The sequence below is a fragment of the Dipodomys spectabilis genome, unplaced genomic scaffold, assembly GCF_019054845.1.
Source record: "Dipodomys spectabilis isolate Male_0828 unplaced genomic scaffold, ASM1905484v1 ptg000228l, whole genome shotgun sequence".
In the NCBI taxonomy this organism is placed as follows: domain Eukaryota; kingdom Metazoa; phylum Chordata; class Mammalia; order Rodentia; family Heteromyidae; genus Dipodomys; species Dipodomys spectabilis.
The window spans coordinates 5,014,231-5,086,319 of record NW_024870905.1 but is presented as its reverse complement, the minus strand read 5'-3'; the positions used below and the strand labels follow the sequence as shown (position 1 = coordinate 5,086,319).

At 39.5% G+C, this 72,089-nt stretch overlaps 1 pseudogene; it reads right to left on the bottom strand.

Moving 5' to 3' along the window:
• Window positions 1-16,452: 16,452 nt before the first annotated feature.
• Window positions 16,453-26,492, bottom strand: LOC122123398 (annotated as a pseudogene).
• Window positions 26,493-72,089: the final 45,597 nt, after the last annotated feature.

Below are 72,089 nucleotides of genomic sequence, written 5' to 3'. Positions count from 1 at the left end.
TTATTGACCATTTGTACATTTCTGTGCTGATGAAAAGTGATATAGCAATTAAGGTACAATATGACACATTCTTCTAACATAACAGAGCATTACCACATTACCCACCAATTCCATTGCTCATTGCATAACCAAAAGAGCTGAAAAGAAAAAACTAATAGCTCCTATGCCAATATTAACAGCAAAGTTCACAATAGTCAGAAGTTAGAAATTCCTGGAGAGTCTATCAGATAAACAGGTTTACAGAATATGAGGTATGCATTAATGGATTATGACATCCACAAAAATGCTGCAATTAATATATGTCTGTCACGGATGGACACGAAAAGTAATCTACTATTTATGTGAAACATTGACTAAACCATTTTATAAGAGAAAATGGAAGATTAAAATTTCTGGGGCAGGTCATTGGGGTGATTATTACTCAATGACTGTGTGGATTTCATCAGTATCAAAAAGATAGTTCACAAATAGAGGTAATGGTGTGGATATAATTAATGTCACTGAATTTTATACGTGCCTGGCAAGCATGAGGCCCTGCGTTCATCACCAGCACATCCAAAAAATGCTAAATTTTCTTTCTGTTACCTACCTTGAGTGGTAGGTGCTTTTCTAATGTTTTGATTGTATTCCTTAGAAGATCTCTGGTGGATCTCTGATGTTTAGTCATGCTTTACAGAGAATCCATTATTTTAATATTAATTTTGAATTTTAAAGGAAACCTCATATATTAAAATGAGGGCAATGCCTGCAGATCTAACTCAAGAGGCTAAAACAGGAAGACCCTTACACAGTCTAGGCTGCATAGAGAGGTCATGTCTAAATTTCCATGGTAGCTGCTGAAACTGGAGGGACAATAATTTGTAAGTAATTGCAAGTGATAGATAAGTTTCTGATCACATTATATTTTGGTCATGTCAGCTTGTATTAAATATTTACATGAATTTTTAAATTTTTCCCTTTTCCCTTACTCTCATCATTTCATTTTGAAACTTTATACTATGTTCTCATTTGCTACATTTAAAAAGAAACATAGTTTTCCTTTGTATCGGATTAAACATAGTTTTTGATTTTTTTCTATATTATAAAACTACTATTATTTACTTTTGAAAATGTTAGGGAAATGAACCCGAAGATATGTATTCAAATGTTTTTTTTTTTCATGCGATTGTTTCTAACACATTTATAAGATGATTTCTTTGTTGCTTTGTATGTCCCTTCCCCACAGTATAACTCCTGCTTTCACTATATTTGATGTCTGCATAATTTGTGGAGAAGAAGGGGAAAAACAAATTGTTTAAATAGGGGTACAGGTGGACCCATTGAAACAATGAGATGTACAAGTCGTTATGTCGAAAAATGTACTTTACAACTTTGGTGCGGGAGAAGGGGGGTAGCGGGGAGGATTGGGTGAGGGAGTGGGGGAGGATTGGAAGGGATGGGAAGGGGAAACAAAAGAGGAGACTACAATGCTTGATAAGAAATGTACTCATTATCTTGCCCATGTAATTGTAACCACTCTGTACAGTATGTTCACAATAAAAAATAAAAATTTAAAAAAAGAAAATTTTTATGTTTTTTTTTCTGCATGTAAGGACTGGCCACTGTCTCAGAGATTTTTCTCAGTTCTGCCAATTGAGCCACAGATAAACTTCCAGCTTCATTCTTTTGAAAAGTCTCATGCAAAGCCCAGCACAACTAAGGAGGCTGAAATCTGATCTTGGTCTGAAGCCAGTCTGAGCAGCAAAGTCTGAAATTCTTACCTCCAATTAATCACCAAAAAGCTGTGGGTAGTAGAACTCTATCTAGCCTTGTGTAAAACAGGGCAAGTTCAAGCCCTAGTATTGTAATTACATTAACAAGTCTCATGGACTTTCTTGCTTGGGTTGGATTTGAACTACAACCCTTAGATTTCAGCCTCCTGGATAGTTAGGATTTAAAGGCATGAGCAATCAACCGCAGACATTTTAATTTTTTTTTTTTTTGGTCATTCGTGGGGCTTAAATTCTGGGTTAGGTGCTGTCTCTGTGCTATTCAGCTCAAGGCAAACAGTCTACCACTTGAGCCATAGAACCACTTCCAGTTTTCTGCTGCTTTATTAGAGATAAGGGTCTCACAGAATTTCCTGCCTGGGCTGGCTTGGAACTGTGCTCCTCAGATCTCAGCCTCCTGAGTAGCTAGGATTACAAGCATGAGCCACTGGTGCCCATCTTATTTTAATATTTTTAACTAGCTCTTTCTTGCCTTCAAACTCAGTACTTTTTTATTTTGTCCAATAGATCTGATCTTTGGGCCACATTGCTGTTTCTTAGTTATTTTGAAGGGAGGTAGGTCTTTGTGTTCTTCAACTCAAGGCAAATGCTCTACCAGTTGACCTACAGAGCCACTTCAGGTTATCTGGTGGTTAATTGGAGTACAGGAGTCTCATGAGCTTTCCTGACAGGCTGGATTTGAACCATGGTCTTTATATCTCAGCCTCCTGAGATTACAGTGTAGAGGCAGCAGTGCCCTTCTGTTTCTTAGCTTTTTGACTCAAGGACGATGTTTTACAAATTCAACCACAGCTTCACTTCTAGCTTTTTTTGTTTATTTGACATTAGTTTCTAATGTACTTTTCTGGATAGTCTGGCTTCAAACCGTGATCCTCAGATTTCAGCTTTCTGAGGTGCTCCGATTACACACATGAACCACAAACTCACTGGTCATTTAAAAATATTAATATGTTTTTTTCCACTTTATCTTGTTATAATTTTCCTTGTTTTTTTTTTTAACTTTTGTATATGTTCTAGTCCTGGGGCTATATATGAGGGCCCGGATGCAATGCCAGAGCTTTTTTCTTCAAGACTAGTGGCTTCGCACATAAGCCAAAGTATAGCTTGTGGCAATACTTGTTTTGTCTTTGTGCTTGAACTAAAGCCTTGGGTGCTCTACTAGAATGTGACTGCCCAGTTTGCATCTTGGGCCACAGCTCAATTCCAGGTTTTTTTTTTAACTCTTGTTAGTTAATAGGAGATGAGTCTTATGCAAAGCCCAGCATGAATCAGTTGGCTGAAATCTGAGGATCAGGGTTCAAAGCCAACAAAGGCAGGAAATCCCATGAGACTCTCAGCTCCAATTAATCACTGAAAAACTGGGAGTGGTAAAGCTCTATCCTTGAACAAAACAGCATAAATTCAAGCCAAACATAGCACACAGATGCACACACAGAGAAAGCCTCATGGACTTTCTTGCATGGGGTAGTTTTGAACAACGATTCTCAGATTTCAGCCTGTCTTCATCCGCTCTCCTTTGAAAATTTTATGGGTCCTGTGGCTTGACCTCTGACTCTGGGGCCTATATCTTAGCTTTTACACTCAAGATTGGTGCTTTACCACCTCAGCCATAGCTCAAGGCTTTGTGCTGTGTAGCTGGAGATAAGAATCTCAAGCATGTTCTTTCCTAGACTAACTTGACTCTGCAATTGTCAGTTGTCAGCCTCTTGTGTCAAAAGGATTACACATATAATCATCAACATTTGGGTCATTTTAAAACTTTAATATTGCTTGCTTCCACCTGTTTTTCTTTTTTTTTCTTTTTTACTTGTTCTGGGAGTGGAAATTGAAGCTCAGATGTTGTCTCAGGGCATACATGGGACCAACCATAACATTTGGCTTTTGTGGGTTGGTTAATTGGAGAGAAAAGAATCATGTCTAGCTAAGCCAGATTCAGGAGGCTAAAAATTGAGGAAAGTCCATGACACTCTTTTCTCCAATGAACCACTAAAATCTGAGAGTTGTAGATTATTGAGCAAAATAGTGCAAGTTCAAGCACCAGGACTGGTAAACACACACACACACACACACACACATACACACACACAAACACACATGTCTTATGAACACCTATACTTGAGCTGAGCTTTAAACAGTATCCTCAAATTTTAGCCTAAGTAGCTAGAATTACAAACATTAGTCCCCAATGAAACTTCTGTTACTTGGTCTTTCTTGTCTTCTTCTACCCTTCTTTTCATTTATTTCATTGTTTTTGTTTGTGTTGGTCCTGGAGCTCGAACTCATGCAAGTATTGGCCTGACTCAGGAGGCTGAAATTTGGCCATCATGGTTTGAAAGCAGCCTGGGCAGGAAAATCAATGAAATTCTTATCTCCAATCAATCAACAAAAACCTATCCCCAGTGTGGCCACCACAAACAAAACAGTCTCCTGGAATTTCTTGATTGGGTTTGCCTTTACATAAGATCTTATATTTCAGCCTCCTGCTTTTCTAGAATTACAGACATGAACCAACAGTTCTGGGTTCTCTACTTCCAACCATTTAATTTTCTTATTGTGATGCTGAGGCTGGATCTCTGAGTCAGGGCATTGTTTCAATTGGTTTTTCATTCAAGGCTGTTGCTTTACAACTACAACCACAGTTTTATTTCTGGCTGTTTTTGCTGGTTAGTTGCAGACTTATGCACTTCCCTGTACAGGCTGGCTATGAACAACAACCTTCAGATTTCAGCCTTCTGACACTAGGATTACACTTATTGACCAAAATTTCATGCATTGCTCATTTTGAAACTTCAACTGGATTTTCTCACAACATTTTTATTCTTTTTCATAATCCTGAGGCTTGAACTCAGGGCTTGAGCACTGTCCCTGAACTTCTGCTACTCAAGGTGAGAACTCTACTACTTGCGCCACAGTGCCGCTTTCAGTCTTTTTCATTTATGAGGTACTGAGGAAACAAACCTAGGGATTCAAACATGGTAGGCAAGCAGTCTCTTACTAAGCCACATTCCCCGCCATTCTTAGACCTTTTTATTTGTATTTCTATTTCCTTGTGTTTGCTGGTCCTGGGTCGAAAAATCAAGGGCAGTCCCAGAAATTTTTATTCAAGATTAGAACACTAAGACACGAACCACTGCATAACTTGTGGTTATTACTTTTTGTTTTGTTTTAAGTAGCTACTTAGATTTGAGTCCATGAATTCTCCTACCAGGGCTGGCTTTCAAATGTGATCCTCAGATTTGAATCTCCCAAGTGGCTACCATCAGAGGTGTGTGCCACTTAAGCTTAGCTCATTTTCATCTCTGAAATTGTCTGTTTCTTATCCTACCTTCTCTACATTTATTTATTTTATACTTCGTGTGTGTGTTTGTGTATATCAAGGTCTGGATGCTTTCCCAGAAATCATTTTCTCATTTCTGCCATTGGAGCCACAGTTCATTCACCAGGTTTTATTTTTCTTCCTTTTGGTGGGTAATTGGAGATAAGAATCTCATGTAAAGCCCAGAAAGACATAGGAGGCTGAAATCTGAGGATTGTAGTTGAAGCCATCCTTGGCAGGAAAATCCATGAGACTATTTTCATCAACTAACTACCAAGACTCTGGGAGTGGTAGTGCTCCTACATGAATTCAAGCGCAAGGTTGGCACACACAGATAAAAAGCTCCATAGACTTTCCTGTTTGGACTGGCTTTTAACTGGTATATTCAGACTTCAGCCTCCTGAATAGCTAAAATAATAAGCAAGAACCACCAGTCCCAGGCTTAAATTTCAAATGGTAATGTCTTCTCTTCTTTCAGTTTTGCTTTTGGTTGACTTAGGGCTGAATTGGGAATTGTTTCCCAGGTTTTTCATGGAATTTCAGTACTTTACAACTACTATCACACCTTCATTTCCAGATTTTCCTGGGTACTTAGAGATAAAAATTTCAGTCACTGCTGTGCCCAGGCTGGCTTTGAGCTATAATCCTCATATTTCAACATTCTTAGTAGCTAGGAATACACACATAAACCAAAAACACATGGCTCATTTTGAAATTATAATTTTTGCTTTCTCCCATATTTTATAATTTGTGGTCTTTTTTCTTTCTTTTTGTAAGTGAATAACAAGGAATAAACATGAACCAAAGCCCATACTCATTTTGAAACTTTATGTTTCTCTTTACCCATCATTTTAAGTTTCTGCTTTTTTGTTTGTTTTTTTAAATGTGTGTCTAGATTTTCAACTTAGGGCTTAGGTGCTGTTCCAAGCTTTCTGTTTAAGACTACCACCCAACCGCATGAACCAAAGCACAGCTTGTAACTTATTTTTGGTGCAAATTAGATATATGAGTCTCATGGACTCTCCTGCCTGGGCTGGTCATGAACCGTGATCCTTAGATTTCATCCTCCTGACTACCTCGTATAATATGTGTGAACAACAAATGTTTGATTCACTACAACTACTGTAACTGACTCTTCCTTTTGTACTTCTGTTCTCCTTTTATTTCTTCTGTGTTTGTCCTGTGGCTTGAACTCAGGGTCTGGGTGCTGTCCCGGAAACATTTTCCCAGTTTTGCCAGGAGAACCACAGCTCAATTCCAGTTTATTTTTCTGTTTTGATGGTTAATTAGAAATGATTATCATGTAGAGCCAGACCTAATTCATGAGGATTCAATCTGAGGATCAAATTTTCTACCAGCATGGGCAGGAAAGTCCATGATATCACCAATTATAACCACTAAAATGCAAAACAGTACAAGTTCAAGCAACAGGTCTCACACACAGACACACACACACACACACACACACACACAAACACATCTTATGAACTTTCCTACGTGGTCTGGCCTTTAAATATTATCCTCAGATTTTAGCTTCCTTTGTAACTAGAATTAGAGTTATGAGCTATCAATGATTGGCTGATTGGCTCATTGAAGCCTCGGTTATTGGTTCTTCTCTTCTTCTACCCTTCTTTACATTTATTAATTTCATTATTTTGGGTGTGTTGCTCCTGGAGCAGGAACTCATGCAATTCCTGGACTGTTTCAGGAGGCTGTGGTCTGACCTTCATGGTTCAAAGCCACGTTGAGCAGGAAAGTCTAAGATCCTTACCCCCAATTAACTTCCAAAAACTTGGGAGTAGTACAGTACTATCCCCAGGATGGCCCACAAAAAACTGTCTTCTGGACTTTCCTGCTTGGATTGGCCTTTATACTGGATTCCCATATTTCTGCCTCCTGAGGTTTTAGAATTACAGGCATGAGTCACCAGCACCAGGTTCTCTTCTTAGGACTATTTTTATGATCCTGAGGCTGGATCTCTGTGCCAGGGCACTGTTTCATAGATTTCTCACTCAAGACTGGTGCTTTACAACTCCAATCACAGCTTCACTTCTGTTTTCTTGTTTGCTTGTTTTGCTGGTGATTTGATGATAAGACACCATAACCCTCAGATTTCATCTATCTTTGTATCTAGGATTACACACATGAAACAAAAATTCATGCTCATTTTGAAAATTTAGTTGGATTTTCCAACACATATTTTAATTTCTATCTTTTTTATTTCCACATGAATGCTGGGCTTGGGGATATAAATCAGAGTCTACGTATTGTCCCAGTAATTTTTTTCTGGTCTATCTTTTTTATTTATTTATTTTTCTTTTTATTGTGAAAATGCCGTATAGAGGGCTTACAATTACATGAGCAAGGTAATGAGTACATTTCTTATCAAGAATTGTTGCCTCCTCCTTTGTTTCCCCTTCCCATCCCTAGCCATCTCCCCACCACAACCCCATCGCCCTGAAAACCACCTCCCTGCACCAAAGTTGTAAATTTGTTTTTCAACATAACATCTTGTACATCTCATTGTTGCAATGGGTCCACCTGTATTCCTATTTTTTTTTTTTGCCCATCATGGGGCCTGAACTCTTGTCCTGGGCACTGTCCTTCAGCTCTCCAGCTTGAGGCTAGAGCCCTACCATTTGTGCTACAGTGCCACTTCTGGCTTTTTCTGCTATGTGTTGCTGAGGAATTGAACCCAGGGCATCATGCATGCAAGGCAAGCACTCGACCAATGAGTCAGTTTCCCAGTTCAGTCCCACTATATTTTTAATGCTAGACCTCTAATATGTGAGTCATAGCACAATTTGGGGCTTTGTTTTTAAACTGTATTTGCCTAATTAGAGTTGAGTCCATGGACTCCCCTGCCTTGGCTGGCCTTGAACACTGATCCTCAAATGTGAGACCCTTGAGTAACTACAAGAACAAGTGTAACCTATTTCAGTTTTGCTCATTTTAACCTCTGAAATTGGCTCTCCTTTTTCTTCTTCCACCTTTCTTTTAATTTATTTATTTTATTCTTGTGTATACTGTTCCTGGAGATTAATCTAAAGGTGTTGGTAATGTCCCAGAAATCATTGTCTCATTTCTGCCATTGGAGCCACACGTCAAGCTCCAGCTGTTTTTTTTTTCTTCTTTTGGGGGGTTCATTGGAGATAATGTCTAATGGAAATAACAGAATGATTCAGGGAGCTGAAATCTGAGGATCAAAGTTTGAAGCCAGCCTGCATAGGAAATTCCATGATACTCTTTATCTCCAATTAGATGATAATGATTCCACTAATGAGATTGATAAAACTCCAGCCTAGAGTAAAGTAGAACAAATTCAACCCCCATGACTAGCACACACAGAAAAATGGCCAATGGAATTTCCTGCTTGGGCTTACCTTTAAATGTTATTTTCTGACTTTATCCTCCTATGTAGTTAATACAACATGTGTAGGCCACCAATGATTGATTAATTTAAAACTCTGTCACTCACTATTTCTTCTCTTTTTCTACACTTCTTTATTTCTTTTGTGCTGTTCCTGAAGCTTGAACTCGGGGCCTTCGTGTTTGTCTTTTTATATCTTTTATATAACTTGTTTCAGTTTTGTTGTCCTAAAGTTTCGTTTGTTTATGTTGCTTTGTATATCTTATTTTTATATCTCACAAAAGTAACTTTTAGCTTGGTACTGGTGGCTCATGCCTGTAATCCTACTCAGGAGGCTGACATCGAGGATCACAGTTTGAAGCCAGCACAGGCAGAAAAGTCTGGGAAATTCTTATTTCCACTACACTACCAAATATACAAGAAGTGGAGCTATGACTCAAGTAGTAAATTGTTGGCCTTGAGCAAGAGAACTCAGGGCTCTTAGTGCAAGTTCAAACCCTGGACTGGCACAAAAATAAAACTTTCATTACCTTATATTATATTTGGATTACTGGTGTGTGTCAGAATCCAGTCCTAGTTTTAAGGACCAACTTTTGTAGCAGGTGCCACTTTTGATTTTTTCCCTAGGAAATTTTATGCTTGTTTTATTCCTTGCCTTATATTTACATTCCACTAATGACATTCTTATTTTTTTGTTTGGAAGGACATTTCCATAATTCAATGACATATAAAAAAGCATGTCTTGAATTTTTCTTTATTTTAAATAGGAAAGGGAAATGCTGAGTCTGAATCCAGCAGAGAGTGAATGATGGTTTGATTGCAGAGCTGTTAAATCTATTCCTGGATGTGGGAGGCTGTGATTTGCAGTGCTTTGGTGGATGAGTTTTCATGCAGCTTCATAATAATCTTCTATGATGTCACAGTCAACTTTGCCATTACAACAGATAGGTGTCAGCCACTGATCTACCCTTACGTGGACTTTAGATACACAAAGTAGAAAAAAAATAATTAGAAGAATTAACTATTAACCACAAGATCACAGCTTGATGAGCTTTCCTGACTGAATTCTGAGATTACATGAGCAGGGCAATTTCATCTACACAAGGCTACTAAGCACTAAGGACCAGGCAATGTTGTAGGCAACTGGAGAAACAGATGTGAATACAGCTGCAAGTGGCCTGCTCCATGAACCTTTCATGTTGAAGGAGAAAACCAGAAATTACAATGATAATGTCAATATTTCAGAAGGATGGTAATGTGGGGAAACAGCTTCACATTGAGGATGGGAGGAAGGCACATATGATATAACAGCAGGGGACATCATCCATGCAATTATTGCTTTTCCATGCTGGCTCCAATCTCAATCCCAGATCTCATCCTTCTGAGTAGCAAATTATAGGTATGAGGCACCTGCAATGAGCTCTTTTATATAAATAGCTATAACCAATTTTTGCTAGTTTCTTGGAAGTTTCTTGAGAGGAAGGTTCAAAATTAAATATATTATGTGTCTTAAACATTCTTTTCATTATCTTCTAATTATTTGAATATGAGCTGTCTTCCTCACTTTTGGGAAAAATCAAGGCAATTTTTTTCATTGTTCAAATCCTGGTGAGGGAAGGAAAACCAGAGCTTCTTTGCCAAACTAGAAAAAAAATTGTCATTTCAACTTACCAGTTTTGCCAAATATATGTCATGTCCTTGATGGATTTTTATCTTCAACAATGTTAGATGAATGAAATGAATCAACCACATAGTAGCAAGTTTATCACAATGACAGATATAAGATCTCCACTTTCTACCGGATAAATCATTTGCCACAAGCATTAAAAATCTTGAATAAAAACTTGGAGATTCTTTCTCTTTATATAAAGTTGGATTTTGGTTTTGTTTTGTTTTGTTTTTGGTTCGAAATGGGGCTTGATCTCGGGGCCTGGGGGCAGTCCCTCAGCTATTCAGCTCAAGGAAAGCACTCTACCACTTGAGCCACAGCACTACTTCTATTTTTCTGGTGGTTATTTAGACATGAGCCTCACAGAGTTTGCTGCTCAGGCTGACTTTGAACTGCAATCCTCAGATCTCAGCCTCCTGAATAGCTAGAAATACAGACATGAGCCAGAACCTGGCCAAAGTTGTATTTTATCAGTTTTGCTGGCTTGAATAAATACCAGGGAAAAAATAGAAACTAAAATTGTTAGTTTATGCTAAAATTTGCAAAAATTTTACCATGAAGAATAGTGAAATATTTAGAATTACATATTTTGAGAGTATATAACTGATAAAATCTTATTGTTGTAAAATAATAAAATATATCTCTTTTTTTGTAGACACTAAAGTCTGAGTTCAGAACTTATACTTGTTGGCAGGCACTCTCCTGTGTGAGCCACACCTTCTGATCATTTTTAATTAATCATCTATTAAATAATTTGAAGCTCACAAGTCATCTTTTGCTAAGATTTAGTAAAATAAGCCTGAACTCCAGCCTTTTGAGTAACAGAAGAAATCCCAATATCTAGATGTATAGACTCAAAAAATGAAATACACTAAGAACAATCTTATCAATAAATAGGCAAGTAAATTGACTAGATCATTCCCCAAAACATATATAGGTGTCTAAGGAATACATGAAAATATTCAACATCTTTAGTAATCAAGGAAATGCAAATCAAATCTATGTTGAAGTTTCATGTCTGCCTAAGCAGAATGCCTATTAAAAAAGAAAACAAAAATACTCACAAGGAAGTAGGGAAAGATACCTTACACAATGTTGGCAATTAAATGAATCAGTGCAGCCCCAACAGAAACCAGTGTGGAAGTTCCACCCAAGAAATCCTACATATACAGCTGAAGAAATGTAAGTCAGCTTTATAGTAGAGCTATCTGCACACACATATTTTATATTAGGATTCAAATAATCACATTCCAGAATCGGCTTGCACAGGCAGAAAAGTGTGTAAAACTGTTATTTCCAAATAAGAATTTAAAAAAATCTGGGAGTAGAGCTGTGGACCAAGTGGCAGAGTACCAGCCTTAATGGAAAAAATCCAATCAAGAGATTAAGGCCCCAGGTTCAAGCCTCAGGACTGGCAAACACACACACACACACACACACACACACAATGCTGCCTATATTTTTAGCTAAGTTTCTTAATACCCTAAGATTCATGTACCTATGACAGAGCTAAATATAATGGGAAACATATTTATAATGATAAACTCCTACTGAAGAACCCAGGTTTTTTTCTTGTTTTGTTTCGTTTTTGTGCTTATTGGACTTGATCTCATGGCCTAATAGCTGTCTCTGAGCATTTTTGTTCAAGGTTGGTGCTCTACCACTTAGCTACAGTGCCACTTTCTGGTTTTGTGGTAGTTCGTTGGAGATAAAGAATCTCAAAGACTTTGTCCTCCACACACTGATTTCAAACTGCAATTTTCAGATTCCACATTCCTGCATCGGTAGAATTAGAGGCCTGATCCACCAATGCCAGGCTAGAACCTGAGTATTTTCACCACTGTTCATTAGAAGAGTTCAAATCTTTTTACTCCAGAATACTTACCAAGCACAGTTCTCTCTGAATGGCAATCAAGCAAATACAGAAGTGCCCATAGTTCACACCTGTAAATCCTAGCTACTAAAAAGGCTGAGATCCGAGGATAGTGTTCAAAGCCAGTCCAGACAGGAAAATCTGGGAGAATTTTAGTCTCAATTAACCACAAAAGTGCCATATGTTGAGCTGTGGCTGAAGCAGTAGAGCTCTACCTTAATCAAATATCTCAGAGACACCTCAGACCCTGAGTTCAAAGCCCTAGACCAGTGCACAGGCGCACACAAGTGCACAATTTTATAACAGAGTTCTCAAACCTAGCAAGGTGCCATATTAATCCCTTAATGTCATGCTTTACTATGAGAATTGGAAAAGTCTAACCTCTGGCATGGGCTGAAGTGCATGCTGGTAAACAGCATCTGGAGAGAGTACCTCAGAGCCAGTCGGACCGACCCAGACTGGAAGTACGAGTGAGATGGTGCAGGAACATGGCCCCTACTCCCCTATTCACCCAGACCAAAAGCAGGAGTATGGTGACACAGACACGCAACCCCCACTCACCCAGACCTGAAGCAGGAGTGAGGAAACATAGGCACATGGCCCCCACTCACCCAGAAATTAAGCGTGAGTGAGGCGAAAAGTGGCTTAGCCCCATCTTATCCAGCCAGGAAGCAGTAGTGAGGTGGTGCAGGCACATGGCTCCTACCCACCCAGACCGGAATCAGCAGTGAGGTGACACAGGCACCATGGCCCCTACTCCCCTACTCACACACACCAGAAGCAGGAGTGAGGTGACACAGGCACATGACCCCCCACCCACCTAGACTGGAAGTAGGAGTGAGGTGACACGGGCACACGGCCCCCACCGCAGCCAGACCAGAAGCGAGAGTGAGGTGGTACAGGCACACAGCACCTACCCACCCAGACCGGAATCAGGAGTGAAGTGACACAGGCACGCAGCCCCAACTTATCCAGCCAGGAAAGAGAAGTGAGGTGATGGTCTCATGCCACACCAGAAGAGCCTAGCATTCTATGGTGGCCCCCTTCTCTTTCGGCCTTTGTGAAGGGCGGGTGGGTTTCATGATGCACTCCAGATGTCAAGGGTCTGGAGCTAAGGATGCTGCCGCCCTCCCCCAACTGGTACTGCACCTGCTGCAGCTATGGTAGCAACTTAATTAATTCTAATTCACAGAACATATACTATGATCTATGAGTTTCTTCAGGTACTGCCAGCCACTTGCTAGTCAATTAATATTATAGTTGCCAATGTCTAAGTGCTCACTGACTTGTAAATATGCTGGAATGGAAATCCTACTATCACTGCTGTCTTTTCATTTTTAGGAATGATTATTTGAAATGGCCCTTCTGAAGAGAAGAAGAGGAGACATGGACCCAACTATTCAATAGCGCCTTTGGGTGACACTATATTGGCCCAAGAATGAGTCGACATAGCTGGTATCCAGGTGTTTTGGGTTAGTCTTTTGGGTCATGCTTTCTGTTTGGCCTTGGAGAGTCTTAGGCTTCTCACAGAAGCCATTTACTTTCTGCCCTTCTGAGATGGCATTTACTACATAGCTAAAATGGCCTTGAACTTACCAGGCTTCTGCTTAAGCCTCCAAGTGATGGAATTACAGGCTTACCATACCACACCCAACTATGTGTCATGGGCCATTTGAAATAGAAAATTCCTGACATGTGTGCTGTATCTACTAACAAACTTGTGCAAAGATCAAATAACTTACAACCCTGTTGTTAAGAATATAGACTCAGATTCAACTGAATTTCAAATTCAATTTTGGTTATTTGCCTGCTTTTGGTTAAAGAGGAAGACACTATATCACTGAGCTTTATTCACTTGTATAAAAATGTGGATGTATCCATGGACAGATGGCTCATGCCTATAATCTTACTCAGAAGGTTGAGATGGAAAGATTATGTTTCAAAACCAGCCCGGGCAGAAAACTCCCTATGAGATACTTAGGTCCAGTGAATCACTCAAAAACTCGAAGTGGGCGGCTAGGAAGTTGGCTCAGTGGTAGAGTGCTTGCCTTGCAAGCATGAGGACATGGGTTTGATTGCTCAGCACCACATAAGCAGAAAAAGCTGGAAGTGGTGCTAAGGCTCAAGTGGAGTGCTAGCCATAAGCTGAAGAGCTGAGAGACAGAGCCAAGACCCAGATATCAGGCCCCATGAACAACAACAACAACAACAAACCAACACAGAAGTGGGGCTGTAGCTCAAGTGGTAGAGTGCTAGAAAATGGATCAGGGACTGCACCCAGACCCTGAGTTCAAGTACCACAATGAACAAAAAAAAATGTGATTGATTAGCAGTATTTTCCATCTCCTAGGTTTATGATTATTCAATAATCAGAATTTACTGAGCATTTCCTATGGAAAAGAGGTATTTTTCCTCACCAGCAAGTGATTTATGATGCTACAGAGCATGCAATGGATACCCTCTACTTCAGTGGAGAATTGAATGTAAGTTTTGTGGGTCCTATTAGAATAGCAGGTCAGGAACAAAACTGATAAGGATTCAAGCTCTCTGTTAAACCATACTGTAGCCATTATGATTTTTATTAAAGGAATAATTTATTTAGACATTGGTGGCTCATGCCTTTAATCCTCACAGCTTAGGAGGCTGAGATCTGAGGAGCCTGATTTCAGGCCAGTCCAAGCAGGAAAGTCCATGAGACATGTCTCCAATTAATCAGTGATAAACCCAGAAAAAGAGGTATGGCTTAATAGAGAATTATTCCTAAGGAAAAAGCTCTACTTAAGCTTCCCTAACCCTTCACGTCCTATGTTGGGACATTGCCACCTACAATGCTGCTGGACCATGCCTTCCCTTGGTATGTTTGCCTACAGTCTATAGGCTGTTTAGCTCCTGACTTGATAATGGCATGATCCGTGTATGGAATATACTGCCCAGAAAAAAACAACTATGATATAAGTAATGTTTGACAATGTGTTGAATCCAAAGTTGCAGTGGTAAGGATGTTTTCTGTTTAAATTTTCTTCAGTTAATTGCTTTTAAAAGATTATCTGCTTATTTAATTTACTCGAGGAAATCAAAAGTTAATATTTGGGACTTTTGCTGAAATTTGAAACTAGGCAAGTAAGAGCACCCATTGTCCCTAAATTCATCATTTAAAATTATTAAAACTTCATTCATATGTTTCAGTCGTCAGAAATTTGAGCCAAGCATGGGAACTCACACTTGTAATGCTATCTGCTGGGACTTGACTAATGCAGAGAGGATTATGATTTGATGTTAGCCCAGGCAAAACATTCACAATATTGGATCTCAGTCAATATCTGAAACCAATGCATTGTGCTTTTTATTTCATCTACTCAGAAAGGGTAAAAAGAAGGATTGTGGTCCATGATGGCCTGGTCATAAACACAAAACCCTACCACAAAAATGTCTCAAGCAGAGCTGGGTGCAGGTGATTCATGCCTGTAGTCTTAGCTACTCAGGAGGCTGAGATCTGTAGATCACAGTTCAAAGCTATCCCAGGTAGGAAAGTCCGTGAGACTCATCTCCAATAAACCATTAGAAAACCAGAAGTGGTGCTGTGGCTCAAGCAGTAAAGCATTCGCCTTGAGCTGAAGAGCTCAGGGATAGCGCCCAGGCACAGAGTTTAAGCCACATGACCAACAAAAACAAAAATGACTAATGCAAAAAAAGCAGGTGTATGGCTCAACTGGTAGAGCACCTACGTAAAGTGCATGAGGCCCTGAGTTTAAGTTATAGGATAAAAACGAGGGAAGGATGTGGATATATGGAAGGAAGAAAAGAAGGAAGGAAAGAATTATTCTGTATATTGTACTTGCCTAGTTATTTCATTAAGGTGGCTTCTCATTCCTTTTTCTTTTTTTTCGGTCTGTTGTGGGGCTTGAACTCAGGTCCTGGATCCTGCCCCTGAGCTTTTGTGCTCAAATCTAGTGCTCTACCACATTGAATTACATGGTCACTTGTGGGTTTCAGTGGTTAAATGAAAATAAGAATCTCATAGATTTTCCTGACCAAGCTGGTGTTGAACCTTGATCCTTAGAACTCAGCCTTCTGACTAGCTAGACTTACAGGTATGAACCACTGGCTCTGAGCACTCACTTGTTTTCTTTCTTTCTATTTTTTATCAGTCATGGGACTTGAATTCTGGGTGCTGTCCCTGAGCTCTTCAGCTGAAGTGAAGCACCCACCAGAGTCCACTTATGGTTTTCTGATTGCTAACTGGAGATAAGAATCTCATTAGAGAGGTTCAGAGGCAGATGGCAGAGGAGAAGCTGGAGGCTAAACAAGCTCCAGCATAGAAAGCAGTTTTAGTGTTCCTAAACACTGTTTAGTGAACAGTCCTAGGCTAGAGAATCACCCCAAGTGTGCCATCACAGTACAGAGAGTTTGGCCAGAGAGGGAAAATCCAGTCAAGGAGGCAGAACTGAACACTTGCTAGTAGCCAAGGCTCCAACGGATGCGGCGGCAGTGACACTGGACATAGCGGCCATAGCTATAACAGAGAGAGATCGGGAAAACAGCACCAGACACAGCGGGTGAGCAGATTCTACTCATCACCAGCAAGAACTGACAAGGAGCAGATATCTTCATCCTGCAGATCACACACCAGAGACGACTCAGGAACCAACACTCTAGCATGTGTAGAACCCTTACATCCTCACTCCTTCTCAGGAAGAAGAGGAGGGAAAGCCATCCCTCCCCAACCACCAGAGATCTCCATCTTCCATACTGATAAAGGCCCCCCTGAGCAACTAGCTCCAAGTCAGGCCATGGAAGAAAAGAAAAGAGTCATTTAGCAGGTCACAAGAACCTGACCTAACCTTCCAGGCTCAGCTCCATCCAGGGGAAAATCACCCAGCCCAGACAGAGGAAGATCCGCCTCCCCCCTCAGGACTTTCTTCACTGTGTAAACAGAACCAGAGGCTGCCCCTCCCTACAGCAGCCTAGAAAATCAATTAAAATTCAGTAAACACAAACCCTGAGAATTGATCCAGGCTGGGCCCTGTGAGTGTCTCTGGAGCAAGCCCCTCAGGGAAAAGCTAGTTTGCTGAAAGGCGTCAACCCTACCCAGAACCTAGCCTCACCACAGCATCTCCAAACTAGAGGAAACAGCCATCTCCCTCTTTTGTGATATTCAAAGCAGTCTCCCTCCCATTGAACTAGCCTGGGAAGAGGATCACAAAATCCTGGGTAAAGCAGAGAATTTTTCTGCCTGCTCAAACAAACTGACTGAAGAATCCAATCAAGCCACAGGAAAACCAAACACCACAAGCAGACCAGAGACTCCATCAAGAGACTGGTTATGGACACAGTGGAGATAAATGATCTTCACATTCCCCTCCAAAAAAAGAACTCTGTAACTTTTTTTAATTTTATTTTTTAATTGCTTTCTATTAATCTTTTTTTCCTCTCATAATTTTTATTTTAGGTGTATACGTGTATGTGTGCTTTTTTATCTCTTCTAATTTTTTGGTACTTTTTTATTTTCTCTTTGGTACTTTTTTTTTTCTCTTTCTTTCTTTTTTGAGTGACTTAATTGTTATTCTGCTCATCCCCATATATATAACCGTCGTCAATTATTAGACCTTATACCCCAGGGTATACACACTTAATCCAGAAATTTATTACTCAATTCATAAGCTCCTAGGCTTAAATTCTTTAGTAACAATATTATATCTTTGTATCTATATAATTTCTTGTTTGTCTGTTTTTTGTTTTGTTTTTTTTTTTTTTGCTGGTCATGCGGCCTGAACCCTGGGCCTGGGCACTGTCCCTCAGCTCTTCAGCTCCAGGCTAGTGCCCTACCACTTTGAGCCACAGCTCCACTTCCAGTTTTTTCTGCTTATGTGGTGCTGAGGAATAGAACCCAGGGTCTCATGCATGCAAGGCAAGCACTCTACTACTGAGCCACTTTCCCAGCCTTAATTTTTTAATAACTAATTTTAAGCACTTTTATTTTTTAGTTTTTCATGTCTCCTATCCCTCCCCTCCTCTCATTCTATCCTTCTCTCAATATCATTTCTTTAAACTTACATAATTTTTAAGTGTTTCATTGTTTAAATTTAAATTTTTATTACCATTTTTCTTCTTTTCTTTTAAATCTCTCTCCTATCATTCTGTCCAATCCATTTCCCTCTCTGAGATAAGAACTTGGTTAAATTCACTCTTCTTTTACCTCTCCATATCCCGCTAATCAGTGGTATTGCTCTGAGGAATTACTGTCAATGTTTCCACAGTGCCTAGTCCAAGGCCTCTCACAAAGGCTACTAGCCCAAACTGTCTGAGCCTCTGTGTGACTTAATCATCATTGAGCAACTGCGTTCCATGGTTTGTGAGACATTCGCTTCTGTGATCATATGCACATGAGGGCCCAAGAAGAGAGTTCCCTGGAAGGAATGTCCTAAAATGCAAAACATCTACTAGGGCAATGGAAACCCATGGTTGGACATGCTTAATTTTTTAGCCTGTGCACTGAACTAACAGGAAAACATTAAGACACACTAAGAAACGCTGATGTAAAGCATCAGAAGGGCTGAGGGGAAGGGAGCCCCATGCTCAGGAATATAAATGGAGCTTACAAACCACTGCAGGCTCTGACTTTCTATGTTGAAGTTCAGATTAACAGGCAGCCCAAGTTTCTAAGAACTCAGTGTCTAGGCTATATGCCTCTTTCAGAACTTCTTTCCCTCCTTCTGTGCTTTGAGAACAACAGTTAGTACAGTGTTTCTGTCTACTAGGGGCAGTTTTTCTCTTCACACAATGCTTAAAGTAGACAATAGGAAGCTGCCATTAAAGTGTACAAGTATGAAATAGCACACAGTGCTTGCCCTGAATTCCTGGACCTAAAAAGTTCCCAATTCTGAGCACAAAGTGATCATGGGTGTATCCTAACAACCTCCACTGAATGGAGAAATTTGAACAATTTTCCCAAGGCAGGTATTGTCCAGTACGGTAGTTACCACCTATAATCCTTGTTATTAGGATGGCTGTGATCTACTGGAACAATGAACTTGAACCTGGGCCAAGACGAGACAACTTATAGTTGCTGGAAACGGGGGAAGACAACTAGGAGAATGTTTCTCTGGCACAGACATGGATATAATTACAACAAATTTCTAAATTGTGGCTCATCAGTAAAGACTATCATCATACCTCACTAAAGGTAATAACTAAACATAAAAATTAAAAAAAAACTACTTGGATTTCAGTACTAACATCTTTTTAAAGGTGTGTGTCTGGTGTCTGAGATTTTGTATGGGGCAGCATTGGTTCTTAAAAATCATCTTATTGGCACTATCTTTAGGTTTCCCTTTCAAGTCTGGTGGCATTCTAGCTGTATCACTTGAATCACACAATTCTTGACTTCTGTTGGTTAACGAGATAAACATGTAAGGGATTTGTCAACCTTGATTGGTTTCAAATTATGATCTTCAGATCTCACTCGCTGGAGTAGGTAAGGCTATAAGAGTGAGCCACTATGCTCAGCCCAGTATTTCCATAAGTTACTTAATCTTTCTGAATCTCAGCTTCTTCTTGTGTGGAAAGTGGACAGAATTATTTTGTGGATCTTAGAATCTGGTGGGAGTTATGACTGGGTACAGGAAGAATAAATGTTCCGGATGTGCAGGCAGAGCCTGACAATCTCATAAAACTACTGATGTTTATATTGAAATGAATTAAAGGAATTGGAAATGAGGGATTTTTCTTTTTTTGTTTATCCATTTCTGGGCAGTGAGGGAGCCACAGAAATTCAAAGAGAACAAGGAAACAAATGCAGCAGTGGTACTCTGTAGATATTATGTTGACAATCAACTATACCACTTGTGGGCAGGGAAAGGAGGGAAAAACATAGAGAAAAGAAGTGACGAGATTTTCGAACACAAAATGAACTCATTATCTGAATTACAAAATGGTGACCCATATGTCCACTGCATTAACAATAACAATTTTTAAAAATCCAGGTTGATGATTCTCTCCTCCAGTTTTAGAGGCCCTTGAGACTGAGGCCTACCTATAGAGTTTTCGAAGGTCAATTGATATGATAATTATTATACAGCCAGAATCTCTTAACAAATGTTATAAAAAGTATTTCATTCGTAGTACTTCTTTCTCTTTGAATGGAGATTCTATATGTTATTGGCAGAGCTATATTTTTACTTTTTGTTTTCAATATTGGTCAACAGTTGAAATCCTTCTTGAAGCTTTGGGACAGAGGTCTGCTATATCTTAGCACCCTGCCCCTAACTAAAATGGTAATCAACCTTTGAAACTAATTTACTTGCGTATGAGTTTGTTTTATTTCTTTATTCATTTATATATTTGTTTATTTATTTATTTATGTCGATGGTGGTGAATTCTGGGCCTGGTCGCTGCCCTCAGCTCTTCAGCTCAAGGCTAGTGCTCTACCACTCGAGCCACAGTACCACTTCTGGCTTTTTCTGCTTACGTGGTGCTGAGGAATAAAACCCAGGGCCTCATACATGCAACGTAATCTGTCTACCACTGATCTTCCTTCTCAGCCCCTATGAGGGTTATTTTAGTGCATGGGTCTATGAGGGAATCCTATTCAGCAAATGTGTTCATTTGCCACTAGACATTATTTATGAATTATCTGATAGTTAACGGATAAATTGTTATCATTTTTACTAGGAATTGTTTGTTTTCCTATGCTTAAAACATGGAGGAGGGTATTGTAAACTAAAATTGCAAAAGAAATTTAAGATCTTGGTGCTAACAAATGTGTCCAGTTATTACATTAAACAGAGAATTCAAAGTTCATGAATACAGAGCTCAAATTTCTTATACTACTTATTTCAAAATGCAAATTAAAGGGAAAATCAAACAGGAGATAAAATTTATATTGTATGTTAATTTTTAAAGAGGAAAATAAGATCCTAGATGGCAGATTAAAGGCAAAGCAATATCAAAGCCCTATCTGCTCAATAAGAAATAAGAAGCTTATTTGAAAGAAAACTGCAAAGTGCACGTCAGGCAAAGGCAAGCAGTCAGAGCCTACCACCAATAGAGCAACAACATATACCTCAGAAAAAGGAAACAAGTTCAGACCATGCTCATCCTTATCCCTGATTTCAATAATACATATACACCCCCTACACACACACACGCGCGCGCACGCACACATACACACACACACACACACACACACACACACACACACACAAAATGAATGTATGCAACAGCTCAACCTACTCACATCCACTCAACATGAATCAAAGATCTTCCTGTAATATTTGAAACTTTAAGTTTCAAGTCTTGTACATAATTGATAATAGATGCATAAGTAATATTTTCTGAATAGCACTCTGCAATGAAAGTGAGAGTTCATGATGATTATAACTACTTAAAACATCTCTGAATCTCAAAAAAATTAAACAACAAACAATCCGAATTTTGGGACTGCATTTCTACCAGCTATTCTGCAAAGACTTAATAAGAAGATACTTATGAGACACAAAAATTAAATACTAAATTCAATTGATACCTGAGTAAGTGAAGAGAAAGATGAGAGACAATGATCAGAGAGACCTATGCTGCCTCCAGTTCTCAGCCAGCTGTACACTGTGGCATCTTTGCTGCTGCTGGACCTTAGTTGTCTTCTCCAGTGCAGTGGCCACACTGGGGTTGGATTGGGCGTGATAGGGAGATGAGTGTAGGCCACATGGGAGGCCACACTGAGTTGGGGCTTGGGGTGGTGGGGAGGGGAGAGGAGGCCCTGGCAGAAGCTGGTGAAGTGAGGAAAGAGGCAGGGAATCAGAGGCTCAGGAAGCAGCATGCCCAAAGACTGCCTGGTTCTGGAGAGTGTCTGTGAGGTGGGGTTGTTGGGGCGGATTCCATGGGGCCTGGTGGCCTGGTGAGAAGAGAAAGGAATCTCAAGTACTGCAAAGGCAGACAATGAAAATTAAGATCACAGTGGCTGAACAATTTCAACAACAAAGGTGGGGACATGGAGGTAAACTCTGGGGATGGGGAGGACGGCAGCACTGGGACAGTGGCGTTCAATCCTTTCTGGACATACCTGGAAGTGTGTGAGCACTGGCTTTACCACAGGTTTGACCTCACTCGACTTGAACGGGCACCCGGAATGGTCACTTCAGCCTCAGCCTGCCCCATAGAGCCAGACTGGAATAAAAGCTGAAGACCAGGCAGTGGCTGGGAGGCTATGCCCAGCAGGGTGGAGGAAGCATGGCTAGTGGGTGCAGCTCCAGCCCAGCCAGGCCCAGGGCCACCGTGGATGTTCGGACTGTAGATTTGGAACAGGCACTGTGCCCCAGACCAGTGGGGCTTCCAGCGACTTGCGTGGTGGCCACGACGTGCATGTTGGAAACTTCATAAGCATGGCCCAGGCATCTCCACGGAAAGGTGCATTCACTCCTGTGCCTCTCCTGTCTTCTGGACTCTCGCTGTTCTCCTGCTTCCTGCTGAAGTACCAGGCAATAGACCCACCCAAAGGCCAGGAGGGAGCCGTTGCCAAGGTAAATGCAGAAGGGTCGTTTATTACAGCTCGAGCTGGACTCACAAACCTTCCCTGACACAGCAGGTCAGAAATTGTGAGTCCCAATCTCTTGTTCAGCAGGGTTTTGTATTGTGTATGAAGCAGGTGGAAGGATCATTACAACACTGATTTTGTGATAGGTCAGTGGTTCGGAGTGAATCTAGTCTTAAGTTTATTGGTTGGGGTATGATCATTTCCAGTAAGGGCAGGGACTTTCTAGCTTAGCAGTTACAGGATAGGTTGAATGATACATAGCAAGCATATTATAAGTTGGGGTAGGTGGGACCAATCACAGGAATGCTGAGGGCGCTATTCCTGGATTATTTCCTGGCCTAAATTACTTCCTGATAGAGTTCGGAGGTAATCGGTCAGGGCAGTCTGAGATTCCTGGACAGATCAGGGCTGTCTGATTTCTTAGTTATTTTTACTGTTACATTTTCTTAGAACATGAACTGACACTCTTTTTCCAGTAGCAGATAACAGATGTTTTCCTTAGAGTTTCTGAAATCACAGCCAACTTATTTGTCCTCTCACTGACACTTCCAACTACAGGAGTCAACTTCTCCACGCCAATGACAGGCCATCTCAGAGATATTCACAGGGCTATGTTTCCTCTTTCCATTTCAGGCCTTTCTACTGAAAGAACATCCTTACTAAAAACTTTTTAGTTCTTTATAGTGAGGAAGAAAAGCAAGGCCTAGTTGCAGCCATCGAACCAAGAATTGAGGGCCATGGCTGGAGCAAAACACCCTGAGAAAAGATGGATTCATTTTTGTCAAAGACACAAGGCTCTATGGGAACTCTCATTCTAACTGATTTTCTTCCTAGTAATATATTCACAGAATATGTAGACTATGTAATAATGAAAAATGACATATGCATAACATATGTGAATATGGAAGGAAGTAAGAAAAACTGCAATGGCCAGAAGTAACTGGTTCTTTGAAAGAGAGCTGGTAGGTACTCTGTTTGGCCTCTAAGCCTTTTAGCACAGTATTTTGTATTGCATTCAAACATATGAAGTTCTTAAAAAGTAAAATCAGGACAAATAGTTAAAAATAAGTTAATTTTCCTAATAAAGTATCACAAACTGCATCTTTAAATTCAGAGGTACTTAACATGAAATTTTTCTCACGTTAAATTGCCTTTTGTTCTACCGAAGAGTTGATATTCGAAAATTCCCAAAGAGAATTATTTTTTTTCTTCCTTTTTAAGGAACCATAGTGAAGTCCACTTGTTTCTGCTGTGAGCTGTTTCTTCCACTTACTGCCCAGTTGCTGTCAATACTCATCCCCATAGGAGACAAGCAGCTCACATCCTGCCTTGATGACATGACAGGTTTGGTAGAAGATCTACCTGTGGTACTGAAAGGCCCTCAGATTCTGTTTCTCAGCATACCTGCCACAGTTCATATACCTAAAGTTGAAGCAGGCACAGGAAGGAAACATAAGAGGGTAAGTTTCTGCTCCCTTTGGATCTACTCCTAATACTCATCCACTCTAGAACTCTAAGTGCACTGTTTTCAAAGCCCAGTTCCAGACTTCTCTCAATCCTGATTTGTCACAAATAGATTGATATCCAGATTCTCTAAATTGAGTTAAAGTTTATGCCATAGACTTGGGTGGGGGCATGTACTCGGTTTCTAGATTAGCACACATCATTTGACATTTAGCCCAAGTAATTTTCCTTAGATTGGACTCACTCATGCACCTGTCTCCACTATGTTCCCATAGAAATTCAGAGAACCCATTGTCTTATAAAGAGAATAAAGGGAAATTTGTTTATTCATGATGTCGGTTCATGATAAGACAATGGTTCCCCATGGCACAGGGCTGCAGCACATATCATAGACCCACTGCTTTCTGAAACTCACCACTGCTCCAACTCTGCTTCAACGTGTTTGTGTGTACCTTAATAGACTAAAATTCTTTCTTGTAGATTGTTAGGGCACTATGTACTTTGCAAAAACTAGGAAGAAAAATTATAGTTAAATACTCCTACAATGAAATTGTTATTTGTCTCCACATGTGTTTCACAATTACTCAGGGAATATGATTTATTCAACTACTGAGGGTAATTCTTTGACTCGGATACAGTACGTGCTTTATAGATGCAGGATCTATGAACGAAGTTAGGTCCTTTGGTTTTTATTCTGATGTGTTAATTTTGTCTCTCATGGAAATTTTTATTTTGATACAGTACACATATATATGCATACATACTTACATACATAGCAGAGCTATGATTGAACGCAGTAACTAAACTTACCTCTTGCAATACAAGCACTCTACCACTTGAAGCATGAGCCCTTTTTGTGTTGTTTATTGTTGAGGTATTTTTTGTCTGTCAAGGGGCTTAAACTCTGTGCCTGAATGTTGTCCTTCAGCTGTTCAACTCAAGGCAAGCGCTCTACCACTTGAGCCACAGCGCCACTTTTGATTTTCTGGTGGTTTATTGGAGATAAGAGTTTCACAGCCTTTCTTCCATGGGCTGGATTTGAACCATGATACTCATATCTGAGCTTTCTGAGTAGCTACTTACAGGTTTGAGCCACCAGTGCATAGTTTATTTTTGAGGTGTTTTTTCCCCTGCTGTCCTCGGTTGCCATTCTGCTTGTGCTTGCATGGATTGCTGGAGATACTTCACTTTATACAGCCATTGTACTTCCAAATGTGCACCAACGTGCTCAGCCATTGGTAGTAATGGGGATCTTATAAAATTTTATGCTAGGACTGGCATCAGACTGAAATCACATCATCTCTATCTCAAAAGTCCAAATTAAAGGTTGAGCTATGGTACCCAGCTATACTATTTATATTTTTATTACTTTTCCCTCAAATATTCATAATTTTGAAAGCACCAAGTACAGCAAAAGAAAAATGGAGATATGGGACTCCATTGAGAAAGGTGTGATAATCAGGGTGCAAGTCTTCTGAGGAGAATATCCTCTTAGGAACCATGAAAATGACTGCTGGACTCACTCCAGTTGGCCTGGGATTTATTTTTTGCATCTACACATAGAAGTTTCTCCTTTTTGTGATCTGAGTTTCAGAAAGACAAGCTAAAGGCTTTTGAGTAATAATCGGCAAAATCACATTACTTGATTCCAGTGATGCTCTTTGAGCCTGCATGGATTCAGCAGTTGTGAACATATAAGATGCCGTCTACACATCTGAGGGGATTTGTCATAGTCCTAACAGAGGCTCCTTAAGCGTGGATGCACTTTGCCTCTAACACACTCTGTTTATATGCACTATACTTTGATCCTAAATCACCATGTCCATGTTTATGCAGATTCCACAAACACATACAACTATTTTGTCCATGTCCTAGCAATGTTTCATTGGAGGCACAGGGGGACACATGGAGTTAGAGAAAGGGTGGAAAGGGAAGGCATTTCTTACCATCCAGGAGTACCTATTGTCTGCATCTTCATCTTCTATGATCAAGCCCCCATAGGGGCTAAAGTGCAAACCCAATGGCAGATCAGATTCCTCATTCCATACTCTAAGCCTAGCCTGAGGAATACCGTACTGACGAATTCTCAGCCCAGTGGGCAGACTGAGGACTGAATGGTCATAATGCCCCTTGTCCAAAACATTGTCTCTTACAAATATAGGTGGTCCATGAACAGTGTAGCTGGTGATGAAGAAGTGCTGACATTGCTCACAATCTGAAGCAAGAGCAGCAAAAATTAGTCAAGAAATATGTACATTCCCAGATTTAACAATCATGAGAAAGAGCACAGAATGCATATCATTGTCGCTTAGTTCTTCATGTGAAGTTACTAGAGTAAACCAGTAATTGGGGGCAAAATGACCTGATGAATTATTATAAAAGCACATTTGCCTTCTGTTTGACCAAGCACAGAGGGTTACTTACACAGGTAATCATCATCGTGGGGTTTACGGATATCTTCATAAGCATAACTCTTTCTTTCCTGTAGGCTGTACATGCTCATTTTTACCTCCTTTTTCCTACGTCCAAGTTGAAAAACAATGGTTAGTTAAGTTGAGGATCAACAATGTTTGTCCCTATTTCTTCAGAAAAGTAAAATCTCTTACTATCAAATTATCATCTATTCTTCTCACATACTCCGGTCCCCCATTAACCTTTGACTCAGAGATACAAAGACTTCATTATAACACTAACTACAAGTTTCTAATTCAATTTTAGGTTTTGGCCATTCCCATTTTCAGGTTTAATTTCTACTTCATTAAATTTCTTATAAAGTGGTCATTGATGAATTTATTCATTCAGAATATGTGTTGAGTGTATGTTAAGTATTGAGCAAAGATGTGGACATACAGGATTGAAAATGTGTGGTCACAGATATATCAGATACTTTGCGTTTATCTGTTATTTTACCTTTTACTTATCGTTTTCAGACAACATGCAGGTTGTACACATTTTTCTTGCCAGTCCTGGGGCTTGAACTCATGGCCTGGCCACTGTCCCTGTGCTTCTTTTGCTCAAGGCTAGCACTCAATAACTTGAGCCACATTGCCACCTCTGACCTTTTCTGTACATGTGGTTCTAAGGAATAGAACCAAGGGCTTCATTCATACAAGACACATACTCTACAACTAAGCCACATTCCCAGAGCAGTCTGTGCATCTTTATCCATGTTCTTCAGATTAACATTCAGAAGTTCAGGGAGATTGTAAAATGTGTCATGGCCTAAGTGCCTCCAGGTGGATAATAACCCAAGTGTGTAACTTCATTGTCAAATTCTTATGTGCTGCTCATTGGAAACCTAATTATTAGTTCCACAGCTTAGTTCAGCCAGTGTTTGAACTTTCCAAACTCCACCTCACATAATCAGATTACCCTCATAAAACTTGGCTGGAAAAAGATATGACAGAGCAGTGAGAATAGGAAGAAATTATTGGCAGAAATCTATATGGACAATTAAGTACATTCAAATTGCAACTAGTTATAACAGATGACTTTGAAATTAGTTTGACTTTTTTCTATGTAATTTTGCCTGAAAAAGTATGTACCATCTAATAGTTGTATAAATTGGTATACATGTCTGTTTTTGAGGTGATAAGGTAAAAAAAAAGTGTGATACGGTAAAAAAAGAAAATGTTCATCAGGCAGACTCTAGTGACTCGTGATTGTAATCCTAGTTATTCAGTAGGCTGAGATCTGAGCATTAAGCATGGCAGCCAGACCAAGCATAGTTAGACTTATATCCACTTAACCACCATAAAAGCCAGGAGTGGTATTGTGGTTCAAGTTGTTGAGTGCTAGCCTTGCTAGCACAAAAGGAAGGATCTGGAACAGTGATTAGGTCCTGATTGTAAGTCTCAGGCCCAGCACCAAAAAAATTTCACCAAAGAATCTTGTGAATTATTAAAATACAGCATCAATGGGACTAAGCATTTCTTTCTGCTTTTTTTTTTTTCCGGTCCAAGGCCTGGGCCTTTTCCCTGAGCATCTTTGGCTTGAGACTAGCACTTTACCACTTGAGCCACAGCACCATTTTCAGCTTGCTTTTCCTGTTTATGTGGTACTAAGGAACCAAACTGAGGCCTTCATGCATGCTAGGCAAGCACTCAACCATTAAGCTACATTCCAAGCCCCTAATTATTTGTTTTTGAGCCCTGATATAAATTTACTTTCTGTGACCTCTCTAGTTGAAATAAATTAGTTGAAATTGATTTGAAGACGTTAACTTCAGTATTTCTCGAGCCTGTTACTTTTACTTAAATTTCAAAATTGATTAATTATTACATATATTGATTATAACATATTGTTTATCCTGAAAATATTGAGGGGGGTTCAGTTGAGACTTCAGACCTCTGAAGAAAGATCAGTTATTGTCCAACCACTCAGACTCACATGTAGAGGCTACAGCTAATCAAACAACTATGGAAAGTTCCAGAATCAGCTAACTAAAGCTCAGAAGAAGGGACCAATCCTCCTCTTCCTCAAAGAATTGACATTTGAAATTAGCCTCAGAAGGATATGTATCTATGTGAAATATTATGTCACTTTTTTTAGTTGTCACTAAACTTTCCTTAAAACTTACAAATAGTGTGGATTTATTGGTGCATCTATCAATTTGTTATAACAAAATGAAGAGTGATTAGAACAAAGATTGGAACAATCATTCAGTGAATGGTGTGAAGGTGTGAATGGCTAAGATAGATAAGACTTTATAATGCTGTGTAAGTATTTATGAACTTGTAAGTGCCTTTAGAGAAAATGTATTGGTAGACTTCACCACCACTAGGTGTGATCTCAGACACAATACATTTTTAGATTTCAGTTTTCTCATCACGTAAGTGATTATAGTTTACTATTTGCCTCATTATGTTGTTGTAATATTCAAGTCTATTTGTTCATGGGACATTTAAAATAAAGTCTAAAATATTGTGAAAATAAAATAAGTGGTAGTGATTATTGTGCATATGAATTGAATCTTAGAATGAATATGATAAGAACAGAAGAGATCAGGAAAAGGAAGCAGATGTTCCTAGGGCTTCTTCTCTTACTTGGAACCATGAAGAAAGTTTACTCATCAATACAATTTGGGAGACATTTATCTTCTGACGCTTACCCTGTTCAGTTCTGAAGGTCACCCAAGAAGGTTTGAATAAAGTAATGAGAAATCTGGATTTTGGTTACAAAATATCTCCAAACTGTGGATTCTCATTTTTGACAGCAAATCTCAGCCAGAGAGAAAAGACTCTATTTTAGGAAAATGTTTTCTGAATCATCATTAAGGCTTGTCCCTATATTTTTTTCTTAAATTTCTTCAAACCTAGACAAAACCCATCTTTGCTTCACTCTGTGTTCATAAGCTATCTGTTATAATTTAATTGGCTTTTGATGACAAGAAACACTAAGCAAATTAGGAACAAGAGGGAAAGATTATTTAGTTAAATAGCATACATCATGGTCAACTTAGTTTTATTTCAGTGATGAAGGATTGTTTAACACACATAAATCTTAATGTGCAATGCAACATGTAAGCAGATCAAGGACAAAAATCACACACTCATTTCTCTGGATGCAGAAAAAGCCTTTGACAAAAGTAAACATTCTTCTTTTTTTTTTTTGGTCAGTGGTGGGGCTTGACCTCGGGGCCTGTGTGCTATCCCTCAGCTCTTCAGCTCAAGGCAAGCATTCAATCATTGAGGCACAGCACTACTTCCAGTTTTCTGGTCGTTTATTGGAGATAAGAGCTTCACGGACTTTCCTGCCCGGCCTGGCTTTGCACTGTGATCCTCAGAGCTCAGCCTACTGAGAAGTCAAGATTACAGGTGTAATGCCCAGTTAAAGTCAGCATTCTTTTATCATAAAACCCTTGAAGAAACTAGTGATACTGGGTATATATCTCGATAGAATTAGGGGTATATGTGAAAAATTAAATCATTTCTGCTAATAGCAGGAATGACACAAATGTTTATTTTTTCACTCTTTTCCCATATTGAATGCAATCAAGCCACAGAAATAAGCAAAGAGAAAGAAATAAATAGGTCAAAAGAGAAGAAACCATTTAAATTATGCTTGTTCACAGATAGCATGATCCTATATTTAAAAGATCCTAAAAATTTCCAGAGAAAAATTCTAGATCTGATAAATGCTATTGGAAATGTGCCAGAATATATGATCAACATGTAAAAATCATCAGCTTGTCTGCCAACAATGAACAGTCTGTGAAAGAAATCAGAAAAATCACAATAGTCTCAAAAAATTAGCTTAAGATTGTGTTTAACTAATGAAGTAAAAGACTTCTATAAGGAAAAGTATAAAACCTCAAATAGAACTGAAAGCCAACCTGGCCAGGTAAGTTTGTGAGACTCTTATTTCCAATTAAGCACCAGAAAATAGGAAGTGGTGCTGTGGTTCAAGTGGTAGAGTGCTCACCTTGAGTTGAAGAAGTCAGAGACAACACTCAAGGCAACTGTCAGGACTGACGATGATGATGATGATGATGATGATGATGATGATGATGATGATGATGATGATGATGATGGTGATGGTGATGATAATAATAATAAAGTTAAAAATTGGCACTATGGATTGCATTTCATTCTTCCAAAATTATAAGTTGAATTCCCAATCCTCAAAATATTATTTGGAGATGGAGCCTTTGGTAGGTAATTAGGGTAAGATGACATCATGGAGGTGAGGCCCGAGATGGATTTAACTTTCACAGAAAAAGAAAAGAAAGATCCTTTCCATCTCAACTGTTCTTCCATTCCCAGTCATGAACATATCAAGATTTCATGTAGATACACAATCAGATATAGGCCATCTACAAACCTAAAATAGATCCTTCATCAGAACCCAGTCACACTAGCGTACTGGTTTGAGTTTTCAAGCTTTCAGAACTATGAGAAATAAATTTTTATTTAATTAACTCACTGTATACTATTTGGTTATGGCAGAATTAGTTGAACACACAATGAGAAAAACACTGGAATTCACCGATTTTTACAAAGAAGATACATAAATCTTTGTATGTGGCTAACAAATGTATGAAAATATGCTCAATATTACTAAGCATTAGGGAAATGTAAGTAAAATGTCAATGACTCTTTAGGATGTTTACCATAAAAGTAAATAAAAGGATACTGGATGCTGGGCACTGGTGGCTCTCGCCTGTAATCCTAGCTGAGGAGGCTGAGGTCTGATCATGGAGCAAAGCCAGCCTGGGCAGGAAAGTCTGTAAAACCAAAACACCAGAAGTGCCGCTATGGCTAAAGTGGTAGAGCACTTCCTTTCAGCTAAAGAACTGAGGGACAGCACCCAGGCCCAGAGTTCAAGCCCCACAACCAATAAAATAATGGAACCTTTGCTCGCTGCTGGTAGAAATATAAAATAGTGCAGTTGCCTTGGGAAATAGTATGAAAAGCCCTCTAAAAATTAAAAGCATTACTAGCTTATTATCTAGCAATCTAATTCCTAATATACATAGAGACAGGAAAGAAGGAGGAATGGAAAAAAGTAAGGAAACAAGGAATGTAAATAGATCCTAAATAGATATTGGCACATTCAGTATAACTGCAGCATTATTAATTCTATTGACAGTTGTAAAGAAGTTGCATAGGAAAACATAGACATTATATATGAGTTGCAAATTACATAACTACATAAAGGAAGAACAGTTAAGTTTCACCTGTCTTTTCCCAGGTTTATCCAATGTGAATAACATAGACAGGGGTAACATTTCCACAGTCTATCATGGATCTTTGGCACAGAGTACATTGCAGATTCCATGTTCAATTCAAATCAAAGACATCAGGCTGCAACCTTGTGATTTCTGTCACCGTTCTCTCTGTCTGGTCTGTTCTTTCTATGTGAACTCTCTAAGTGAAGGCATTTGACCACATAACCCCTCTGTGATATATAAGTGCATACCACACTGGAAACCCTTCAAAAGCACAATCTTACTTGGGTCAATTTGACCAAAAGATGAAGAATACAAAAATCTTGAACAGAGAATCAAGTGGACCAATCTCTCCATGACTCTAGTAGCATTTATTCTTCTCTCAACTCCAGTAATAAATTGGTTCTATTTTTGACAGTTTCCATTTTTGTTGTGATTGTTCAATGTCTTTCTCTGCGTGGTTACTTCACTAAATGGACTACTTTCCATGGTTTTTCATGAGATTGCAAATGACTGCAAATAAGTCAACAAATATATGTTTTCCAGGTGTTAGATAGAAAATCAATGCATCAAGAAAACATGGAATATAATATTGTATCAAATTGCTGTATGTACTTAACTACGTAATAGAAAGTGATGAGGATCACTTTTTACTTGAATTTTACCCTACTAAACATCTAGCAGAGTCTTGCCTCTATCTATGTTTCTCTCATCCCTTGGATTTTTGCAACCATCTTCTAACAAGATTCTCTTTTGCCACGTTTCTAATTTTTTACATTGCTATCAGATTTTTTACCAAAACTATTTTTAATAGTGTTTTGATAAGTTATCTGAAGAGAGCGAGAGAAAGGGACAGCAGTGGTGATAGAGAGATACTCATCTTCCTAACAACTCCAATTTCATCCTCCAGAAGAGTGAGAAAAATCAGGCTCTTACCATCATCCATAATGATATTTTATTATAACTCACTCAACAAAACAGCAGAATAAGTTAAGAGTGAGTCAATTACAAGTGGCTCATCTCCAGTGATTAATTAAGCACTGAAATCATTTTGGTGTTACTCATCCATAACCAAATACAGAATTCTCTTCTTTTTATTCACCATCCAAAGAAACCCAAAGTGGATCTATGGCTCAGGTAGTAGAGCAATAGCCTTGAGCAAAAATGTTTAAGGGCAGTTCCTAGACTCTGAGTTTAAATTGTAAGATTTATGTCCGCACACAAAGAAAATGTGTTCCCAAATATCTGTCCTCCCATGTTCTTTGAATGTTATATGAATGATCTAGGGATAAAAGGTGTCCAGACAGATTTTAGGCTCGTGCACATTTTGTAATAAACAATATCTTCCATTCAAAAACTGAACTGGAAATAGTGTCATCTGTGTTATGAGGAATGGACCACACATACTGTGGAGACTTTAAGGGAGCAGTGGAGAAATCTTTGCTCTCATGTCCTGGGATTAACTCAGGACAGTCTTTTCACATCTATTGTTCCCCAAAGAAGTGGGTGATCATCTGACTCCAGTCTCAAAGGGCTGGAACTCTTATTTCTGAGAAGAGTATATAAAATTATCTTGATAAGTCATTGCTTATTATACAGACACAGTAAACAACTATATGCTTTTAATCACTCTACATGCCTGAAAGTAATAATGTTCATCACTTGTGTCCAAATCTTTGAATAATATTGAAGTATATATATCCTACTCAAAACAATGAAAGGATAAGAATTCTTGGTTCAGTGAATGCTTAAGAGTAAAAAAAGATTTCCCATTACACCTAGTTACCTCTTCAATGAAGGATTTCTCTTCATAAATTACGGAGATCTGTGACAACAATTTTCCCACATTGGGTTTCTTTTCTGTGTTAATGTTCCAATGCTTGCTGAAAGTTGACATCCAGTTGATAGACTTCCTCTAATGCTTACTTTTACGGAGATGCTGTCGTGTGTCCAAGTCTTTGGTACCTGTTGAGATATAACTTTTTGCTGAATGTGTTTCTTTATTTGTTGTATTTAGTTTCTGTCTTGTGGATTTTCTCAATTTCACTGAGGACTGACTTCAGATTAAATGTCATTGAACATTTGTTTCATTCATTAGGTTTCGTTTCTCCTATATGTCAGTTCTCTGATCAACAATGAGGTATGCCACCCAGATGAAAATCTCTACACACTGGTAATATTCATCAGGTTTCTCTCCTGTGTGTGTTCTATAAATTAATGTGAACGTGTGTTTCCGGTGCAAACAGAGGGATGAATTCTTTTTAAAAAAACACACTTGTTGCATTCATAGAATTTCTCTCATTTCAGTGTTCAGTGAAGAATGCTCAGCTGAGCCTTCTGGGTAAAAGGCTGTAAAGTTGCTGCATTCGTGAGACTTCTCTCGCTTGTTGGTGCTCTGATGCAAATTGAGTTTTCTTCCAGGTGAAAGACTTTCCACATTTATTACGCTCCTGAAATTTCTCACCTCTGTGAATTCCATTATGCTTACTGAGGTCTGGACTCTGGTTGAAGGATATTTCACACCTGTTACATTCACAAAATTTCTCTCTTGTGTGTCTTCTCTGATGATCAGTAAGTTCTGCTTCCGTGTAAAGACTTTCCACACTTAATACATTCAGAAACTTTCTTACCTGTGTGTGTGTTTTTGATGGATGCTAAGGTCTGCCTTCTCAGTAAAAGATTTTCCACACAGGACACATTCATAAGGTTTCTCTCCTGTGTGTCTTCTGTTTTTGTTAAGTAAGGTTTGCCTTATGGGTGAAAGATTTTCCACACTGGATACATTCATATGGTTTCTATCCTGTATGTGTTCTCTGATGTTTGTTAAGGTGTACCTTCCAAGTGAAAGAATTTCCACACGTTACAATCATAAGGTTTCTGTCCAGTGTGTCATCTCTGATGGACAGTAAGTGGTGCCATCTGGATGACAGACTTTACATATTTTTCATATTCATAAAGTTTTTCTCCTGTGCGTTCTCTGATGGAGTGTAATGTGTGCCTTCTGGGTGAGAAACATTCATAAGGTTTTTCTTAAGTGTGTCTTTCTGATGATCAGTAAAAGCTGCCTTACAGGTGAAAAACATTGGACTCTCGATACATATGTAAGATGTCTCTCCTGTGTTTTTTCTCTGATGATTAGTAACAGCTTCCTTCCAGGTGAAGGATGTTACATACTCGATACATTCATAAGGTGTCGCTACAGTGTGGATTCTCTGATGGATGTGAAGGTCTTCTTTTTGTATGAAAGACTTTACATACATATATAATCATAAGGTCTTTCTCCTGGGTGTCTTCTCTGATGATCAGTAAGGACTGCCTTCTTGGTAAAAGACTCTCCAAACCTGTTAAAATCATAGGATTTCTCCCCTGTATGTCTTCTCTGATGGACAGTAAGTAGTGCCTTCTGGTGAATGATTATCCACATTTGTTACATTCATAAGGTTTTTCTCTTGTATGTATTATCTGATGCAAAGTGAGGTATGACTTTAGCCAGAAAGACATGCCATATTTGTTGCATTCATAAGTTCTCTCTTCTGTATGAGTTCTCTGATACATGTTGAAAGTTGACTTCTGGGTGGAAACTGTCCAATCCTCATATTCATAAGGCTTGTCTTCTGTGGGCATTTGAGGTGGGAAAGTGAGGTCTGACTTCCGAGATATATAATTTTTTTTCATCTTATATACTCATTGGAGTTCTCCTCTGCATATTTGCTCTGGAATTTTACAAGGTGAATTTCCCTACTGATAGGATTTTCACATTAATTACCTGAAAAGGATTCTCTCTTTTGAATATTTTCTGATGAGTAGTGACTGTACTTCTTATGTAGAATGTTTTTCCTTATCCAGGGCATTCTGATGTTTTCCTCTGTCCCTGAAGTATTTCTTGGGCAAAGAGAGGACACTTACCATAGTCTTTCCTATATTCATCATGGTTATAGGAAAGCTGTCCCACATAAGCCCAACTATGTCTAAAGAATATTGTCTGTGACTGAAAAAAAATCTCCTTTTTTACACCACATTCAAAATATTGCTACTCATCATTTTGATCAAAATGCTCCAAATATCTCAGGGATTGTTCAACTACGGGAGACAGAGCAGGCCAATATGCACCATGCATCTCATCAGGTTCAATATAGAGAAGCATGTTCTGGCACTCAATGAACTCCATAATTTTCATCCCTAATGAGTTTCTATTATTCCCAATCAGCTCTGGGTTAGGATTTGAACTCATATGAAAAGTTCTTACTAATTTGTGACAGGTACTTCACATAGATAGTCATGTGGACTTTCCTGGCAGGTCTTAATCATGTACTCCATTTCTTGGACATCTAAAATGAGACATAGAGCCAGGTGCTTAAGATTATGCTTATAATCTTAGCTACTCAGGGGGCTGAAATATGAGGATCATAGTTCAAAACCAGCCAGGCAGGAAAGTCCTTGAGACTTTGGCAATGTTGGGATTTGAACTGAAAGCCTAGCAGGCCCAATTGGTGAAAGAGTCAAGGTGAGGACACCAGCATGTGAACTGAGGAGCTAGGCCATTCCCAGGACCTGACAATGAGCCCTAGGGAGGGCCAGGATTAGCATAAATTCATACTTGATACATAGAATCTGTATTGACATATATGTGTGCGCAATATCTTACGTTCGGTGCATTTCTTCTCCTTAATTTATGTCTAATTTATGATGGTATTGTGAACTTTACTGAGTATGGTGACATATGTAACTATACTGACAGGGATGACGACCTGTTCCCATGGTTATAAGGTTGCCTATGCATTCATTCTCCATCCTAGCTGAGACCCAGAACTTCCACATTAGAGGAAATCAGACACAATGACTGGCTTCTGACATCAGGCTGAATCTTTTGTCAGGCCTGGGATTTGAACTCAGGTCTGGGTAACCCCGTTGCACTGTGGGAGAAGGGGAAGCTCATCATCCCTGAAGACTAGAATGTCAGGCCTGGTCCAGGACCCGATTTGAAGTCCTAGCAGTGGACAAAATAACAAGCTTACATTGTTAAACATAGGATCTCTATTTACATACAGGTGTGGTATGCATCTTGCTTTCAATTTAGTTATTTTTTAAATTTTGAGTCTTATTCATGGATGTGTTGTGTATTTTATTGAGTATAGTGACAGGTATAGCTGTGCTGCCGTGGATGACAACCTATTCCCATGGCTATACAGTTGCCTATATAGCCTTCTCCATCCTCGATGAGGCCCAGGACCTTCACAGGACAGGAAATCATGTGGATCCATTGGTTTCTCACATCAGGATGAATTTTTTGGCTGTGCTGGGGTTTAAACTCAGAGCTTAGCAGGCAGAATTGGGGAATGAGTCAAGGTGAGCACACCAGCCTGTTAGCCACTAAGGTGTTAGGCCGTTCACAGGACCTGAGCTTGTGCCCCATGAGGGTCAATATACTCATGAAATCATAATTTAAAGACAGGAGCTATATTTCCATACATGGGTGGGCGGCATCTTGCGTTCACTCTACTTATTCTCTTGATTTCGTGTCTTATTCATGGATGCAATATGTATTTTACTGAGTGTGATAATAGTTATAACTATGCTGACGTTGCTGCCAACCAATTCCCATAAGTATAGAGTTGCCTATATAGCATACTCCATTCTAGCTGAGACCCAGGACTTTCACAGCATAGGAAAACTGGTGCAACCATTGGCTTCTCATATCAGGATGAATCTTTTGGTAGTGGGATTTGAAATCAAGGCCTAGTGGGCTCAAGTGGTGGATGAGTCATGGTGAGCACACCAGCACGTGAGCCACTAAGCATCTAGGTCTTTCTTGGAACCTGAGATCAAACCCCGGTGGGCGCTATAGTAGTCATAAATTCAGAATTTAAACAGAGGATCTCTATTTCCATACATGGATGGGCGGCATCTTGGGTTCAGTGTAGTTATTGTCTTTATCTGGTGTCTTACTCATTGATGTATTGTGTATTTTCTTGAGTATAGGATGGCAGATATAACTGTGGTGACCTGGATGACAAGCTATTCCCATAAGTATAAAGTTGCCTATGAATTTTCCATCCTAGCTGCGACCCAGAACTTTCACAGCACAGAAGAACAGGTGCAACGAATGATTTCTCACATCAGGGTGAATTTTTGGAAGTGCTGTGATTCGAACTCGGGGCCTAGGAGGCTCAACTGCCCAATGGGTCCACATGAGTAAACCAGCCTGTGAGCCACTAAGGAGCAGGGCTGTTCCCAGGAGCTGAGATCAAGCCCGAGGGAGGCCACAAGAGTCCTCAATGCATCATTGAAACATGGGATGTATATTCACATCCGTGTGTGGACTGCCTCATGCATTGAGCGTAGTTATCCTCTCTATTTTGTATGCTATTCATGGATGTATTATGTATGTTCTTGAGTATATATGACAGGTGTAACTGGGCTAACATGGATGACAACCTTTTCCCATGGCCACAGGGTGGCCCATGCATTCTCCATCCTAGCTGAAACCCAGGACTCACACAGGAAAACAGGTGAAACGTCTGGCTTCTGACAGGATGAATATTTTGGCACTGCTAGGCCAATGGGTCCACATAAGCACATCAGCCTGTGAGGCACTAAGGAGCTGGGCCATTCCCATGACCTGAGATCAAGTCCCAGGGGTAAGGCAGGGGGAGCACAATAGTCATCTATTCATAAGCTGAAGGTATTAAGCAAATAAGTACATATCTGTATAGTGTAGGAGAGATGGAGACCTGTGATTGAATCCAATCTACCCTGTGACTATTGATTCTTGGATCTTCCCCAATGCCTCCATTTAATGACTGTGATGATTATGGTCACGCTTCATCAACTCTTCACTAAAAATAATCGATACCCCATGAGTCTTGAATATCATTTCCTACTCGAATCCTCAGGAACTACTCATTCAAGGAAGAGATTGATCATATTTCATGGCTCTTCTTAGGTCCGGAATTGAGTATCTCAGGAACTCCTGCCATTCCCTCAATGTAGGATGGCTGACCAGGATTCGACCTCGGGGCCTCCGTTGCCCGGTCATCCCGTGGCTCCCCCGACAGCCAGCAGGCCTTCAGCCACACCAGGTCACCTTCAATCTGCATTCCACCAGGTTCGGTCTTACCATGGACAACATTCAAATGAAAATAAACCTAAAAGCACCAGTGGGAACTTCCCGCACTTTTTTCTCCTCCGGCTTTTTACTTTTTCCTACAATCCCTGGAGTCCTAGGATCTGAGAATGGGCTGTGGGTCCGGAGGCTGCAGCCTAGGATGATCGGTCCTGAGGCAGAGTTGCCACAACTTGAGTTCAAGCCCCAGGTCTGGCAAAAAATATTAAAAAATTGAAAAATTATGAATGAAGCACTGTAGCTCAGAATTTGCGCCATTTTACTGCCAGAGCTGGGATGTGAAATCAGGTCTAGGTAACTCTTTTGCACTGTGGGGGAAGGGGGAGCTCACTATCGTTGAAGACTACAAGGTCAGGCCTGGTCCCAGGGCCTGAATTGAAGCCCCAGCTCAGGGAAAAATCATATGCCCAACTATGTTACACATAGGATCTCTATTTACATACATGTGTGGAATGCATCATATTTTCAGTGTAGTTGTTCTTTTTATTGTGTGTCTTAGTCAGGCATGCATTTTGTATTTTCTTGCATATGATGACAGATATAACTGTGCTGACTTGGATGGCAACCTATGCCCATTTCTATAGAGTTTCCTACTCCTTCTCCATCCTAGCTGAGACTCATGACATTCTCAGGACAGGAAAACAGGTGGATCAATGGGCTTCTCACATCAGGATTCATGTTTTGGCAGTGTTGGGATTTGAACTGAGAGCCTAGCACGCCCAAAATAGTCAAGGTGAGGACACCGGCCTGTGAGCAACTAAGGAGCTAAGTCATTCTCAGGACCTGAGGTTGTGCCCCAGTGAGGGCCAGGATAGGCATAAATTCATAATTGAAACGTAGGATATGTATTGACATATATGTGTGGATAGCATCTTGCATTCAATGCACTCCTCCTTATTTTGTGACTAATACATGGAGGTTTTGTCTATTTTACTGAGTATGGTGACAGGCATAACTCTGCTGACATGGATGATGACTTGTTCCCATTGTTATAAGGTTGTCTTTGCATTCATTCTCCATCCTAGCTGAGACCCAGGACTTCCATAGGAGAAGAAAACAGGTGAAAAGACTGGGTTCTAACATCAGGATAAATCTTTTGTCAGGCCTGGGATTTGAACTCAGATCTGGGTAACCCTGTTGCACTGTGGGGGAAGGGAAAGCTCATCATCCCTGAAGTGTAGAATGTCAGGCCTGCTCCAGGGCCTGATTTGAAGTCCTAGCAGTGGACAAAATAACAAGCTTACCTTTTTTAAACATAGGATTTCTATTATACAGGTGTAGTATGCGTCTTGCTTTCAATGTAGTTATTTTTTTATTTTGATTCTTATTCATGGATGTATTGTGTATTTTATTTTGTATGGTGGCAGGTATATCTGTGCTGCCATGGATGACAACCTATTCCCATGGCTATAGAGTTGCCTATCTAGTATTCTCCATCCTTGATGAGGCCCAGGACTTTCACAAGACAGGAAAACAGCTGTAAGGATTGGTTTCTCACATCAGGATGAAACTTTTGGCATTGCTGGGAGTTGAACTCTGGGCCTAACAGGCCCAACTTTCTAATGGGTCCATATAAGCACAACAGCTTTTGAGCTACTAAGGATCTAGGCCCTAATCAGGACCTGAGATTGAGCTCCGGGGTGGGGTTTGTGCACCATATTCATCGATTCATAAGCTGAAACTAGTATGCTAATAAATACTTATTTGTATAGAGAAGATGTGTCAAGCTGTGTTGGAATCCTATCTACCATGTAACTACCAATTCTTGGATCTTTCCCAATGCCTCAATTTCCTGAATGTAATTATTATTGTCACATTTCGTGAAGTCTTAATTAAAAATAATTGTTGTACCAAAGGTCTTGCCTATCATTTCCTATGTGAATCATGCATGAACTTCTCATCTATTCCCTAGGCCTGAATGCAAGCACCAGCCCGAAAAATGTAACATTATAGACATTTTAAATATGTGATTTATACTTACATGTATATATTCAGTCTGTATCGTGTTTGTTGGAGTGATTCATTATATATTCTTATTGATTGATTGAATTAACATTTATTTTATGGACTGTGAGTGCACCTATATCATTTATTACATTTACTCCAATCTATTCTGTAGCATGTAGCTTTGCACACATATTATGTACATCATTCCTGACACCCAGCACTAGCACAGAAATGGAAAACACGTGTCTCACTTGGAATCTTACTCCAAGAAGAAATTTTTGGCAATGCTGGTACCTGAACTGAGGGCCTAGAAGTCCCAATTCATGAATGGGTGAGTGTCAGCATGGCAGCCTCTAGCCCATTCAGCTGCCAAGTGGATCCCAGGACCTAGGATGGAGCCACAGGTTTGGCCAAAATAGCAGTACCTTTCTATCTGATATATATACCCCCCTATATATATATGTATTTATCTGGTATACAGATAAATATATATTTAGATATTTTGATACTGCCAGTGATGTCTATGTGGAATTAAATAATATATACTACGTTCGTACAGATTCTCAGGTCTTTAGTGAGGACTCTATTTAATGAACAGTATTCTTTTAATGCATAATAAACTATGAATTAAAATCAATCTGTGTTATGTGATTATTTGGTCTAAATCTATAGTAGACTGATTGATGAACTACTCATCCAACCATTACATTGATCATATTCCTCTCGCGATCCTATGGACAAAAAATAGTTTCTTAGGCTCTCCAGCTCTTTGAATGTAACATGACTGGGATTCAAACTCAGGATCTAGGTGTCCAGGTTGGCCTATGGCTTCGCTGACAGCTTGTCAGCCTTCAGCAATGCCAGGTGACCTACAGGTTGCAGCAATGTTATTTGGACCCGGGATGGTCACCATGCAAGGAAAGAAAACCAAGAAACTGCCATCCTTAGGTGGTTCCTGGATTTTTTTTTTTTTGGTGCTGTTTTCATTTTGTTTTCCTGTCAGCCCCCGAAGCCTAGTATCCCAGTATGTGCTGTGGGTCCAGAGGCTGCACCTTCCCAGCCTATGTTGATGTTAGCTGAGGCAGAGTTGCCATGATAAGAGTTCAAGCCCAGTGCTGGGCAAAAAAATAAATAAATAAAAATAAAAATAAAAAAATAAATAATTTAAAAATATTAAAAATTGCCTGGTGCTGGCTATGGTTCACGCCTGTAATCTTAGCTACTCAGGATGCTGAGATGTGAACATCACAGTTCAAAGCCAGCCAGGGCAGGAAAGTCTGTGAGACACTTATCTCCAATAAACCACTAGAAAACCAGAAGTGGTGCTGTGGCTCAAGCATTATAGCACTCACCTTGAGCTGAAGAGCACAAGGACAGCGCCCAAGGCCAGAGTTCAATTCCCATGATATATATATATATATATATATATATATATATATATATATATATATATATACATACATACACACATACATACATACATACAATACTAATGAAGCTCCCTTGCTTGGAATTCATGCCCTTTTTTTCTGGCAGGCCTGGCAATGGAACTCAGAGCTGGGTAACTCTAATTCACTGGGGGATGGGGAAACTCACCCTCTTGGAAGACAAGCAATTCAGGCCTGTTCCCTAGGCCTGAATTCAATCCCCAGCCCTCTTAATGTAATATTCATCCACATTTGAAATAATGATTAATATCTACATACTTGTGTTTATTGCAATTTGCTCTGAGTGTATTTATTTTATTTTTTGTATTATTTATTCATTATTTTTATTGACTATTATTACACTTATAACATGTATTAAATTCATTACATCTTATGAGAAATATACAGATTTGCATATGTATTATATATCTTACTTCAGACCCAGGACATTCATTGAAATACTATAGTAGATCATCCCATGCTTAGAAAAACAGAAAGAATACATAAACTAAATTAATTTATCCCTAGGCACCCCAGTGGCTCACATCTGTAATCCCAGCTACTCAGGAGGTGAGAACTGGAAGATGAAGTTTCAAAGCCAATCCAGGCAGCAAAGCCTGAGAGATATCATAGCCAATTAACTGGCAAAAAGCCAGTCTACAGGTATGGCTGAAGTGGTAGAAAATCAGCTACGAACAACCAAGCCAAGAAAAAGCAAGCTGAGTTCAAGTGCGGGGAGAGGGGGTAGGGGGATAAAGAGGAGGGAAATCCTTCAAAAACAGAGAACAAAACAACAGTACACAAATCCCACCTATGGTTCCAACAAACTGAAAAAAATCAAGCTTGTGCATTTGTATAATTTTACATGAGCCCATATGTTCTTAGGTACACTTCAAAGCTATGTTTTTAATAATATGTGTATATATAAATTAATAATGTATATATATATATAAATAAACTAAGAAACAAGCCAATGAAAAAATACTTCTGAATTAGTGCCTTAACCATGGCATTATAAATTATTTGTACAAACATATGTTCGAAGTTTCTTTCTTTAGAATCAATCTTAAAATGTTTGTTCATGTATCAGGCATCAGTGGCTCACACCTATAATCCTAGTTACTCAGGAGGCTGAGAGCTGAGGATGGCAATTCAAGGCAAGCCCCGGGAGACTCTTACCTCCAATAAATCAGTAGAAAACCGGAATTGGCGATGTGGCTCAAGCTGTAGAGTGCTCGCAAAGAGCTGAAAAGTACAGGGATAATGCCCAATCCCAGAGTTCAAGCCCCACCACCGACAAAAAAAAAGGAAAGAAGTTTGTTCATACAATATTCTAACATTATGAGCCTTAGGAAACTTTTCTTCCAGGGTCTTATGCTCTTTAGGCAACTATTCCACTACTGAGCTACATCTTAGTACTAACGTTTTTGTTTTTCATTTTAGAATCCAGTTTATTACCAAAATGCTTACAAGTACCTAATGTCCTCAGAAGTTAGTGTTTATTCAGAAACTCAACCTTTGGTGGTATGAATACTCCCCTAGTCTATTTCGTGGTAGGCACTGAGGAAAACTCACAGGACACAATTGCAGACATTTTATAATTATAAAAATAACTCTAAATAGAAATGGCATCAACTCCCGGGCACGGGTGGCTTATGCCTATAATCCTAGCTACTCAGGAGGCTGAGATTTGAGGAAGGCGACTCAAGGCCAGCCAGGGAGGAAAGTCTGTGAGACCCTTATCTCCAATAAACCTCTAGAAAACTGGAAGTGGTACTGTGGCTCAAGTGCTTGAGCATTTGCCTTGAGCACAGGGATAGCACTCAAGCCTAGTGTTCAAGCCTCACAACAGACAAATTAAAAAAAAAAATAGAAAAAATAAGAAATAACATCAACTATCCCAAACTTCTAGGGAGAAATGATATCCTCATTTTCATTCTCACTCTTGATGGCAGATAGTCAAAAACACCAATGTGCTATGCTGAAATGTAAAAGTTTAAACTCCTTTTTTGAAAAACTCTCATGTTATAAAATCAAAATGTTTCAAATAAAGTCAAAGTGAACTTTAAAAAACATATTAAAAATGCTAATGAAACTCCTTGGCTTGGAATGTGTGATTTTTTTATCTGCAAGGCCGGGGATTTGAACTTAGGGACTGGGTAACTATGTTCCACTGTGGGGGAAGGGGAAGCTCACTATGCTTGAAGACCAGAAATTCAGGACTTTTCCATAGGCCTGAATTCATGCCCCAGTCATACTCCTTATATATATATTTTAAAGATAGGATTGAACTTCCATATACATGTTCAGTCTATATCATGTTTGGTGTGGTTATTCATTGTATTTGTTGTTTTATTCATTTATTTTACCGACTGTGAGGACACCTAAACATATATGATATTGTTTACATGTTATCAAAGTACATCTAGATTTGTAGACTTGTTCTCCATCATGCCTGACACCCAGCACTCTCCCAGAAAAGGAAAACAGGTGTCACACTTGGCTTCTTACTCGAGGATGAAATTCTTGGCAGGCACTGAGATCAAGCCCTAGAGGTGGCCAAAATAGTCATACATGGATAGGCAGGTGGTAGTATGCCAATAAATGCGTATTAGTAGAGTGCCAGAGCCGTGTATCTAGTATTCAATGATATCTACTATGTTCTTACGAAGTCTTAGGCATTTAGACAGCCTACATATTATGGAGAAAGAACATACAACCATCCAAGAAAAGTCCAAGAAATATGATAGATCTATTCAACATTTGGAAGACACCATCAGAAGGCCGAATCTGAGGAAAATGGGTGTAGAGGAGCACCTAGAAACAGAACTTAATGGTCTAGGAAATTTGTTTAACAGAATCCTAGCAGAGAACATGCAATCACATAGGCCTATTCAGATACAAGAAGCTTTTAGAACTCCAAATAGACCTGACCAGAGCAGGACAACCCAACATCACATTATAATCTTCACAGGATCAATTCAGACCAAGGAAAAGAACCATAAAGCTGTCAAGGAAAAATGATCAATCAACTATAAAGGGAAACCCGTTAGAATGACCTCAGATTTCTCAGCAGTGACAACCAAAGCAAGAAGAGCCTGGAATGATGTATGCCATGCCGTAAAGACAAACAACAATCAACCAAGAAAACTGTACTCAGCTAAACTCTCCTTCATAAACGAAGGTCAAATAAAAATCTTCCATAATAAAGAAAAAATGAAACAATATATCTCTACCAAACCAGCCCTACAAAAGATTCTTAAAGATGTCCTACACATAGAAAACTAACAAGACCACAAAAAGGCCAAGAAACTGCAGCCAAACTGAGAATCCAAGAACCATAGAAAGAACCCAGTTGCCACAGCCCCCAAGAAGGTGGATAAATGGCAGAAACTCCCAAATACTTCTCAGTTCTATCTCTCAACATTAATGGACTTAACTCTCTAATTAAGAGACATTGACTGTCTAGTTGGATTAAAAAGCAAGAACCTTCTATCTGCTGCCTTCTGGAGTCACATTTTACCCATAAAAACAAACACATTTTCAATGTTAAAGGCTGGAAAAAAATCTACCAAGCAAACGGCCCCCATAAACAGGCACGAGTTGCAATCCTAATATCAGATAAAATAGAATTCAATTTAAAATAAGTGAGAAGAGTTAAAGAAGGTTGCTACATACTAATTAATGTATCTCTCCTTCAGGAGGATATTACAATTCTAAATATCTATTCACCAAACAGAGCACCCAAATTTATCCAAGAAACCCAACATTCCTTCAAATCCCACATAGATCCAAAGATATTGATTGTTTGGGACTTTAACACACCACTATCCCCATCAGATAGATAAACTTGGCAAAAAGTCAACAAAGAACCTGAATATCTAAACAACTGCATAGATCAACTAGACTTAACAGACATCTACTGAACATTTCACCCAGCAGCATCAGAATACACGTTTTTCTCAGCAGCACATGGAACGTTTTCTAAAATAGACCACATTTTAGTCCACAAAGCAAACTTGTCTAAATTCAGAAACATTGAAGTTATACCTTGCATTCTCTCAGACCACAAGGGATTAAAAGTAGGACTCCACACCAAAAGCCACTAAAGAAAGTCCTGTAACATATGGAGGCTGAACAACACACTGCTGAATCACGAGTGCATCATGGAAGATATTAGAAATGAAATTCAAATATTCTTGATATTCAACAAAAATGATCACACAAATTACCAACTCCTATGGGAAACAGCAAAGGTAGTACTCAGAGGCAAGTTTATAGTTTTGATTTCCTACATCAACATATTGGAGAGATCTGAAACCAACAATTTAATGAGCCTCCTTGAAAAAGAGCAGCAGGATAAACCCCAACCCAATAGACAGAAAGAAATAATTAAAATTAAATCAGAATTAAATGAATTAGAATTCAAAAAAGCCATATAAAGAATCAACAAAACAAAGAGTTGGTTCTTCGAAAAAATTAACAAAATTGACAGACCCTTAGCAAATCTTATGAGAAAAAGAAAAGAACATACCCAAATAAATGAACTCAGAGATGAGAATGGAAACATCACCAGAGAAACAACCAACATTCAGAACATTATAAGGAAATACTTCTCAAAACTTTTTGCTAATAAGATTGAGAACTTGGCAGAAATGGACCTTTTCCTAGAAAATACTGACATGCCAAATCTAAACCAAGATGAGTTAAATCAACTTAACAGGCCCATATCAAGCACTGAAATATAAACAGCAATAAGAGGTCTCTCATCTAAGAAAAGCCCAGGTCCAGATGGATTCACAGCGGAATTCTACAAGGTCTTCAAAGCAGAGCTCGCATTAATACCCCTCCAACACTTCAATGAAATTGAAAGAAAAAGTTCACTACGGAACTCATTCTATGAAGCCATCATAACCCTCATCACAAAAACAGGCAGGGTGTTATCAAAGAAAGAGAACCATAAACCCATTTCTTGGATGAACATTCATGAAAAACTTCTCAACAAAATTTTGGCCAATCGGCTTCAACAATTCATCCAAAAAATCCTACACCAAGATCAAACAGAAATCATTTCAGGGATGCAAAGCTGGTTCAGTATACGCAAATCAATTAGTATAATTCATCACATCAACAGGAGCAGAGATAAGAACCACATGGTTATATCAATAGTTGCAGAAAAAGCGTTTGAAAAGATCCAACACCCCTTTATGATGAAGGTTCTGGAAAAATTAGGAATCCATGGAGCATTCCTCAATACAATAAAGGCTGTATATGACAAACCTACAGCCAGCATTACAGTTAGTGGTGAAAAACTAAAGCTATTTCCTCTTAACTCAGGAATGAGACAAGGACGTACACTCTCTCCACTTCGCTTCAATCTGGTATTAGAATGCCTAGTTACAAATAAGACTAGATGCAAACGTAAAGGGGATCCAAATAGGGAAAGAAGTAAAACTCTCCCTTTTTGCAGATGACATGATCTTGTGTTTAAAGAATCCCACAGATCCCACTCCCAAATTACTCAAGCTGATTCAAAACTTTGGAAAAGTAGCAGGGTATAAAATTAACCTTCTAAAATCAGTGCCTTTTCTGTATGCCAACAATGAAAAAAGTGAGGCTGAAATTAGGAAAGTAACTCCATTTGTAATAGTCCCACAAAAATAAAATACCTAGGAATTAACTTAACGGAAGGAGTGAAGGACATCTATGAAGAAAACTTTGAAAACATGAAAAAGGAAATCAAAACAGAACTTAGAAAGTGGCAAAAACTCGCATGCTCCTGGATTTGAAAGATCAAGATCGGGAAAATGGCCATACTTCTGAAGGCTATATCCAAATTCAATGCAATACCTATCAATATTCCAACCTCATTCTTCAAGGAATTAGAAGAGGCAATCCAAAAATACATATGATACAGTAAAAAGACCCCGAATATCAAAAACAATCCTCAACAGAAAGAATCGGGCTGGAGGAATATCAATACCAAATTTCAAACCCTACTACAAAGCCATAGTAATCAAAACGGCATTGTACCTGCATAAGAACAGACCTCAGGACCAATGGAACAGAATTCAAAACCCAGAAACACAGACCTATAGCCAAATAATTTTCGATAATAGAGCTCAAAAAAGAATGGAAGAAAGACAGCCTCTTCAGTAAATGGTGATGGCAAAATTGGTTAACTACTTGTAGATAATGAAAGCTAGATTCTTAAATATCATTCTACACCAGAATCAACTCCAAATGGATCAAAGACCTCAGAGTCAAAGGAGACAATCTGAAAACATTACAGGATGGAATAGGAGAAACCCTAAGTCTCCTTGGCACTGGGCGAAATTTTCTTAATAGAGACCCAGAAACACAACAAATCAAAGAAAGGTTGAACAAATGGGATTGCACAAAATTGCAGAGCTTCTGCATGGCCAAGCACATAGCTAGCAAGATCAATTGAAAGCCCACAGCTTGGGAGATGTTCTTCACTACCCATACAACCGACAAGGGTCTCATATCTAAAATATACCTGGAACTCAAAAAATTAAATCCCCCAATAACAAATCTCCAAAGAAACAACTGCCCAATAAATAAGTGGGCTAAAGACTTACAGAGAAACTTCTCTGAAGAGGAAAGAAGGATTGCCTATAGACACATGAAGAAATGCTCAACCTCTCTAGCCATAAAAGAAATGCAAACCAAACCATAGAGATACAACCTCACCCCAGTTAGAATGGCAATAATCAAGAACTCTAATAACAACAGATGCTTGAGGGGATGCAGAGATAAGTGAATATTACTACATTGTTGGTGGGAGTGTAAACTTGTTCAACCACTTTGGAAAGCAATATGGAGGTTCCTCAAAATACACCACATAGAGCTCTCCTATTTCCCAGCAATCCCTCTTTTGGGCATTTATCCAAATGATCACAAACAAGACCACACTAAAGCTGCCAGCACGACTATGTTTATTATTGCAGCATTATTTACCATAAGTAAGATATGGAACCAACCCTGATACCTCTCAGTAGAGGAATGGATCAAGAAAATGTGGCATATATACCCAATGGAATTCTATGCCTCTATCAAAAATAATCACATTGCTCCATTTGTTAAGAAATGAAAAGGCTTGGAAAAATTATATTAAGTGTACTTGTTAGATTGGTAGTTAAACAAATGATATTATTGTTAATATTAATTTTAATGCAATTTCAGGGAACTCTCCTGTCTCTGACCTCCTAACACTTGTATTTTGGGATTTGTCCCTGGAAATCTAGGATTTAGCAGGACTCAAAATAAACCAAGATCTTGCCCATGTAGTTGTAACTCCTTTGTGTGGTATTCTCACAATTAAAAATAAAGCCAAGAGTATTTGAATTCTACTATTAAGGTTTAATGATAGATCTCTACTGATCTTTCTCTTAAGTTTGTTGGAGAAACCAAAGCTGAAATTAACTTGGACTTTTGTGGATGTAAATGTCTTAACTACCATCTCTGGTAGTTGGTACCATTAAATTTCAATTAGCCATCACAGGCTCAAGCCTGTAATCCAAGCTCCCCAGGAGGCTGAGATCTGAGGATCGTTATTAAAAGCCAGCTCAGATAGGAAAATCCACGGGACTCTTACTCCAATTGACTGCCAAAAAGACTAGAGGTGGAGATGAGTCTCAAGTGGAAGAATGCTAGCCTTGAGGGACAAAGCCCAGGTTCTGAGTTCAAGCCTAGATACTGACCATCAATTAACAAATTCAGAGGTTCCACTGTGAGTGCTATATTCTTTTAGAGACTGAAGTATTTTTTTCGCATAGTCTTTCAAACATCAGCATCTCTAATGGAGAATCATTGTAGATCCTTTTCCACTTGAATAATTGTTATTCTCCAGGAGTAGAGTGGCTAAGAGGCTTGCAGATCAAGAGCTCGGACATTAAATTGGCTAAAAAAAGATCAAATTAAAATTTATTCTTTGTTTACAAATACCACATTTTTGGTATGTGTTTGCTAGCCCTGGCACTTGAACTGAAGGACTGGGTGCTGTTCCTGAGCTTTTGTGTCCAAGACTATTGCTCTACCACTTGAACCACAACTCTACTTCGGGCTTATTGGTGGATAATTGGAGATAAAAGTCTCACAGACATTCTGGACCTGGGTGCCTTCAAACTAGAATGCTGAGTAGCCAGGATTACAGGTTTATGCCACCTGCATCTGCCTCAAATACCACCTATAAGGTTAAAAGTCAAGGATATCTGTTAACATCTATCTCTATCAGATGTACAATGTTTTACTCCTCACTGAATGAATGTTCCTTTGAAAAGTATTGCATCAAATGGAGTAGACTCAAGTTAGGTATTGAACACCAACAATCTGGTTTGGTGGAAGTGGCCTTGTTTTTCTACACCTATTTGGCCATTGGTGTGGATTGTAGAAAAAAAGACAATTCAGTAAAAACAAATTCAAAGACTCTGAGACACTTACACAAGTTCTGGACATCACTTCCTCATGGGCTGCTGTTGTGCAGGCCCAATATTTGATCTGAAGAGAAACTTGGAATTACAAAAGTTAAAACCCAAAGTCTAGTAACCTCTAAAAGGCCTGTGTAACTCCTTGATCCTCATACCTGATACTGTGACTTAGTGGGAAAGGCAAAGGGCTGATTTCTAGCTATTGCAGACTTCTCCCTTAGTGAACAATGTTACCACCTTCAGTCCTGGTTCCAGCACAGACTTGGATCAGGTCTGTGAACCTGAGTGTAGACGTTTGAATCTCCATAGTGTGAATGGAAATTTGGCCTCCTACTAAGATAGCAGTTTGAGGGACTTGGATAGCTGTGGGCAAGTCTCTTTTTAATAGGCTGTTCTTTGTGCACATTTGGTTTAGATGCAGGGATACATAATTAATTAGTTGCAGTGGTCACCCCAGGGTAGAGCAAGAGAGACAGAGTAGAGGGACAGTGATCAAGCTTACGCCATCTGCCATTTTATGCTTCTTTAATTGACATGTTTTTCATGTATGTTAGTAATTCAAGAATAAAAATTAACATTACATATAGATTTTTAATTGCCTCTTTCTTTCTGACAAAAATTAAAAGTAAAAATAAATTTAAATAGAAAGGCAGTATGGTAAGAGCAGGGAAAAGGAATGGAACAATGATCATGGGCAGCTCCTGAAGTCCAACCTGGAGGTTTTATTTACCAATATAGGGGAATAAAATGAAACTATGTAACAAGACAGGCCTGCCTGCTTTTTCTCAGCAACAAGGCAGCCTTGTCTGCTTTCCTTAGCAACACAACAGCCCTGCCTGTGTTCCCTCATTTATGCCAGAATCAAAGGGGTCAATAGACCATGACTAAGGGAGGAAATTAGAGCTGTCATTGAAAGATAAAAAAGAACAATCCATGGATATGTCTAGAAACCTTTAAAGCATCTGAAGCTTTAAACAGGCCTTTCAGAAAGAAAGCCAAGATGTGCTCTGAGGTCTGTCGATTCCCTTCCTCAGAGAACACACAGACCTCCCAATGACAGAATCATCCCTGCCAACAATAGAACTTCCTAGTGAGGCTCAGGGAATAAGAGACACATTAAACTTTTCTCACTGCCAGAAACCAGCACACACTCAGAGGGCACCAGGATAATTCGGGAGGGAGGGCTCAGCCATATTGCAAACAATGGATGAAGCTCAGAGGCCCACACCACCTAATCTCATGATGTACTCAGACCTCCTAACAGCTTCCAGATGGTGTCGGCAGCCCTTCAAAAAAAATCAATCTGTGATGCCCAGCTCTAAAGCCCACCCTGTATTTAGGGGCCCCCTGAGCTCAGCTTCTGCTCCTGAACCTGCCCATGTATTCTGTAAAGAGCCCAGAGAAACCCTTGGCATTTGTTGTGCCTCAGAAGTCAGGCCACAGTGAGGCTTCTGCAGCCCCCACCCTTGCTCCATGCATAGCCACCAACAAGGGAACACCCCCAGGTTCCACCGCAGACCTCTGATGTGTAATAAAAAAGGGGCTGTGCTTGTGCTGGCACAGTCACCTGTCAGCAGTCCAGGCAAAGGGGCATATGCTAAGGCCACCCCAAGTAGCTGTGGAGCTATGACATCAACACAGAGGCAGGCAGGTGCACCCATGCAGGCTGCCTTTGAGAAGCTCCTCTTCCAAGTGCAGGCCTTCCTGGTGGCCGTTGAAGCAGAATATGACACTGCAAAATTTCACAGCACACTAGAAGAACCCGACAAGCAATGGCCCTGTGCTCAGAGACCTAACCAAGGTAGGAAATAAGAGAGAGAGAGAGAGAGAGAGAGAGAGAGAGAGAGAGAGAGAGAGAGAGGCTATCTGTCCTTAATACCTATTTCAATATCCTTGGCGAGTAATGCATATTTTTATCAAGAAATAAAGAGGAAAACTTCAAACTCTAACTCTGATGGAGTAGCTAGGACCAATCTAAACTTCCTACCATAAACAATCACAAAAGTGGAAGCTATGTGAAACTATATATGTATATAAATGTATATATAATATAAATATGTAGGCATATATATGTATATTCACATATACAATGTGAATATATAATGTATAATATATATATGTCTACAGAGGGAAAAATAGAAATACATAGTATTTGAAGGAATAAAAACCAATACCTTCCCAATTGTGATTGAAAGCATGAACCCTTCCATGCAGGAATCTATCAGCTCAAAAAAGTCAATTAACTTAATTACACAGGTCCACATTAAGACACATTCTAATTAAACAAAAACAGAAAACCACCCAAAGCACAAAGACACAACTCATCACACACAAGTAATCTTCAATGATATTAAGACAAAGTTCTCATCAGAAACTAGATTCACTATCAGACAGCAAAGGCAACAAATTTAAAGTGTTAAAAGGACATATCTAAAACCCGCCTTTCTAACAAATATACTTCCTCCAAATGTAGAGATGAGCTAAGAACCTACTAATGGCTCAGTCCTATAATCCTAACTACTCAGGAAGGTGAATTGTGAGGGTGGTGGCTCAAAGCCACCCTGGAACTTGTCCCCTCAGGAGGAAGTTGTAGTACACAGCTGTCCTTGAGAAGGACGGAGGCCTTTGCGCAGTGCTATTGCTGAAAAAAGACATTGGATAAGGTGGACATCAAAAATTGAGGTTATTAGCTAGTGTCTCCAGAGAAGCAATTTATAAGATTCAGTAGTCCTCTAGAAAATCAGAGGATTTTGACCACTGTCCTAGTGGTTTCAGAAATGCCACGAGAATGACCAGAGCAACCTCAAGCCACATGGATTCCTTAGCAAGTCTTTGAGGTCTAAGAGCTGTGATTGGTCCGCTATTTCTCTGACCTCACTGGCCCAGACTCTGCTTGGTCCATTTCTTCTATGACATCACTATGCCTGGTTGGATTGCTCCACTGTGTGAGGTCATGAAGGATATATAGGAAACCACTGTGCTCCAACCTATGTCAGTTAACAGAGCTTGGAGCTCTTGTTTGATGACCCCCTGGACTGAATCAAAGTTAAATGATTTTTTTGGTAGTGGGGACGGGCTGTTATTTGGATTTTGGTATTTCCTTTTACTCTTTCTGGGTTTTCTTTTATTTAATTTAATTTATTTAGGTAGACTTGCTACCTCCCATTGTAGCAGAAGGATGGAAGTACAGAAAGAATCAATCTCAAGCTCCTTGAAGGAGGAGATCATCAAACAATACCAGAAGAAAGAGCTCTTCGACACAGGTACCTATGGAAAAGTGAAGCTGGCCCATTCCCTCCTCACAGACAAGGACGTGGCATGTAAAATACTCTGGAAGTGAGAGTCCTCATCATTGGATAAAGAATGAGGTGGACATTTTTAAGAAGGTATGGCACAAACACATCATCAGGTTGTACCAGGTAATAGAAAATGAAGAGTCTGTGTATCTCATCATGGAACTGGCCACTAGGGGATACCTCTTGGGGTGGATCTGAAAATTCTGCCGCCTATATAAGGATGAAGCCAGGAGGCTTGTCACACATGTTGTAAGTGCTGTTCACTACTTACACCAAACAAAATCATACACGAAGACCTTAGGTCCAACAATATCCTTTTGGACACCAAAGACAGTATCAAGTCAGTGGATTTGGTCTGAGCATCTGGCTCACCCAGGGGCAGTTGCTAATGAATGTATGTGGTACAGTGCTATTCCATTCCCCTGAAATGTTCTTGGAAGAAATGATGGCCTGGTGCAGCTGTCTCACACCTATAATCCTAGCTATTCAGGAGACTGAGATCTGAGGATCATGGTTCAAAGCCAGCCTGTATGGCTCTACCCTCTGAGCAGACTCATACTGATACCAAAGACTAATTTGAATAGGAAACTGCAGAGGATAGAGGTGGCTAGCAAAATAGCTACCATTCTTCTCAGAACAAGCTGCTAAATATGGGCCCAGATGAATAGGTTTATAAAATGTGAGGTGTGCATAAATTATGACTCATCCAAAAAAAGCTGCAATTTATATATGTCTGTCATGGATGGACACAAAATAATCTATTTATGTGAAATACATTGACTAAACTATTTCATAAGGGAAAAAGGAAAGATTAAAATTTCTGGGGCTGGGGGACGGTGGCTCACCCCTGTAATCCTAACTACTCAGGAGGCTGAGATCTGAGGATCACAGTTGAAAGTCAGCCCGGGCAGGAATGTATGTGAGACTACTATCTCCAATAAAACACTAGAAAACCAGAAATGGCGCTGTAGTTCAAGCGGTAGAGGACTCGCCTTGAGCTGAAGAGCACAGAGACAGTGCCCAACCCAGAGGTCAAGCCCCATGACCGACCAAAAACAAAACAAAAAAGCCTTTGTTGCAGGTCATTGTGTGGATTCCATCAGTATTGAAAAGAAAGTTCACAAGCAGAGGTAATGGTAAAAAAGTAGTGTGGATATAATTAATGTCACTGAATTTTATACCTAGCAAGCATGAGGCCCTGTGTTCAAACCCCTGAACTTCCAAAAAAAATGCTAAATCTTCCTTCTGTTACCTAACTTAAGTGGTAGGTGCACTTCTACTGTTATGATTATATTGCTCAGAGCTTCTCTGGTGGATGTTTATTCATGCTTTTACACATAATCCATTATTTGAATATTGATGCTGAGTTTTAAAGTGTAATTTGTGTATTAAAATAAGGGCAAAGCCTGTATTTCTAACTCAAGAGGCTAAAGCAGGAAGATTCCTATTCAGTCAAGGCTGCATAGAGAGGTCCTTCCTAAATCCCCATGCTACTGCTGAAACTGGAGGGACAATTGTTTGTAAGCAATTACAAGTGAGAGATAAGGTTCTGATCATATTATGTTTTGGTCATGTCAGTTTGGATTTAATATTTACATAAATATTAAAATTTTTCCTTTTCCCCTTACTCTCAGTATGTCATTTTGAAACTTTGTAGTATGTTTTTGTTTGCTGCACTTAAAAAAAAAGTTTTCCTTTCTATCATATTAAACATGATTTTTTCTGTATTACAATTTATTATTTATTTTTGAAATTTTTATGTTTTTTTCTCCATCTAGGGACTGACCACTGTCTCAGAGATTTTGTTCAGTTCTGCCAATTGAACCACAGCTCAACTTCCAGGTTCTTTCTTTTTGAAGAGTCTCATGAGAACCCCAGCACTACTAAGGAGGCTGAAATCTGAGGATCTTGGTTTGAAGCCAGTCTGAGCAGCAAAGTCTGAGGGCTTTTTTAAATTATTATTATTTTGCCATTGGTTATGGGCCTGAAAACTAGGCTTTGGTGCTGTCCATCAGCATTCCAGCTTAAGGTTAGTGCTCTATCAACTGAGTTGCAGCAACATTTTTGGCTTTTCTTGCTTATGTGGTTATGAGGAATCAAACCAGGTCCTCATACATGCAAGGCTAGCACCCTACCACTGAGCCAACTTCCCAGATGAAGTCTGAGATTCTTATCTCCAATTAATCACCAAAATGCTGGGGGCTGTAGTACTCTAGACTTGAGTAAAACAGGGCAAGTTCAACCCCTAGTACTGGTAATTACATACACAAATCTCATGGACTTTCTTGCTAGTGCTGGCTTTGAACTGTGCCCAGGGTAGCTAGAATCTACAGGCATGAGCAACCAGCTTCTGACATTTAAATATTTTTACTCAGCTCTTTCTTGACTTCAACCTCAATGCCTTTTAATTGCGGTCAGTAGACCTGATCTTTGGGCCTCATTGCTGTTTCTTATCTATTTTTAAGGAGGGTGGAGTTGAACCCTCGGCCTGAGTGCTGTCTTTGAGATCTTCAGCTTAAGGCGAATGCTGTACCATTTCAGCCACAGAGCCACTTCAGGTTTTCTGGTGGTTAATTGGAGATAAGTTCTCATTAACTTTCCTTCGCAGGTTGGTTTTGAACCATGATTTTTGTATCTCAAACCCTTGAATATCTAGGATTACAGGCTAGAGTCTCAGCGCCCTTATGTTTATTAGTTTTTTGACTCAAGGATTATGTTTTAAAACTCAACCATAGCTCCGCTCCTAGCTTTTTGTTGGCTTATTGCACATAAGATTTTAATGTACTTTTTTGGATAGTCTGGCTTCAAACCATGACCCTCTGATTTCACCTTCCTGAAGTGCTCTGATTATACACATGAACCACAAACGTTTAAAAACGTTAATATGTTATTTTTTCCAATTTTTGTTTTTAAAAATTTCCTTGTTTGTTATTTTTGTTTATGTGCTAGTTTGGGGCTACAAATCAGGGCCTCGATACAATACCAGAGCTTTTTCTTCAAGACTAGTGGCTTACCACGTGAGCCAAAATATAACTTGTGGCTATACTTGTTTTGTCTTGGTGCTTGAAATAAGGCCCTGAGTGCTGTCCTAGAAAGTGATTGCCTAGTTTACCACTTGAGTCACAGCTCAACTCCAGTTTTTTTTTTAATTCTTGGTAGCTAATGGGAGATAAGAGTCTTATGCAAAGCCCAGCATGGATCCGTTTTCTGAAATCTGAGGATCATAGTTCAAAACCAACCAAGGCAGGAAAGTCCATGAGAATCTTAGCTCCCATTAATCAATGAAAAGCTGGGAGTGGTGGATCTCTACCTTTGAACTAAACAGCACAAGTTCAAGCCATAGGACAGCACACTGATGCACACACAGAGAAAGCCTCATGGACTTTCTTGCATGGGCTAGCTTTGAACCATGATCCTCAGATTTCAACCTCTCTTCATCTCCTCTTCTTTGAAAATTTTATTGGTCCTGTGGCTTGACCTCTAATTCTGGGGCCTATATCTTACCTTTTACACTCAAGGCTGATGCTTTTGCAACCTCAGCCACAGCTCAAGGTTTTGTGCTGTGTAGATAAAGATGAGTCTCAAGCACATTCCTGCCCAGGCTGATTTGACATTGCAATCCTCAGAAGTCAGCCTCTTGTACAGTAAGGATTACACACATAACCAGAAACATTTGGGTCATTTTAAAACTTTAATATATGATTGCTTCCACCTTCTTTTCTTATTTTCTTCATTTTTTCTTGTCCTGGGAGTAGAAATTGGAGCTCAGATGCTGTCTCAGTGCATATATGGGACTAACCATAACATTTGGCTTTTGGAGGGAAGTTAATTGGAGACAAGAGACTCATGTAGAGGTAGGCCAGATTCGGGAAGCTGAACATTGAGGAAAGTCCTTAACAGTCTTTTCTCCAATTAACCACTAAAAATCTGAAAGTAAGTAGGTCATTGAAGAAAACAGTGCAAGTTCAAACACAAGGATTGTCACAGAGAGAGAGAGAGAGAGAGAGAGAGAGAGAGACAGAGACAGAGACAGAGACAGAGAGAGATAGAGAGAGACAAAGAAAGAGATACAGAGAGAGAGAGAGATCTTATGAACTCATATAACTGAGCTGAGCTTTAAACAGCGCCCTCCAATTTCAGCCTGAGTAGCTAGAATCACAGATATGAGCCACCAATGATTGGTTCATTGAAACCTCTGGTATTGCCTCTTTCTTCTCTTCTTCTACTCTTCTTTTCATTTATTTCATTATTTTTGTGTTTGTTGGTCCTGGAGCTTGAACTCATGCAAGGCCTGGCCTGATACATTAGGCTGAAATCTGCCCATCATAGTTTGAAAGCAGCCTGAGCAAGAAAGTCCATGAAACTCTTATTTACATTCAATCAAAAAAAATCCTATCTCCAGTGTGGCTACCACACACAAAACAGTCTCCTGGAATTTCTTTTTATTTTTTTCCTTTTTTTTATTGTGAAAATACTGTACAGAGGGGTTACAATTACATGGGCAAGATAATGAGTGTATTTCTTATCAAGAATTGTAGCCTCCTCCTTTGTTTCCTCTTCCCATCCCTTCCCATCCTCTCCCTGCCCCCCACCCAATCGTCCCCGCTCTCCCTCCCCCACCCCCCGCACCAAAGTTGTAAAGGTCGTTTTCGACATAACTACTTGTACATCTCATGGTTGCAATGGGACCACGTGTATCCTTGTTTGAACAATTTGTTTTTCCCCTTCCCCTCCACAAATTATACCAACATCAAATACAGTGAAAGCAGGGGTTATACTGTGGGGGAGGGACATACAAAGCAACAAAGAAATAATCTTATAAATGTGTTAGAAACAATCGCATGAAAAAAATCATTTGAATACATATCTTAGGGTTCATTTCCCTAACATCACCTTATCTGACCTTTTCTGCTTGACTCAGTACACAATGGAATTCTATGCTTCCATCAGAAAGAATGACATTGCCCCATTTGTTAGGAAATGGAAAGACTTGGAAAAATTATATTCAGTTAGTAAGCCATGCCCTCAGGAACATGGGTCCCATGGTTTCCTGGAATTTCTTGACTGGGTTTGCCTTTACACTGGATCTTATATTTCAGCCTCCTGCTTTTCTAGAATTACAGACATGAGCCAACAGTCCAAGGTTCTTTACTTCAATCATTTAATTCTCTTAGTGTGATCCTGAAGCTGGATCTCTGAACCAGGGCAGTGTTTCATAGGTTTTTCCTCAGGGCTGGTGCTTTCCAACTACAAGCACATCCTCATTTCTGGCTTTTTTTGCTGATTAGTTGGAGACTTAGGCACATCCCTGCCCAGGTTGGCTATGAAGAACCACCTTTAGATTTCAGCCTTCTGAAACACTAGGATTAAACACACCAATCAAAAATTCATGGATAATTTTGAAACTTTAATTGGATTTTCTCACAACTTTTTTGGTCTAGCCTTGAGACTTGAAATCAGCGCTTGGGCACTGTTCCTGAGCTTCTTTTACTGAAGGTGAGGACTCTATTACTTGAGCCACAGTGCCACTTCCAGCCTTTTCTATTCATCAGGCACTGAGGAAACAGACCCAGGAATTCAAACATGCTAGGCAAGCACTCTATCACTAAACCATATTTCCTGCCATTCTTACACCTTTTTATTTGTATTTTTATTTCCTTGTGTATGCTGGTCCTTGGTCTACAAATCAGCCCAGGTGCTATCCCCGAAGGGTTTACTCAAGACTAGCAAATTAAGACATGAGCCACCACACAACTTGTGGCTATTTTTTGATGTGGTTTGGTTTTAAGTAGCTACATAGAGTTGAGTATATGAATTCTCCTATCTGGGCTGGCTTTCAACTGTGAGCCTCAGATTTGAGCCTCCTGAGTAGCTACCATCTCAGGTGTTTGCCACCTATGCTTGGCTCATTTTAAACTCTGAAATTGGCTCTTTCTTTTCCCACCCTCCTCCACATTTATTTTATTTTCTGTATGTGTGTTGGCCCTGAAGTTAATATCAAGGTCTGGGTGCTGTTTCAGAAATTATTTTCTCATTTCTGCCATTGGAGCCACAGCTCAATCGCCAGGTTTTATTTTTCTTCCTTTTGGAGATGAGTCTCATGTAAAGCCCAGCAAGACTCAGGAGGCTGAAATCTGAGTATCCCAGTTTGAAGCCAGCCTGAACAGGAAAGTTCATAAGATTCTTTTCATCAACTACCAAGATGCTGGGAGTGGTAGAGCTCCTACACAAATTCAAGCCCTAGTTTGGCACAAAGAAAAAAAGCCCCATGGCCTTTCCTGTTTGGACTGGCCTTTAAATACTGTCTTCAAATTCAGCCTCCTGAAAGCTAAAATTATAAGCATGAACCACTAGCGCCAGGCTTATTTTTAAATCTCAAATGGTCATTTCTTCTCTTCTTTCAGTTTTGTTTTTGGTCGACTTTGGGCTGAATTATGGACCAGGGATCCATTTCCCAGATTTTCGCCATATTTCAGTACTTTACAACTACTATTACACCTTCATTTCCAGCTTTTGCTGGGTAGTTGAAGATAAGAATTTCAATAACTTTCCTACCCAGGCTGGCTTTGAGTTGTGATCCTCATATTTCAACTTCCTCAGTAGCTAGGAATACACAAATAAACTAACAACCCATGGCTCATTTTGAAATGATAATTTTCTCTTTCTCTCATCTTTCATAACTTGTACTCTTTTTTCTTTATTTTTGTATACCACATGAACCAGAGCACAGCTAGTGTCATATTTTTGGTAACAAATGAAACATAAGGGTCTCATGGATTCTCCTACCTGGGCTGGCCTTCAATGGTGATCCTCAGATTTCATCCTCCTGAGTAGCTGATAGAACATCGGTGAGCTACCAATGCTTGATTTATTTAAACATCTCTCATTGGATCTTCCTTCTGCACTTCTAGTCTCTCTTTAATCCTTCTGTGATTGTCCTAGGGCTTGAACTCAGGGCCTGGTTGCTTTCCCAGAAACTGATTGCCCAATTCTGCCACTTGAGCCATAACTCAATTCCCAGGCTTTTTTTTTCTTTTTGACAATTAATTGGAGATAAGAGTCTGAGGAAAGCCTACCATGAATCAAGCCAGGCTGAGAAGGAAAATCCATGAGACCATGACCTCTAATTAACCACTGAAAATCTTGGAGTGGTAGAGCTTTGTCCTTAAACAAACCAGCACAAGTTCAAGTAGGCACACACAAGCTGCAAGATGGCACCCAGCTGCACACATACCTGAATGTCTCATGGATTTTCTTGCATGCATTAACTTTGAATTGTGGATCCTCAGATTTCAGTCTCTCTTCTTCCGCTCTCCTTTGTGTTGATTGTTTGTTATTTGTAATTTTTAGTGGCCCTGCAGCTTGACCTCTGGCTCTGGGGACTGTTTCTTAGCTTTTTAACTGAAGGATGTTGCTTTACCACCTCAGCTCCAGCTCAGGGCTTTGTGTTAAGTAGCTGGGATAAGCATCTCAAGCACGTTCCTACCCAAGGTGACTTGATACTACAATCCTCAGATGTCAGTCTCTTGTGTAGTTAGGATTATCCACAGGACCAACAACCTTTGTGTCATTATAAAACTTTAATATGTGCTTGCCACTTCCTTCTTTTGTTTACTTTTTATTTTTTGCATGTGTGTGCTGTTCCTGGGTCTACAAATAGGGGCTCATATTCTGTCCTAAAAGTTTTTATTCAAGGATATCCTCTATTACATGAGAAACATCATAACTTTTTGGCAATTTTTTGGGGGGTTGATTAATTAAAGACGAGAATCATGGACTCTCCTGCCTAGGCTGGCCATGAACCATCATCCTCAGATTTCAGGCTCTTGAATAGGTAGTAAAACATGTATGAGCCATTGATGCTTGATTGATTTAAGCCTTTGTCACTCGCTCTTCCTTGGTTACTTCTACTCTTCTTTCTTTCTTCTGTGCATGTCCTGGGGCTTGAACTCAGAGTCTGCGTGCAATTCCAGAAAATATTTGCCCAGTTTGCCACTTAAGCCACAGCTCAACTTCCAGCTAAATAAGGTAGCTGAAATCTGAGGACCATGTTTCAAAGCCATCCAATTCACCACCCAGAAGCTGATATTACAGAAACACACACATCACACATAGAAACACACACACACACAAACATTCACACATACACACACACACACACACACACACACACACACACACACACACACACACACACACACATAGTCTCCTGGACTTTGCTTTTAGGGTAGGCCTTGAAACTTGATCCCAAGAATTTTGTAGCCAGGGATCAACTACAGCCATGATTAACAAACACCAGGCTTATATTTAAATTTATAATTGGCCTTTCTTCACTTCTCCTACAATTTTTTAGCACTAAGAATTGAACTCTGGGTCGGCACTTTTTTTAATTAGCTTTTGCACCAAATACAGTGCTTTACATATACAGTCATATCTGCACTTCCAACTTTTGGCTGCGTAGTTGGGGTAGTTTCATGTATTTTCCTGCCCAGTCTAGCTTTGAACCTAGAATGTATAGGAATACACACATGAACAAACTTAAACCTTGGTTTTCTTTTTCCCATCATTTTTTAAATCGTGTGGGTATTTTTTTGTTTGTTTGTTTTGAAATGTATGTCTAGGACTTCAACACAGGGCCTAGGTTTTGTCCCAAAGTTTCTATTTGAGACTAGCACTCAACCGAATGAGCCAAAGTACAAATTGTAGCTTATTTTTGGTGGCAAATTAGATATATGTGTCTCATGGACTCTCCTGCCTGGGCTGACCATGAACAGTGAGCCTTAGATTTAATTCTCCTGAGGACCTTGTACAACATGTGTGAAAAACCAATGTTTGATTCATTTCAACCTCTGTCACTGACTCTTCCTTTTGTACTTCTATCCTCTTTTTATTTCTTCTGTGTTTGTCCTCCAGCTTGAACTCAGGGTCTGGGTGCTGTGCCAGAAATTTTCCCAGTTCTGACAGTTGAACCACAGCTAAACTCCAGGATTTTTTTTTCTGTTTTGGTGTTTAATTAGAAATGAATATAATGTAGAGCCAGACCGGATTTATGAGGCTGAAATCTGAGAATCAATGTTGGTGCCAGCCTGGGCAGGAAAGTACATGATATCTCCAATTATAACCACTAAAAAGCTGAGATTAGTAGAGCTTTGAGCAAAACAGTACAAACTAAAGCACAGGACTCACACATAGACATACACACACACAAGTCTTATGGACTTTCCTACTCGGTCTGGCCTTTAAATATTATCAACACATTTTAGCCTCTTGAGTAAACAGAATTACAGTTATGAACCACCAGTGATGGGCTGATTGGCTCATTGCAGCCTCATTTATTGGTTTTTCTTTCTCTTCTAGTCTTCTTTGCATGTATTCATTTTTTGTGAGTGTGCTAGTGCTGGAGCCAGAACTCATGCAAGGCCTGGCCTGTTTCAGGAGGCTCAAATCTGACCATCATGGTTCAAAGCCAGGCTGAGCAGGAAAGTCTCAGATCTTTACCTCCAATTAACTGCCAAAAATCTGGGAGTACTACAGTTCTAGCCCCAGGATGGCCCACAAGCAACTGTCTTCTGGACTTTCCTGCTAGAATTGGCCTTTACACTGGATACCCATATTTCTGCCTCCTGGAGAATTACAGGCATGAGTCACCAGCCCCAGGTTCTCTTCTTATTTACATTTTTGTGATCCTGAGGCTGGATCTCTGAGTAAGTACACTGTTTCATAGCTTTCTCACTCAAGCCTGGTGCTTTACAACTCCATCACAGATTTATTACTGTTTTCTTGCTTATTTGTTTTGCTGGTGATTTGAAGATGAGAGACCATAGCCCTCAGATTTAATCTATCTTAGTATTTAGGATTACACACAAAAGGAAGTGGCACTGTAGCTCAAGTGGTAGAGCACTAGCCTTGAACTGAAGAGCTGAGGGACAGCGCTCAGGCCCAGAGTTCAAGCCTTACAACCCTCCAAAAAAAGAGGATTACACACAAAAACCAAAAACTCATGACTCATTTTGAAAATTTAATTAGATTTTCTTATACATTTTTAAATTTCTACTTTTTATTTCCATATGTATGCTGGGCTTGGAGCTATAAATCAGACCCTAGGTATTGTCCCAGTTCCTTTTTTTTTTGTCTGTCATGAAGCCTGAACTCTGGGCCTGGGTGCTGTTCCTCAGCTCTTCAGTTTGAGGCTATAGCTGTACCACTTGTGCTACTGCGCCACTTCTGGCTTTTCTTGCTGATGTGTTGGTGAGGAATTGAGCCTAGGGCCTCATGCATTCAAGGCAAGCAATCTCCCACTGAGTCACCTTCCCAGTCCCCTCCCAGTACATTTTTAATACTAGTCCTCTAATATGTGAGCCACAGCACAATTCGGAGCTTTAAAAAAAAAAAACTGTAGTTGGCTAGAGTTCATGGACTCCCCTGCCATGACTTGCCTTGAGTACTGATCCTCAGATGTGAGACCCTTGAGTAAGTACAGTAACAAGTGTAAGCTAACTCAATGTTGCTCATTTTAACCTCTGAAATCGGCTCTCCCTTTTCTTCTTCCACCTTTCTTTTCATTTATTTATTTTATTTTTGTGTGTGCTGGTCCTGGAGCTTGATCTCAAGGTGTGGGTGCTGTCCCAGAAATCATTGTCTCATTTCTGCGTTGGAGCCACATCTCAACCCCAGGTGTTTTTTTTTTTTTTTCTTCTTTTTGGTGGTTCATTGGAGAGAAGTGTCTCATGCAAAGCACAGAATGTCTCAGGAAGCTGAAATCTGATTATCAGTTTGAAGTCAGCCTGCACAGAGAATTCCATGAGACTCTTTACCTCCAATTAGCTGGTAGTCATCCCACCGATTAGCTGAGAATAATAGAACATCAGCCTTGAATAAAGTAGAACAAATTCAACCCCCATGACTGGCACACACAGAAAAAATGCCCCCCGTACTTTCCTGCATGGGCTTGATTTTAAATGTTATTTTCTGATGAGTTCTGGGAAGATGGCTGAGGAGAAGCTGGAGACTAAACAAGCTCTCACATAGAAAGCAATTTTAGTGTTGCAACAAACAGCCCTAAGCCAGAGAATCACACCAAGTGTGCCATCACAGGACAGAGAGTTAGACCAGAGAAAGAAAATCCAGGCAAGGAGACAGATATGAGCACTTTCCAGTGGCCACAGATGTGGCGGCAGCAGCGGCAGCCATAGCCGCCATACCTGCAACACAGAGAGTCTGGGACTTAAGCGCCAGACGCGGCAATTGAGCAGTTTCTACTCAACACCAGCAAGAACTGACAAGGAACACACAACTTCATCCTGAAGTTCACAGAGCAGAGATGAGCCAGGAACCAAGACTCTGGCGTGAGTAGAAGCCTGACATCCTCACTCCTTCTCAAGGAGCATAGGAGGGAAGGCCAACCCTCTCCCCCACATTACTGGAGATCTCCATCTTGGACACTGACAAAGCTTGGCTGTGTAGCTAGCTCCAACTCAAGCCTTGGAAGAAAACAAGAGTCATTTAGTAGGTCACAGGAACCTAAGCTGACCTGCAAGGCTCAGCTCCTCCCTGGGAAAAGTCAACCAGCTGGAGCAGCCAGCCCCAGGAGTGGCTTTCTTCATTGGGTAAACAGAGCCAGAGGCAGCCCCTCCCTACAGCAGCCTTGACAATCAATTGAAATTCAGTAAACAAAAACCCTGAGAATGGCTCCAGGCTGGGCTCTGTGAGTTTCTCAGAAGCTAACTCCTCAGGGAAAAGCTGCTGTTTGGTAAAAGGCCTCAAATTTACCCAGAACCTAGCCTCATGACAGCATCTCCAAATTAGAGGAAACAACCATGTCCCCCTTTTGTGAAACTCAAAGATCTCTGTCCCATTGAATTAGCCTGGGAGGAGGATCACAAAATCCTTGGTAAAGCAGAGCATTTTTCTGCATGCTCAAACAAATTGACTAATGAAACAATCCAAACCACAGGAAAATCAAACACCACAAGCAGACCAGATAATCGAACAAGAGACTGGTTGTGAACACAAGGGAGATACAGGATCACCCCATCCCCGCAAAAAATCAAATTCTCTTTTTTTGTAGTTTCTATAAAATTTTTTTCTAAACCTTTTTTTTTAATTTTTAACTTTAAAAATTTTTGCTTTCTATTAACTTTTTTTTCTTCCTCTTATAATTCTTATTTTGGGGTTATATGTGTGTGTATTGTTTTCTTTTTTTAATTATTTTATTTTGTTCTTTTTTTTTTATTGTGAACATACTGTACAGAGGGGTTACAATTACATGGGCAAGATAATGAGTATAATTCCTATCAAGCATTGTAGCCTACTCTTTGTTTACCCTTTACATCCCTTCCCAGCCTCCCACTGCCCACCCACCCAATCCTTCCCACCCCCCACCCCCTGCAACAAAGTTGTAAAGTTCGTTTTCGTTATGACAGCTTGTACTTCTCATTGCTGCAATGGGTCCACCTGTTTCCTTATTTAAACGACTTATTTTTCCCCTGCCCCTCCACAAATTATACTGACATCAAAAACAGTGAAAGCAAGGATTATACTGTAGGGGAGGGACATACAAAGCAACAAAGAAATAATCTTATAAATACGTTACAAACAAATGCATGAAAGAAAAAAACATTTAAATATATATCTTAGGGTTCATTTTCCTAACTTCACCTTATCTGACCTTTTCTGCTTGACTCATACATGTACTAGATATTGCAAATAAGGGAAACCATGGGACCTATGTTTCTTTGGGCTTGGCTTACTTCACTGAATATAATTTTTTCCAAGTCTTTCCATTTCCTAACAAATGGGGAAATGTCATTCTTTCTGATGGAGGCATAGAATTCCATTGTGTATATATACCACATTTTCTTGATCCATTCATGTACTGAGGGGCATCTGGGTTGGTTCCATATCTTAGCTATGGTAAATAATGCTGTAATAAACATAGTTGTGCTGGTAGCTTTAGTGTGGTCTTGTTTGTAAATCTTTGGGTAAATGCCCGAAATTGGGATTGCTGGGTCATAGGGGAGCTCTATGTGGAGTCTTTTGAGGAACTTCCATACTACTTTCCAAAGTGGTTAAACAAGTTTATACTCCCACCAACAATGACGTAAGCTTCCCTTCTGTCCACATTCCCTCTAGCATCTGTTGTTGTTAGGGTTCTTGATTTTTGCCATTCTAACTGGGGTGAGGTAGTATCTCAATGTTGTTTTGATTTGCATTTTTTTTATGGCAAGGGAGGTTGAGCATTTCTTCATGGGTGTATTGGTCATCCTTCTTTCTTCTTCAGAGAAGTTTCTCTTTAAGTCTTTAGCCCAATTATTTATTGGGCAGTTGTTTCTTTGAGGATTTGTTGTTGGGGGATTTAATTTTTTGAGTTCCAAGTATGGTTTATATATGAGACACTTGTCCATTGTATGGCTAGTGAAGATCTTCCAGATCCATGGCATTTCTATTGATCTAGCTGGCTATGTCCTTTGCCATGCAGAAAGCTCTGCAACTTCATGCAATCCCATTTGTCCAAACTTTCTTTGATTTGTTGTATTTCCGGGTCTCTATTAAGAAAATTTCGGCCTACACCAAGGAGACCTAGGGTTTCCTCTATTCCATCCTGTAATGTTTTCAGAGTGTCTGCTTTGACTCCAAGGTCTTTGATACATTTGGAGTTGATTCTGGTGCAAAGTGATAGATAAGTATCTAGCTTTAGTTTTCTCCAAGTAGTTAACAAATTTTGCCTGCACCATTTACTGAAGAGGCTGTCTTTCTTCCATTCTATTGTTTCAGCACCCTTTTCGAAGATTAGATGGCTATAAGTCTGGAGGTTCACTTCTGGGTTTTCAATTCTATTCCATTGGCCCTGAGGTCTGTTCTTGTGCCAGTGCCAAGGTGTTTTGATTACTATGGCTTTATAATAGAGTTTGAAATTTGGTATTGATATTCCTCCAGCAGTGTTCTTTCCGTTGAGGATTGTTTTTGCTATTCGGGGTCTTTTATTGTTCCATATGAATTTTTGGATTGCCTCTTCTATTTCCTTGAAGAATGAGGTTGGAATTTTGATAGGTATTGCATTAAATTTGTAGATAGCCTTGGGAAGTATTGCCATTTTCACGATGTTAATCTTTCCAATCCAGGAGCATAGGAGTTTTTGCCATTTTCTGAGTTCTGTTTTGATTTCCTTTTTCAAGTTTTTAAAGTTTTCATCATAGAGATCCTTCACTTCCTTGGTTAAGTTAATTCCTAGGTATTTTAATTTTTGTGGGGCTATTACAAATGGAGTTGCTTTCCTAATTTCAGCCACACTTTTGTCATTGTTGGCATACAGAAAAGCCATTGATTTGGGAGGGTTAATTTTATACCCTGCTACTTTGCCAAAGTTTTGAATCAGCTTGAGTAATTTGGGAGTAGGGTCTATGGGATTCTTTAAATACAAGATCATGTTATCTGCAGAGAGTGAGAGTTTCATTTCTTCTTTCCCTATTTGAACCCCCTTTGTGTTTGCATCTTCTCTTATTGCTGTAGCTAGGCCTTCTAATACTAGATTGAAGAGAAGTGGAGAGAGTGGACATCCTTGTCTTGCTCCTGAGTTAAGAAGGAATGGCTTTAGTTTTTCACCATTAAGTAAAATGCTGGCTGTAGGTTTGTCATATACAGCCTTTATTGTATTGAGGAATGTCCCATGGATTCCTAATTTTTCAAAATCTTTCATAATAAAGGGGTGTTAGAACTTGTCAAATGCTTTTTCTGCATCTATTGAGATAACCATGTGGTTCTTATCCTTGCTCCTGTTGATGTGATGAATAATATTAATTGATTTGCGTATATTGAACCAGCGTATATTGAATCCTGTTTGAATGTTGAATTGTTGAAGTTGATTGGCCAAACTTTTGTTGAGAAGTTTTGCATCAATGTTCATCAAAAATGGGTCTATAGTTCTCTTTCTTTGATGAGTCCCTTCCTGGTTTGGGAATGAGGGTTATGATGGATTCATAGAATGTGTTTGGTAGTGAACTTTCTCTTTCAATTTCATTGAAGATTTGGACGAGTATTGGTGTGAGCTCTGCTTTAAGGTTGTATAGAATTCCTCTGTAAAACCATCTGGTCCTGTACTTTTGTTAGCTGAGAGTTCTCTTTTTGCTATTTCTATTTCAATGCTTGATATGGGTTTGTTAAGATGGTTTAACTCATCTTGATTTAGTTTTGACATGTCAATATTTACTAGGACAAGGTCCATTTGTGCCAAGTTCTCAAAGTTATTAGCATAAAGTTTTGAGAAGTATGCCCTTATAATGTTCCAAATCTTGGTTTTTTCGGTGGTGATGTTTTCATTCTCATCTCTGGGTTTATTTATTTGTGTGTGTTCTCTTCTTTTTCTGATAGGATTTGCTAAGGGTCTCTCAATTTTGTTAATTTTTTCGAAGAACCAACACTTTCTTTTGTTGATTCTTTCTATAGGTTTTTTTTGGATTCTAATTCATTTAAATCTGATTTAATTTTAATTGTTTCTTTTGGTCTACTGGATTGAGGTTTATCTTTCTGCTCTCTTTCAAGGAGGTTCAGATGTCTCATTAAATTGTTGGTTTCAGATCTCTCCAGTATGTTGATGTAGGAATTCAGAGCTATAAACTTGCCTCTGAGTACTGCCTTTGCTCTGTCCCAGAGGAGCTGGTAATTTGTGTGCTCATTTTTGTTGAATAGCATGAATATTTGAATTTCCTTTCTAATCTCTTCCATGACCCACTTGTGATTCAGCAGAGTGTTGTTCAAACTCCATGTGTTACCATACTTTCTTTGGTGGCTTTTGGTGTTGAGTTCTAATTTTATTCCCTTGTGGTCAGAGAGAATGCAAGGTTTAATTTCAATGTTTCTGAATTTGGACAAGTTTGCTTTGTGGCCTAGAATGTGGTCTATTTTAGAAAATGTTCCATGTGGTGTTGAGAAAAACGTGTATTCTGATGCTGCTGGGTGAAATATTTTATAGATGTCTGTTAAATCTAGTTGATCTATGCAGCTGTTTAGATCTGCAGTTTCTCTGTTGAGTTTTTGCCGAATTGATCTATTTATTGGGGAGAGTCGTGTGTTAAAATCTCCTACAATTAATGTCTTTGGATCTATGTGGGATTTGAGGGAAAGTAGTGTTTCTTGGATAAATTTGGGTGCTCCATTGCTAGGCGAATAGATATTTATAATTGTAATATCCTCCTGAAGGAGAGATCCCTTAATAAGTATGTAGCAACCTTCTTTATCTCTTCTAACTAATTTTAATGTGGTCTATTTTATCTGATATTAGGACTGCAACTCCAGCATGTTTATGGAGGCCATTTGTTGGGAGATTTTGTTCTAACCTTTCACATTGAAAATGTTTTTGCGCTCCTCAACTGAAAGAATGCTGTTGGAGGAATTTCAATGCCAAAATTCAAACTCTACTATAAAACCATAGTAATCAAAACAGCTTGGTATTGGCATAAGAACAGACCTCAGGACCAATGGAATAGAATTGAAAACCCAGAAATGAACCTATAGACCTATAGCCATCTAATCTTCGATAAGGGAGCTAAAACAATAAAATGGAAGAAAGACAGGCATTTCAGTAAATGGTGCTGGCAAAATTGTTTAACTACTTGTAGAAAACTAAAGCTAGATCCTTATATATCACCCTGCACCAGGAGCAACTCCAAATGGATCAAAGACTTCGAAGTCAAAGCAGACACTCTGAAAACATTACAGGAAGGAATAGGAGAAACCCTAGGCCTCCTTGGAGCAGGCCGAAATTTTCTTAATAGAGACCTGGAAACACAACAAATCAAAGAAAGGTTGGGCAAATGGGATTGCATAAGTTGCAGAGCTTCTGCATGGCAAAGCACATAGGTAGCAAGATCAATAGAAAGCCCACGGATCTGGAAGATCTTCACTAGCCATACAATGAACAAGTGTCTCATATATAAACCATACTTGGAACTCAAAAAATTAAATTCCCCAACAACAAATCCTTAAAGAAACAACTGCCCAATAAATTAGTGGGCTAAAGACTTAAAGAGAAACTTCTCTGAAGAAGAAAGAAGGATGGCCTATAGACACATGAAGAAAATTTCAACATCCCTAGCCATAAAAGAAATGCAAATCAAAACAACATTGAGATACTACCTCACCCCAGTTAGAATGGCAAAAATCAAGAACCCTAACAACAACAGATGCTAGAGGGAATGTGGACAGAAAGGAAGCTTACGTCATTGTTGCTGGGTATGTAAAATTGTTCAAACACTTTCGAAATCAGAATGGAGGTTCCGCAAAAGACTTCCCTTATGAGCCAGCATTCCCAATTTTCGGCATTTACCCAAATGTTTACAAACGAGACCACACTAAAGCTGCCAGCACAACTATGTTTATTACAGCATTATTTACCATAGCTAAGATATGGAACCAACCCCGATGCCCCTCAGTAGATGAATGGATCAAGAAAATGTGGTATATAAACAGAATGGAATGCTATACCTCCATCAGAAAGAATGACATTGCCCCATTTGTTAGGAAATGGAAAAAAGAGGAAAAAAATTATATTAAGTGAAGTAAGCCAGGCCCCAAGAAAGATAGGTCCCATGGTTTCCCTTAATTGCAATATCTAGTATATGTATGAGTCAATCAGAAAAGGTCATATAATGTGATGTTAGGAAAATGAACACTTAGATATGTATTTTAATGTTTTTTTTTCTTTCATGCATTCGTTTCTAACGTATTTATAAGATTATCTCTTTGTTGCTTTGTATGTCCCTCCCCCACAGTATAACACCTGCTTTCACTATATTTGATGTCAGTATAACTTTTGGAGGAGATGGGGAAAAGAAGTCTTTTAAGGATACAGGTGGACCTGTTGCAACAATGAGAAGTACAAGTTGTCATGTCGAAAACGAGCTTTACATCTTTGGTGCGGGGGGTGGGGTGGGGGAGGATTGGGTGCGGGGGGAGGCTGGGAAGGGATGTGAAGGTTAAACAAAGGAGGAGGCTGCAATGCTTGATAAGAAATGTACGCATTATCCTACCCATGTAATTGTAACCACTCTGTACAGTATGTTCACAAAAAAAAAAGAAAATGTTTTTTTTTTAAGGGGCAAAATTCCTGAAAGCAGCATAAAGAAGTATCGTGTTTTTAATTCAGCTACACAATCTATTTGGGAGTTCCTGCCATTTTGTCCACTTTCTTTGGG